General features: G+C 41.5%; 1 protein-coding gene across 2 annotated transcripts; it reads right to left on the bottom strand.

The window, feature by feature from the left end:
• Nucleotides 1–31839: 31839 nt before the first annotated feature.
• Nucleotides 31840–58792, bottom strand: TMEM19 (transmembrane protein 19). 2 transcript variants are annotated; one of them, XM_032803810.2, is made up of 7 exons: nucleotides 58614–58792; nucleotides 57834–57981; nucleotides 41199–41312; nucleotides 39229–39366; nucleotides 38611–38865; nucleotides 36798–37007; nucleotides 31840–34692 (listed from the first exon to the last, which is right to left on the bottom strand). In XM_032803810.2, exons 2-7 carry the CDS (start codon nucleotides 57958–57960, stop codon nucleotides 34529–34531), a joined length of 1008 nt encoding a protein of 335 aa, XP_032659701.1. In that variant the 5' UTR covers nucleotides 57961–57981; nucleotides 58614–58792; the 3' UTR covers nucleotides 31840–34528. The 2 variants fall into 2 exon arrangements, with proteins under 2 accessions (XP_032659701.1, XP_032659702.1); XM_032803811.2 differs by lacking the exon at nucleotides 58614–58792 and adding an exon at nucleotides 58181–58335.
• Nucleotides 58793–67221: the final 8429 nt, after the last annotated feature.

The following is a 67221-nucleotide window of genomic DNA, read 5'->3' as shown; positions in this document are numbered from 1 at the left end:
GGTATGCAGCTATTTTAGCTCCAAATATACATCCACAGATTTATTACCAAGACTATTTCAAAAGCTGCAATGGTTCTAGATTAGGGTGCCTAGGTATCCAATTTTCGACTGGAACACCTGGTCGAAAAGGGACTCTGGTGGCTCCGGTCAGCACTGCTGACCAGGCCAATAAAAGTTTGGTCAGTGGTGCTGCGGGGCTAAGGCAGGCTAGTCCCTACCTGTCCTGGCACCGCGCTGCGTCCCAGAAGCAGCCAGCAGGTTTGTCTCCTAGGCAGGGAGGCCATAGGGCTCTGAATGCTGCCCCCACCCCAGGAACAGTACACCGAGCCTCCTGGCCCCCCTGCCTAAGACCTGGACCTGCTGGCCACTTCTGGGATGCAGCGCAGTGCCAGGAAAGGCAGGGAGCCTGCCTTAGCTCTGTGCACTGCTGACTTGGAGCCACTGAGGTAAGCCCACGCCCCAGCCCCAAAACTCAACTCCCTGCCCCAGCCCTGAGCCCCCCCACAACCCATTGTCCCCTCCTGCAACCCCAGCCGGAGCCCTCATCCCCTCTGCCCCACCCCAGAGACCCCTTCCACACGCTGAACCCCTCACCCCCAGCCCAGAGCCCATACCCCCTCCTGCACCCCAAACCCCTGCCTCAACCCACAGCCCCCTCCCACCTTCCAAATCCCCCAGCCCCCTCCTGCACCCCAAACCCATCAGCCCCAGCCTCACCTCAGAGCCTGCCCCCACAGTTAGAGCCCTCACCTCCTTCCACACCCCAATCCCCTCCCCCAGTCCAGTGAAAGTGAGTGAGGGTGGGGGAGATCAGGCCACAGAAGAAGGGGGAATGTAGTGAGAGGGGGCAGGGCCTCAAGGAAGGGGTGAGGCCAGGGTATTCAGTTTTGTGCAATTAGAAAGTTGGCAACCCTAGTCTAGATATTGATAAACACTCTTAGAATTAGATTTTATATTTTCTGTTCAATACCCTGAAAATGCCATATTACAAAACATCACTCAAAGAAAAAACAACTCAATTAGTACAATCAAAACTGAAATGTGTCAGCATAGCTTGGATCTGGCCCCCCATGAGGTCTTGTCACAGAAGTCTTTAAGCTTCTCTTTTCTGGAGCACTGCTCAGTTTGAAACTTGTCATTCATTATGAGGACTGTCTTGTGGGAATTTCATTGAAAAGTTCCAAAAGCACGGCTGATTCAACTAGCCTCTTCCCTCTCACCTGATGCTTCAACCATTTTATAGTCGTGTCTCTGCCTGGCTATGGGATGTAATACCATCCTGTCAGCAAATTCAGTTTGGTAAATGTGCAGCTTGTAGGCAAGTATGAGGAGTCATTTTTCTCTGATTTTACACTTGAAAACACCAGTTTGGGTTATAAAATGTTCTTGGGTTTCTTAAAATAATTACCCTGAAAGTCAGTAGTAAGTAACAAGATGATAAAGAAAACAGGTAACAAGAAGAGGGTGAACTCTTGTCACCAAGGGTAAACAAAGTGTTTCCTCAGATAAGCTCCTTGGGGCAGGAACCATGTTTGCCCAATGTCTAGACAACTGGACTTGGACTTCCAGGTTCAAATCTTGCCTTGACCACTGACCTACTGGGTGATCTTGGGAAAGTCAAGCCACATTCTCGTGCTTCAGTTTCCCTGTCTCTAAAATCAAGATAGTAATGCTTCCCACCTTCAAAAAGTGCTTTGAGTTTTACTGCTGAAAAGAGGTAAGTATTACTATGTGTTTGTACAGGACTTATACTACAGTGGGGTTCCATTTCTTATTGAGGGTCTTTGAATGGGTACTGCTGTAACAGAGATATTGGATTACATATCAAAAAATACATATTAAAAGAGCCATCTTTAAGTTACAACATCACACAAGTGAAAGTTCAGCTTCCTTGCACATATGTATTACAATGCAGTCTTTAATCATGTACTTCTACCCCCCCTGCCCCCATATTTTTTCATTAATCCTACACCTGGGTAGAATTACAATTCTTCAGCCTCATAACTGGCATATGTTTAAGAAATGACAAGATAAACAAGACATGCCAGGCTGTGGGCAGAACTTATAGAGTACATGGGAAAAGTATAGCAATAGTGGTGATGCAAACCTTGGAGTTAAATGAGAGGTATTTGTTATTACATGCTGAGTTCCTACTTGCTAGGAGATGTGCTCATTAAAGTACATTTCCTGGGCAGTCTCCACTACTGTGACTTCCATGGAGTCTTGGCCAAAACTTAGGGTTGCCTCCCACAGTGGATCCCCTGGGGAAGGATGGCAGTGGGAGAAGCACCTGTTTAGCCCTAGGGGTGAATCTTGGGCTGGTACAACTGCAGAGAGTCTTACGAGACCTCCTTTAATAACAATGCCAAGCTCTTATGTCTCTTGACTGGTCTCAGATTATGAGGAATATGTGATGCAAGTATAATTATACTCTTTGATAGTTGGTGAATGTCTCAGTACTTCCTGGATTTAGTCCAGCCGCTTGCTTAGCTACATGATTTACACTGCTTTCACCAGCTGAAGAGGTGACAGGGTGGAGCTAACTTTTCATGATATAGGAAGTACCCTCAAACAATATATTGTACTTGCCATTTGAAATTGCTCCTTAATAGTTATGGAAAAACAAATATATGTAAGACAATTGCACATTAGACTTTTTCTTTGTGCTCTAAAGATAACTATCAATAGTTATTAACAGCAGTTCTCCCTTTAACTGTAATTTTTAAACCATTGTGCATGGCAGAAGTGATTATGGATTCTTAGTGGTTGTTTCTATGGAGACCCTAATGGAAAGACAATACTGTGCTTATTAGAAAACAGTCACATTTGTAAACACATTTTTATCAAACAACCATGTTTGCTAACTGGAACTGGGAAGCTGCAAGTCTAGCTGAGAAGATCTGTAGGAATTTGATTTTTTTCAAGTTCAGCCTTACAAGCTATAAAGTAGCACAGAATACTTCATAAATATATTTGCTCCTTCTGATTCCATTAGATGCCCTGAAAACAGGCACATGTTTTGTAATTTCCAATAAACATTGCACAAGTAGAGATGTGGGAAAATGTTGCCCCACTGAAACTGACAGTAAGTGTTTTTGTTTTGCTGAGGTCAAAGGTGGTTTTAACTTTTCACTTAATGGAGGAGTCATGCAAGATGCAGATCAAAACTGAGGCTGCAGGTAATTCTGGTAGCCACTGAGCATAGGGGAGTCATCTTCATCCTAGGCATGGTACTAGCCAGAGAGATACCGTGGGATACCCTGCTAGCTAACTAGAGCAAACAAATGCCAAGGTTGGCCAACATTCCCCTGCCCAAGCCGGAAGGTTTTTTTAAAAAAATTGTCTCTAGTTTGAGGTCTAAACAAGAGCTTAGCAAAGCAACATTAGGCAATATCCTCACACACACCCCCATCCTCCCAAGGTGCAACCTGGAACTGGGATACCACTGAACCCTCCATCTTATCAGCCTAGTTCCCTCTCACTCTGTGTTGCTGTCAGAAGCTGAAGACCACTCCCAGTTCTGCACTCCCACTAGGATTCACACAGGCAGGGGCACAGCCAGCCGCAGTTACATGAATGCTTCTCCTAAATCAGTCAAGAATTGACAAGAAAATGAAGCTCCAGCAAAAATACTCCAGCTCTCCAACCTAGGACCCAGAGCTGTATTATCCCACCCTGGTCAAAAGCCTGACCAATATATGAGTTATTACCCAGTCCACCACTTCTATAAAGGAAAGTGGATGTGCACCACCTCTTGTTCCTGAGCTCAGATTTTTCCCCCAAGCACTTCACTCAAACCACACTGTTTTAGGTAAAATAAAAAACAGATTTATTAACTACAGAAAGATAGATTTTAAGTGATTATAAGTGATAGCAGACAGATCAAAGTAGATTACCTAGCAAATAAACAAAAAGCAATCTAAGCCTAATACACTAGATAGGATTTGAATTAAGCAGTGTCTCACCTTCCTTCTTTCCTGCCTGGAACCAGCACTTCTCCCAGTTTAGTTTTTGTTCCTCAGGTGTTCTCTTGTGTGCAGAGCAATGCCAACTGTAATGTCATGTCATGTCCCCCTTTTATAACTTCTTCCATATGGCAGGAACCCCTTTGTTCCAAGCAAAGTTTCCAGCCCAGTTTGTAGAAAAATACAGGTACCAAAATGGAGTTCAGTATCATGTGATCTACTCACATGCCCTTGCATGCTTTGATGAGTCATGGCAGCCATTATCCATAGGACAGTTCATCAGGTTAAGATAAGCTTTCCCCGTTGTCTTTGTTGATGGGCCATTCAACTTCAATAGGCTATTCACAATGTGCTGGCAGGCTGTATGGAAACCTTTGTGGGTGTTACCCAAGTGCAAGCACATTTGAAATACAGATACATAGGGCTTGTCTACAATGGCAGTTTACAGCACTACAACTTTCTCACTCAGGGATGTGAAAAAACACCCCCCTGAAAGCAGCAAGTTTCAGCACTGTAAAGCGTCAGTGTAGACAGTGCACAAGTACTGGTAGCTATGCCCCTCATGGAGGTATTTTTTTCAGAGCACTAGGAGAGCTCTCTCCCAGCGCTGTGCTGTGACCACACAAGCCATGTTAAAGCCCTGCCTCAGCAGAGCTTTAGTGTTGCCAGTATAGACTAGCCCATAGTCAATATTCAAAACTCCAGATAAAAAAATGAGACATTCATACAAATAGGATAATCATATTCAGTAAACCATAACTTTTCCATTGACACCTCATATGACACATTTTTCAGAAAATGCATCATCCTCATGTCATAATCATACCATTCAGATGAATGTGGGGTACAGAGTGTCACAGGATGTTCACCCCCACACTAGCCTGGAAAGGGTTAATGTGGCTCAGGAGGGGCTAGGTAACCTGATAACCACACCTGAAGGAGGATTAGTCTTGATAAACAATCCCTGATAGAGGATGGAGACCAGATGAACAGGAGTAGAGAGGGCTGATATAAGGCCAAGTAGTGAGAACAGGAGGCTGTTGTAGGTAGGAGCTTTGCAGTTGCTCCCTGGAGAGAAAGGGAATTGGGCAGGGTATTAGGGAGGTAGTTTGCAGCTACTCTATGGGGGCAGAGACAGGTGGATAAGAAAAAACCTGAGGGGAGTGTGAGCCCTGGGAGCTGTTCTGGCAGAAAGTGTTTACCCAGAGGAGGTGTAGGGAAGTGAACCTGTAAAAGGCACAGTAGGAAGAAGGCCAGGGAGGGAAAGAGAAGTGACAGTTGAGACTGTGTAGACCTTGGCTACTGATAGGGTCCCTGGGCTTGGAGCTGGAGTAGTAAGTAGGCCTAGGTTCCCCTTCTGGCCCCTAAAGAAGTGGCACAGAATAGGAATTGCTATGGAGGACTGTCTGGGATGGTGGATGGATAGTTGGTCTTGAGAGACTAAATACCCTGGCAAGAGGAAACCATAATGACCTAGCTGGAGGCCTAAGCCATGAAGAGGGCACCCAAGTCATAAAAGGGAAGCACTGCAACTCCTGGAGCGTGAGAGGTGCTACAGCACAAACTAGAAACTGGAAGGGGAGTCAGACTAGGCAAAGCTGTTTGCCAGATGCTGCCACCAAGAGTCACCCCAGCTGTGAGTAAATCTCCCTGTTACAATATCCTGAAGCTCTAAATCCTTTTATGTGTGTCTACACTACAAGTACATTCTTCCTTTAAGGGGATGGGCAGAAGGGGTGTGTGTGAGATTTATAATCCACATAAAATTTGCAATAGTGAAGGGCTTAGACTTCTACCCTGGTGAAATGAAAGGGAACCCTCATTCCTCTCAAAGGTAATGCATCAGCTGCTAGGAATGGAGGTCCCAGTTTGCAACAGGAATGCTCCCCTAGGAGAGGAAATACTGTCTTGCTGTTAGGCAGATTGACTTAATCCAGAAATCAGGCTTGGTGGGGATCCAAGTTGCTGAATTAATAACAAGTGTTGTGAGCCTGAAATGAAGGTAATTTTTATGTATTTCATCTTGCTCTACCTATTGTTTTATTTTCAGTCCATAAAAACCACCAGAAATACACTCAAAGCCTTGAACTTTTTTCGCACAGTAATTTTTTCTAACAGACAGAAAGCCAACCAGTTAATGGCTGTACCTGGTATTACAGACAAACCACTTTCTGGTGTGGTTAAAGATGAGCCTATTAATAAAAGCTTTACTCCTAATGGTGCAGTCAAACTAGTTTTAAACTTGCTCAGCCAGTTATTTAAAATATGCATGCTAATCATGGGATAGAGTGTGTGACTTTCTAAATTAATACTTCCATATGTGAAGTACACCTTTGTTTTAAAGATACATTAGGTGGCCCTATTTCTTAGCTAAGACACATGGAGCCAAAATAGACATGAGAAGTAATTCATCAATAAAAGTAAAATTACCAGTGAGTTCAGCTCTGCTACACCTACTCACCTTGAGTAATATCTTGCACCATCAGCATTGGACTGACAGCAATGACATTTTTCTCCAGCCAGATTCTTCTTCCAGATTTCATGTCTTTGGCTGACATGAGTTGAACTACTTGTGGAGTAAGGTACTACACTCCAGGGTGAGGAAGGGTGGTAAAACTGGCCCAGGGTGACTATAGATTTCCAAAGCTGCTCATGTGAGAGACACCATTTTAATCATCATCAGAGATTGCCTAGCGGGGATCTCCAGAGCGAAAAGCATTAGTCTCTGCAGTTTGAGTGAGAGACTCAAGCTGAGATATAACAGACGCATCTCCTCTTGTGATCAGGCACAGGGGAGGATGGGTAACACACGTTGACCAGTGGCAGCTCATCCTGAGTATCTGAGATTCACAGCAGTTTGAATCCCTGACATATTTCCAAGAGGGCTAGCCATAATTTTCTGTCAAAAAACAGTTTGGGGGTTTGACTAAAAGTCTTTGTGAAAAGTATCTGTTTTCCATGGAAAACTTTGACTAATGTATTGAAATAATGAACACCCCAAAACCAAACTATTTCAATCAAAAAATATTTCACTGTGGATATTTTGCTGTAATGCTGTGACATACCAGGGATACAGTTCAGACTAGTGGCGGGGGGGCTGTGTCACCCCTGCCCTGTAACCTTGGGTGCCTTATGATGTCTGGGCTGCTCACAATCTTCTAGCATACAAGCCACACCCGGAGTGTCTGTGTGTAACTGCAGCCTGCCAGCTACACCCTGGCTCTCACCAGTTTTGGTTATACTGAAGCATGACCCCAACACGTCCCCAGTCCCAGATCTCCCCGTAGAAATGCATGTCCTGTACTGCCTAGCCCTTTCCTGGATGGGACCAATATATTAAGTCTATTATTCCTTTAAAGGAAAAACATGCCAAGTTATTACCTTAAATAATTACCCAGACATTTCTTTAAACACTGGATTAGATCAAAAGGTAGAATCAGTTTATTAACTACAGAGATTTTAAATGAGTATAAATAATGATACAGAAGTCAGAAATGGTTACAAGAACAGTAATGATGAAACACTTACTAGTATCTACTTAACTAACTTAGTTGCAAAGCAAACTTTCTCACTACATATTTCTAGCAAGGTTACTGACCAAATTTTTCAGGTCAGGACCCAGCCCCCCAAGTCCAGGGCAAGTTCCTTTTCTCCTTGGGTACAGAGACTGTAATGGGCAGGGAGAGAGTGGGGCACCTCGGGGGTGTTTGTTCTTCCTTTTTTTTAGTCTTTTCTTCCTGAAAAATAATTGCAGCTGAGACCCAGGGGATAAAGTCTATGTGGAAGGCTGTTCCTTGTGGATTTCTTCAACCTGTTTGAACTTCCTTTGTTTTCCATTCCTCCTTGATGACTCTCTATACCACTTAAATGCAATATAAGGCAAGCACACGTTCCTTCCTGTAGGACAGACCTGACTTCTGCCTGGGCAGGGCTGTGGGATTTGGAACATGTGTTAACAACATCATCCAGGGGCATCTTATAACTTCACATACAACATTGTCACACATTTTACCAGGACAATACTGATCAGCAAATTGTTTTCAAATGATATATTACAAGGCATACCTCATACAAAGATTTATAATAAGTGTGTAGGGTGGGAATATGGGGTGCATTCCATCACAAATGCCTCATGGGAAATTAGTTTGCAGAAATGGTGCTAGGAGGGACTTCTGGGGGCTATAGCCTTATTCCCCTTTATAGCATTGCCACCCTTATGTCTGCAGTTCTGCGCTGCTGGCACTGGCACTGCCTTCAGAGTTGGTCTCCTGGCAAGTAGCTGACACTCTCCAGCTGCCTAGCTCTGGATGGCACCCAGCACTGCAGGCAATACTGGCTAGGGTTACCACCTTTTCAAAAGGCAAAAGTGGGATATGTGCAGGAGACCCATCCCTCTTTGAGGGCTTGTTCCTCCTCTTCCCCTGAAGCCCCACCTCCTGGCCAGGCCAGAAGCTGGAGCAGAGCATTAGTAAGAGCTGCCCAGGGATCCCAGGCTCTCCACCTGCCAGGATGCCTGAAAGTAGCCCCTGGCCCATTTCCACCCCCAAGATGCTGGGGATAAGGCAGGTGCAGAGTTTGGGGCTTCCCCACCATCCTATGATCCTTGGGTAGCTCTTACTACTGCCCAACTCTGGCTTCGCACCTGGCCAGAGTCAGAGCCTTGGGGGGGAAAAGAGGAGCGGGGGGGGGAGGGCTGCATGGCAAGGGGGAGGTCTAAAGCCAACCACAGCCCTCCGCCACACCAGGAAAGGACTGGCATTCCCTGAGCCTTGGAGGCATGAGCTGCACCACAAGGAATCCAGGATGAATGCTGTCCTGGGAGTCATTCAGCCCAGGCTAAGGCTTAAACTCTGCGTTTTGGGACTATCCTGCCAGTTCAGGAGGGATGGTCACCTAGTGCCACCACTAGCAGCAGCAGAGGGGGAGATAGTAGAGCAGAGGGCGGCTCCAGGCCCTAGCAAGCCAAGCGCATGCTTGGGGCAGCAAGCTCGTGGGGGTGCTCTGCCGGTCGCCAGAGGGCAGCAGGCAGCTGTCTCGGCGTCTTGCCTGCGGATGGCCGCTGGTCCCGTGGCTCCAATGGACCTCCCGCAGACGTGCCTGCAGAGGGTCTGCTGGCCCGTGGCTCCACCGAAGCCACTGGGACCCAGCAGACCCTCCGCAGGCACACCTGTGGGAGGTCCACCAGAGCCGCGGGACCGGCAACTGGCAGAGCGCCCCCCACGGCGTGCCCACCGTGCTTGGGTGGTGATATGTCTAGAGCCGCCCCTGGCTGACTCACACAGAAGGCACTGGACTCAGGGATTTGCAGAGCACAGCAACTGATGGGGAGCTATTTGAATCCTCATGGTAAAACACACGGCCCGGCCCAGCTCTGCTCCGCTCCATCCCCTTCGCAGTTCAGCCTGACGGCTGGGTTTGTGCCCCTCGCCCCCCCCCATCATCAAAGAACAGAGCTGGCACAAGCATCGCTGAACAAGTGTTCGGAGAGTTGAGCTCTCCGTGGGATGGCAATAGCCTTCCTCTGCATCCCTCTGCCCCCAATTTTCTAGGTAGCCCACCAAAGGCCCCCACCCCTGGGAACAGACTAGCACTGCCTCTGTTTATTCATTACCTTCTGTCCCCATTCTTCTAAGTGGATGCCCATGATGCACCATCTCCCCTCTCCTGAAGAGAGACCAGAAGGGGGGGAGGGGAAATAGCTCAGTGGCTTCAGCATTGGCCTGCTAAACCCAGAGTTGTGAGTTCAATCCTTGAGGGGGCCATTTAGGGATCTGGGGGGAAAAAATGTCTGGGCATTGGTCCTGCTTTGAGTAGGACCTCCTGAGGTCCCTTCCAAACCTGATATTCTATGAATGTGTTACAGAAGGTATAGCCTAACCAGGAAGCCTAGTTTACAGAGACAATGAGGAGGGGCACAAGATATGTAAACTATAAGGCCTATGACACTACAGCTACCTCTCTGAGCTGAAACTTTTCCATTTTTTCTGAGCTTTTGCTCAAAAATTATCAAGGTTTTCTGTGAGTAATTAAAACAATTTTCCATTTCCTTCTAAATTTTCAATAGGGAAAAACCATTTTTTCAACCAGTTCTAGATACCACTTGTGTGGCAGCCTCTATCCTGATCAACAGCCAGTGGCTGAATTGGGAGCCTCCAGAGCTAAAAGTATGAGTCCCTACAGGCTGAGCTAAAGAGTTGCGCTCTCAAGGAGCCCATCATAGATCCATGTTCTCTGAGCACAGAAGTAGATGCCCAATACACTGACCACTGGGTTACACTTGCAGAAAAGCCAAGACTTTCTTTGCAGCCTGTGGGCAGAAATACATTTACTGGTTTGCTCAGATACACAAGGCCCCTACCCTGTTTGTTTAAATGCTTGTCTACACAGGGCAATTTCCTTGGCGTAGTTATACTGGTATCATTCCCAGTATGGGCACTCTTATTCTGGAATACAAGTGCCTTTTCTGATTTAGCTTGTCTCTTAGGAAGCAGTATATGTAAGCTGGAAAAGGCACCTTTCTTCTGGAATAAGTGTCCACATAGGGAAGTATACCCATGTAACTACTACAGTTTAATTATGCTGGAAAATTTTCCCCATGTGGACAAACATTTAGTCTCTCTCTTTCTCTCAAAACAAACAAAAAACCCTTCTGATGCACGGCTTACAGTGAATAGAGCTGATTTGTATATAAATTACCCATTGTCATTCCCCTTCCCTTAACCTCTGTGTTCTTGTCTGCCTGTTCTTTGACTGTGATTTCCCACCACTCATTTAACAATTGGAAAGTATCTAGCACACTGCAGGAAGTACTGCTAATCGCAATAATACCAGTCACAGAACAGCAGTCACTTACCACTCACGTACACGCTGAAGTCCATCACTGTTTCTTGCTACGTTTACAGATGCAGCCACTACCAAAATATCCTTTACAAGATAGCAAGGGCACATGACAATGGAAAGACAATCATGTAAAGACAAGGTTTGGTACAGGGATCGGCAACCGTTGGCACGCGGCTCGCCAGAGTAAGCACCCTGGTGGGTCGGGCCAGTTTGTTTACCTGGTGCGTCCACAGGTTTGGTTGATCATGACTCCCACTGGCCGCGGTTCGCCACTCCAGGCCAATGGGAGCTGCAGGAAGCGGCGCAGGCTGAGATGTGCTTGCTGCTGCTTCCTACGGCCCCCATTGGCCTGAAGGGGCAAACTGCAGCCAGTGGGACCCGCAGTTGGCCGAACCTGCGGACGCAGCAGATAAACAAACCGGCCCAGCCCACCAGGGTGCTTACTCTGGTAAGCCGGTGCCAAAGGTTGCTGATCTCTGGTTTGCTATATGAAACCTGGAATTGATAACTGAGGCAGAGTTTGGTTGGAGAAAAGCTATAGTATCTCCTTTTTGTCTTACCTGTCTGACTTTAAGATCAGGGCTACAGTGGTAAGAAGTTGGTATCTGATGACTACTCAGTGACGTGTGTACTGAGTTGGTAGACTAGGTTCCAGTCCCATTAAGCGCTGCTAACACTAGTTTTGCTTTTGTCCTTGGAGTCACCATGACAGAGGACTGAAGTGAAGCGATGCTGCTGCTTTTAAAAGTGAGGACAAAGATGTACCAGGAGGGTAGGATGACAATGGAGAACCAGTGCCACACAGCTTTTTTCAAATGGGATTAGTGATTCAAGTACTGCCAATTGGCATAGTGGGTGAGGTAATGGCTCAGAGTACACAAGCTGTTTTTATTGCTAAAACTGGGGCATGCTTGTCATGCAGTAGACAGGATGCTTATTGCAGGGATGATTCAGTTAAGAGATGGTTGCCAGGTTTCTGCTGAATTTTTATCACATCTGATTCTACTCGTGTTTGCATGCAGCTTGTCTTGTAAAATGATGCCAAACCACATGCTGAGTTTCAGCTCTCAAATGCACACACATACAAACCACATGATTAGCTCTCTTTGTACCTGGTACTGTTGCTTTCATGCTTTATTGTCCCATACTACCTGTAAGTGCTACTGCTGGCTGTGGTATGGCTTTCTCACCAACCCTGTGCTTGTCAAAGGGATGGATTGCTTAGTTATTCCGAGGGAGATAGCTTAAGGTCCAGCTGCTGTTCACCCTTACCAGGGGAATTCTGTGCAGTCCTCAAATGGTGAAGGGACTATGGAGGTTTCAAAAGGGAACAGGGTGGGACTGTCACTGTTTCTCAGGGCTTTAATGGAGCTGGGGGTGGAGGTAGAAATATTTTGAAGAATAAGAGATAACAGGACTTGAAGATGCACATATTCCCAGGATTAAGAACGAAGCTCATGTAAATGTTTATATTTTACTTTAAAATCTCCAGCTCAGAAGCAAATTTAGCGCCAAATAAATCCCTGCTGTATATTTCTTTGAAAATAGCAGAGTGACATTTGATTGATAAATCCACTTGTTGGTGTTAATAGTTGAAATTAATATTCATATGGGAAAGACCAAACACTAATTGAATCATAAATTCCTTTATTAAATCCAAAGGCTGAAAGGCATGTTTACAACAATTGCTTATTAGTTTGGTGTATTTATACAATTTACTATGGCCAAAAAGTAACAAAATAGTTATAAGCATTTGATCAAGATACTCACAAATGGGCTAAACCCAGGGGGTACTTAAACCCATATTGATTGGCTCCAATGTGGCCAGGCTGGTATTAGCAATGGACCCTTTAAGAGTTTTCCTTTTTAACAAGGAAATGATGTCATTGCCAATTAATCACCTTAGCTAAAACTCAATTGGAGACAATTCACCCTCTACTTCCAGTCTTAATCCACATCAGATTTACAGCCTCCTTTCTCCTCCAGGCCTTCCCACCCCTCCTTGCTGCCCAACAGTCTTTTTTTCAATTGCATTTGGCTTCACATAGTCTTTAACACTGGCATGTGGGTTGGGGAGGGCCACGTTGGCTCATTTTAAGACAGATCCTCTTTGTTTTACTTAAAACCATTTGCTCTCATCCGTATTAGTCAGAGGCCTTCTCTTTCGAAACTTCCCCTTCTCATTAGCTACTCTTTGAATCAGACATCCCCTCTAAATTCATTACTGGCCTTATAACTTGTCAGTTTCAAGGCCTTCCTTCTAGTTGCTAGTTAGGGGCTTTCTTTACAACCCATATACTTTCTTAAGATAACTCTAATTCAAACTTCATATTTATCCTACACCACTCAGACATAAGCTGTAAATTAACTGTAACTGCTAGGACAGACCTGGGTATCATTGTGGACAGCTCAGTGAAAATATCTACTTAAAGTGCAGCAGCCTTCAAAAAAAAAGGGGGCGAGGGGGGAACACAATGTTAGGAGACACATAGAATGCAATGAAAAATATTACAAGGACATAAGTCAAATGGTATTTGCTCTTAGAATACTTGGTTCAGTTCTTTCAGCCCCTCTCAAACAAAGTTATAGCGCACAGAGGTAGGTTCACTACTGAGTAACCATTTAGAAGTTTTTCCATCCTTCTAGTTTAAGAGTATGATGTTGCACTCTATATGATTTTATGAAAATATGCCAATGTAATTGGAATATGCTTCATGTAAAAGGTCTCTTGTAAAGTACCATTACAAACCTTATAATCTGCTGAGTGTTATCATCCCATTTGTATAAATGTATCACTCTTGAAATTAGAAGTATGAAATATAACTCTGAGGGCCTATTGTAATTTTGCAAAGTCTGGGTGTCATAGCTCCCTACTCAGATCTGAACCTTAGAGTTGAGAAAATGAGATGCTAGCATGAGTCCTCTAAGCTTAATTACCAGCTTAGATCTGATAGCGCTGCCACCAGCCAGGAATTTCAGTGCCTGGCTCACTCGGTTCCCCCATAACCTTCCCTGGGAACCCCAAGACTCAGATGCCCTGAGTCTCACAACAAAGGGAAACAACCCCTTCCCCTTGTCTCCTCGTTACTTCTCCAGGCTTCCCCTCCCTGGATGGCCCTGGACAATCACCCTGTTTCAATTCCTTGAAACGCAAACCAGAGAGATCAGGTTTCTCTCACCCTACTCAGAGTCCTGCAAAATGCAAGCTTTGTAACTCTAACACAAAAGAGATTTTCTCTTCCTCCCACACATTCCTGGTGAGCTGCAGACTCAATCCCCTTGAGCCCAACTAGGAAAAAAATCCAACAGTCTTAAAAAGAAGCTTATATAAAAAAGAAGAAAGACATAAAAATGGTCTCTGTATCAGGTGACAATATACGGTATTGGCTTAAAAGAAAAAAATGAATAAACAGCCTTATCCAAAAAGAGATACAATTTAAAACATTCCAGCAAACTACACACATGTAAATACAAAAAAACAATATAGCCTATTGTTTTTCTACCTTTGTACTCATAATTGAAACAGAAGATTAAAAAGCCTGGAGATAGAGAGATTACTCTCGACCGAGAGATATACAGAGACGAGACAAAGAACACACACCAAAACTTCCCCCCCTTGAGATTTGAAAAATCTTGTTTCCTGATTGGTCTCTCTGGTCAGGTGTTTTTCCCTTTGTTAACCCTTTACAGGTAAAAGCAACATTAACCCTTAGCTATCTGTTTATGACAGTGGGCCATTAATGGGTGGTTTGAATATTGATGGCTCCATTAACCAGGACAATTGACAGCAGATGGCTCCGTTTACTTGTAAGTCTTCCTGTATATGGCGTGTGTGCTGGAAAGTGGGTAATGAAATACAGTGACATGTGATCATGTCACCTGAACTGGAATCCATCTTTACCCTGGTGCTTTTCCACTGAGAAGGGTGGGAGATCAGAGGATAAAGGATTCCTGCCTTTTCCAAAGATATATAAGTGGGTGGAACAGAGAAAGGGAGAGCGATCATGATAAGCTACCACCTGAGCTGGAACAAGGGCTGTCGCAGGGGAAAGATTGTGCCCAGACTAGGAAGATGTCCAGTCTGTGAAAGAGACTTATTGAAACACTTTCATGGTGAGTTTTATCTGTACCCAGTTGACTACTGTATTGGGCTTAGATCTGCGGTTTTATTTTATTTTATTTTACTTGGTAATTCATTTTGTTCTGTCTGTTACTACTGGGAACCACTTCAATCCTACTTTCCGTATTTAATAAAATCACTTATTAATTACCCCGGAATATGTATTAATACTGGATTTATTTGGGTTTAGACCCCTTTGGGAGTTGGACATCTGAGTGTTAAAGACAGGAACACTTCTGTAAGTTGCTTTCAGTCAAACCTACAGCTGTTAGAGGACGTGGTTCAGACCTGGGTCTGGGTTTGCAGCAGGCTAGCATCTGGCTCAAACCAGGCAGGGCATTGAAATCTTAATCTGCCAGGGCAGGAAAGCAGGGGCAGAAGTAGTCTTGGTACATCAGTTGGCAGCCCCAAGGGGGTTTCTGTGATTCAACCTGTCACAGAAAGATTGAAAAATTTGGGGTAGTTTCACTTAATAGCGGGAACATAGTGAAGAAATGCACAATGAAGAGTGATAGAGAAGGTAAGTCATATGATCCTCTTTATACTTTCTCATAATAAAACAAGAGGGCATTCAATGAAATTGAATTAAACTGGATTTAACAAAAATCCTTTTAACACAATGCACAATCAACCTGTGGAATTCCATGCACAGGGTGTGAGGGAATAGCATTTAGTAGGATTCCCAATGTATTGGACATGTATATGGATCTAGGAACATCCAAAGTTACATTATAAAGGATTAAATATACCATATAAATCCCCATGTTTCAGGGAATAGTTCAGCCACTAACCCATGGGTGTTGTTAGTAAACTTCCTGTATGAACAGATTACTACGTAAAGCCCATATTTTTAAAGGTATTTAGGCATTACAACGCCTAAGTCTCACTTTTCAAGAGATTTAGGCACTTTTATTGTCAATGGGATTTTGGCTTCTAAGTGTCTAAATCCCTTTTGAAAATGAGACTTAGTATCCTAAGTCTGCTGGATGTTGCGATGTCTAAATACCTTTTAAAAATATGGGCTTTATTTCCCAGTGTAGAGTTTCTTGCACTTTTCTCTGAAGCATCTGATACTGCCTGTCTCCAGGACAGGATACTGTACGAGATGGATTGCTAGTCTGATTTTATATTATGCAGTTACTATGTTCCTAGAAAAGTTGGTACGATACCTATAGCATGTTTAATACACAAGCTCTAAAAGATCCAAGAAAGTACCGAATGGTAGCTGAGTAACTTCATATGTGAGAGCCAAGGGAGTTATGGGCACTGAGTCAGTATCTTCCAGCATCAGGACCATTATGATGCTTTGCCCAGTTCTGGGGTGATAGACCCCTCTATGGTCTGCTCAGGAAATGCCCTGTTACATCTCCAAATGTCACTTCTGCACAGGGACCTGCATCCCTCACTCTCAAAGGGAGGTTAGGTTTGCAGCCCTCCGGCCATTCAGTGTGATTTCCTAGCAGGTCTGACCTAGCTCAGCCCCTGTAACTGTAACTGCAAGCCCCTGTAACTGCAAGGAGGGTTACAGGGGTTTTCCTGTCACCAAACTGCCTTCACAAACCAGAATACCTTTATTTTAAGACAATGGCATTACAGAGACCATATAAAACAATAAAAGGTCTGAACACGTACTTAAGCTTACAAGAGGTCCCTCATCTTTCCTATGGAGACCCAAGCAGGTTCCAGTCCTTCAAACCCTTCTAGTAGGATTTGCCCCCTTGGTCAGTTTGTTGGATCAAAGTGAGGACCTCAAGTCCACTTAAACTCAGTCTCTATACTCCAAAGCCTCCCTTCTTCCTCATCTCCTGAAACAGGTAAAGCCAGTCACTGCCTCTTTCCCCAGGGGTGAAGCTTCAGCGAATGGGAAGCTGTATAACTGGCGCTGGGATTTTGCATTAATTACCCCTAGGGGAATGCAGATTCCACAGGAACACACAAACACGTATGCAACCCCTGCTTGTTTGTGGCATTTGGTTCCCCTCCAGTGATGGCAGCTAAGCCAGCAAGCACTTGATGAGCCTGCCAGAGCTCTGGCTAAGCAAGAGATGTCTTTTAGCTCATTCAGTATATAGCTTGCAGTCCCAGGTTTGAAGCCTGCCAATGACATCAAGGTAGTCAGTGTTACACACATAACCTGTATTGATACAAAGTTCTGTGACTATTCTAAAGCACATATCATCTGGCACATCTCAATGCAATAGCCTTTTAAGTTTTCATGCTTTTAAGGTCTGGCTCACAAACAAGCAGATAAAATCTATAAAGTAGAAACAATAGTCTCAAACCGATGCCTATGTTCATATCTGACAGGCTCCATGTTTGGCTAAAACAGTGTGACTGGTTTTAGGGGAAGAGATGCCAAGAAGCAGAAAATAATCTCATTTCAATTTGCCAGATTTGGAATACTCCAGAAAATCAGAGCCCCAAGGCACTGAGTGATGCCTGGGTTTCTCCACTGAACTGGGGTGGGGAGGCGGAGTGTTGGATTATCTAATACAATCTGAACAATTTCTTGGCTTCCTTTTTTCAGACAGTCTCATAATTTTTTAACAGCAGATGGAGTTGAGCCCCATTAGTGTCAACAGCTAATTTAAAAGGCAATTGCTGAAACTGGCTCAACCCCTAGATGAGTTGCTTTTCCTTTGACAGTATGCATTACTGTGAAGTACAAGTATACTTTACTTTAATTTCATTGACTTTCAACAAGTCTCCTCTGAGTTCCCTGAGATCTTAGAACATTTTTCACCATACACAGGCAGTTTTCAGGCTTCCTGTGTTTCCTGCAAGCAATACTAATCCCATAACTTAATCAGCAACGGTGCAGGGCCCCAGGGAAGTGGCTCACTGGGACAGCTCAAGGTCCAGGAACTCTGATTCAGCACATCTGGAATGGTAATTATGCAAAAAGTTCTGCAAACCCCACTGTTTGTGGTTTTCACGGAATGCTGAAAGAAATCTGATCGTGCAACTTTTCAGGCAACAGTTTGTACTTCGGATAATACTTAGAATAGTAAGTATCATTGTAAAGACTGGGATTGAAAACAGAATAACTGACACTATAACACAGCAGATGCACCTAAATGTGAGCAGCCAAGTTTGGAGGATCAACGGCCTACAGAGGCAAGAAGCCAGAAGATTCTGGAAGAGCTGGAGCAGTGGGGGAACACTATCTTGGCAGGGGTGGGAGCCTCAGTGGAAGGAAAGAGGACTCCAGTTGTTCTGCATGCAGTATGTGTGAGTCCAGGGAAAGAAGTGTGGTGGGCAATGCTAGGCAGGGGCAGGTGGTGAACACTTTGGACTCAGACTTGCATGTGTCCTCAGGGCAGGTGAAGGCCAAGGAGAGACATATCCCACCAGGCAGAGGTCCAGACTGAGCAGCCAGCAAGCAGCTACCTCACCAGCCTAGTGCATCTCAGCTCTGTGTGTACCACTGGTGGGATTAGAGCCCTTGGAGATGAAAGGGGTAAAAGGTTTTGGGCACCACCAGAGTTTGGGGAAAGGATTGTGTTTAGTTTTTTTAAAATAATGTTTCATGGTTGCTGTGAATTCCCTTCAGTTCCCCATCCCCTTTCGACCCATTGGTCTGTACCATCCCCTTGCTTAATATTTGTTTTATATAAATGGTCTCAGAACTTCTCTGTGTGCACTTGGGTCTGTGTGTCAGGAGTTTCTGGCTCCGTGTAAGCAAAGGGTGGAGGGAGAGGGGGAAAGGCTGTACCCACCCTGAAAAGAAAGAGGTGCAGCCTCACTACCTTAGGACATCTACCAGCAGCTGTGTCAGCATGGGTCAGGAGTTTGTACAATATTTATATAGCCAATTTCACTAAGTGTCTAAAGCTGTCTACAGTATTCAATTTACACCTCTTTACAACAATCCTGTATATTAACCAATTTTCCCACCAGTGAAATTCAGACACCATTAAGGTATAGTAGATGCTAATACCAGTTTAATAATTCTACACAGTTAACTAACTACAGAAAAGCTTGTAGCAGTATTGTTCATTTTCTATCCTAGGTTCCAAATATGGGAACAATTTGAGGTAATAATCCGTCTGGAATTTGTTCAGAAACTGGAGCTAATACCCTGTCTTTTCACAAAGTGCTGTGGGATTTTTAATTACGACAATTTGCATATACCATCTCTACAACACATCGCTTTATAGTGTGCAACTCTCCCATGTCCATGGTCCACTCAGCGTAGGAGAATGAAGGTGCTATTGCAAAACTGTTCATGGCATCAGTCCTGTCTGGGTCCTAGTATCAGTTAGAGCAGCCCACACCAGTGGGAATCAGCATAGCAGAGCTGTGCTCTGCCAAGTCTCTGACCTGCTCTCTCCTTCAGCATGCCCTTTATACTGGGAGGATCACCTGGTACAGGGGACACTTCCACCAGGTTTACTGAGGAAGACGGGAGGGGAATTCTCTACTGGTCATTTACAGCCAGAACATGGTGCAGAGTGGCCAGAGAGTAAAAAGGAATCTGGCCCCTACTGTTTAAATTCCCCGACCAAAGAAGTAAAACCGTCAAGCTACTTCAGCTAAAACAAGAAAGCAAAGATCTTCATATGAAGACTTTCAAGATTCAGAAAAGTCTGTATAACTTTCCTCCTTCCCCCATTATGTAATTTTCACTCTGCACTTCCTAATGCCTGCAGGACCAGAAACAGAAGTCTCTCTAAACTGTTCTGAGAAAGGATGCTCCTTCTCACGGCATTTTCCGTTTGACATGAAGCAGGAAGGAAGTTGGAATTAAAACAGACCTATTGTGTCCCTAGACTCAGCCAGATAACGTGGCATGGGATCACACTCAAGTAGGTTTCTTTGCTACCAGAATTAGATGGCAAGCTCCTTGGGACAAACTGTCGTATTTATTCTGTAAACAGCTGGCCTTGTACAAATAATAGAATATTTTTTAAATGCAAGTGTCTATCTAGCAGAAATTGATAGGTTCACCACAGAACTGCAGGCACAGCACAAAACTATCCCAGTTCATAAAACTGCTGTGATATATACAAACTCTCCAGCTTAGGAGAGAGAAACCCTCAGTTTTTGAAGATAGATAGAAAAACTTTAGCACCTGTTGGTAGGGCAGGGACCGCAAAGTGCTACCAGCAACAAACTGCAGTTGTTCCATATTTGTCTCACACTACAACAACCTGCAGTGGATTTGTGTTTTTTTGAAGGTCAAATATAAACTCTGATGTCACTTTGCTGCAGAATGGGTTGGGAGTGAGTGTTAAGAGAGGCCACTGCTTTGAAAAAATGGTGGCTGGATGGATATGTGTCTCTACTAGTTATTCATTTGGAATGGGATCATCCTTTTTCAAGCTGAAAAGATAATCCTGCTGTGTTAGGCAACATCTTCATCAATAAAACAACTTCTGCTATTGTTGAGCACTGAGCGGCTGCTTCGTTTGCCTCCAGTTGCTCTGAGCTCCTTGGAAGATGTGAGTTATCTACGACAATGATACTGTACGATATTTTCCTGTACCATTGCTGCATGTCAATTAATTCCATGTTTAAAATAAAAAAGATATTTTAAACAGGAAAGCAGCAATATCAAACCAAATGCTGTTCTTTTTACTGCCCCACCCTAGAGGCAAAACAGAACCAAAGCACTTAGCATTCCAGAAGCTTGGACACTTTAGTCCTTATTGAAGACTTAGAGATTTTTAAGTTTAAATTTATGGAGTCAAAGCTTGTTGAGGATATGTCTCACTAAATGCAGTACAGCACCAGGAATGGTATTGTTATAAAGGATATGGTTTTAGTAATGAAATTCTGTAACAGGTCACTCAATAAAACATGGTCTGGGTAAATTGTCTGAAAGATGGATAATTTAAATAAAATTGACACAGAGGTAAAGCCAGTAGGCCTTGTTTGCAATGAGGAATTGTTACAGAAATGATTCCCATCATTAATATCAAAGGTTCAGCTCTATACATGGGAGAAACTTTAGGCACCATAAATGTACACCTGTGGCTGACTATGTTTCTACCATCACGTCTCACAGACTTGCCAGCCATTGCAATAAACATCTGCAAATCTTCCTGGGCCTGAAAGCCTTAAGCTAGTTAAAATTGTCACATCAATGCAATTTTGGAATAAAAAATTGAGAGCAAATGAACGAGCTATGTCTAGCAACTGGCATATTCAGAGTAAACAAATGCCCCTTTGGATGTTTAGCTGTATTACTGTCAAAAGACATCAGGTCAGGTATCAGCAACCTTTGGCACGCAGCCCACCAGGGTAAGCACCCTGGCGAGCTGGGACGGTTTGTTTACCTGCTGCGGCTGCAGGTTCGGCCAATCGCGGCTCCCACTCCAGGCCAATGGGGGCTGTGGGAAGTGGCGCAGGCCGAGGGATGTGCTGGCTGCTGCTTCCCGCAGCCCCCCTTGGCCTGGAGCGGCAAACCGTGGCCAATAGGAGCCACGATCGGCCGAACCTGCAGCCGTGGCAGGTAAACAAACCGGCCGGTATGCCAGGGTGCTTACCCTGCTGGGCCGCATGCCAAAGGTTGCCAATCTCTGCATCAGATGATTATTCTCTGTAAAGGGAAAAATAATCTTGACTCTTTAACATAGGAATGAGGAGAGGGCTAACCTGGAGTAGATCTGTATGTCTGTGTGGAAATGACAAGTTTCCAGGAGCTAAGAGAAGTGGAACCAAAGGAGATTTGTTGAGTATTAAAGATGTTTAGATTTTGCTGCTTATAATAAAATTTATCCTGTTGTAACACAAAGCCATTAAGCAATGTCACCATGAATGTGAGCTTATAAGGGAAATCAGGTAGGCCTTGCTAACCATTGCCAGGAAACCCCCACAGGCCAAATCCAAGTGCTTCAGAAAGTTAGTTGTGTAGAATATTAAACTGGAGACGGTGGAAGGTTGTTTGAAGACCACAGAATATGCTCTCAGGAGAAAGTCGAGAATATATACCTTAACACACTTAAAACCACTTTCACCAAATAAGGACGCTCCACCAGAGAATAGATCATATTGTGAAATAGGCCACCCAAATGTCCCAAGAGTACCTGCTCAATACAGAAATAAAACCTCCTCTGACCATGTACCCCCTAGTTGTCACCTACCACCACACCTTGGAGCTCAGACAGGGTATTATCAAACAACTACCATCCATACTCAATGGGGACCCTGTCCTAATGGAAATCTTTCCTGAAGCCCTACTTCTGCCCTTCAAAAACTCCATAGCCTTTCCTTATCATCAGAAGCAAGCTCTCACAGACTAGTACACGCCAACTCAAAGCAGCACCAGAGTCTGCCAGAACAACAGATGCAAAACCTTCAGGCATATCTCCTCTTCTATAATGATGTACATCCCCACAGTGCACCTTTCAAGATCCATGGATCCTACACATGATTATCACACAAAGTACACCTCATCCAGTGCACTAAATGCCCCAGTAACAACTATGTGGGTGAAAGCAGACAATGACTATGCTCTTGAATTAGCTCACACAGTAAAATGATAAAAGACAAAAACACCCTATCACCTGTAGGTGAGCACTTTTCATAAAGCAATCACTATATCTGACCTATCAATCCTCATCCTCAAAGGAAACCTGCACAACACTTTCAAAAGATGAGCCTGGGAGCATAACTGCATTACTCTGCTAGATATAAAAATCATGGACTGAACAGAGACACTGGTTTGAGCACTGCTAAATCCAGGATTGTGAGTTCAGTGCTTGAGGGGGCCCTTTAGGGATATGTCTGGGGATTGGTCCTGCTTTAAGCAGGGGATTGGACTAGATGACCTCCTGAGGTCCCTTCTAATCCTGATATTTTATGTGTGAACCAATTGCAGCTGTTTTTCCCCATGAACAGTGTGGAGAAAAATATTCTCCCTCTCCCCACTCCCACTTTTCAAACAAGCAAGATATTTAGCACATAAATATCGCAAAACCAGCACAACTTTAAAGTTCATAAATGGCTAGGCTTCAAAGACAGCAGTTTGGGAAGTTTGAAATTTCTTTAAAAATTAATAATGGCAGAAATTATTAAAAATTCACTTTCATGGCTGCACAGTAAACATTTCTAGCAGGATGCTACCATTATGTCATTGTTGTATATACAGAATAGTGCAGTAAAATATGTAGAAGCTGCACAAAACAAATGCATAGCTTCATAGTAGAGCAGCTAGGGTGATCTTTCCAAGATTGAAAACAACATAGACATTAAATGCAAAACCATATACATCATATGTGTAACGAAAATTTATTTTTTGCATGTAACAGTACAGTAACAGCATTGCACATATGTGGCTTTTTCAATTAGTGAGTCTGTCTGTAAACATAGCTAAATGTGCAATGTGGCTTAGTTAACATTACAGTTAGAACCTTAATTTTGCATTTCCTACCTACACACTGCTGTGTATGTATGGAAACTCTTTCTGAACTGGTCTGCAAGACTATTACTCCCTCTTCATTCAATCCTCTCCTGAGATCTCTTCCTGTTGCCACAGGCACAAAACATGAGTCAACGAGACATTTTTGTGTTATCAGGCATTTTATACATTTATTACATCCAAAAACTTATGTTAAAGGAATGTCAAGTTTACAAAGTCAAGCATTCAAAAGTCAGGAAATGCCAGAATTTGCCTTTAATTTGCCCCCCTCTTGGATATGTGCATTACAATACTGTCTTTAATACCACTATTTTCCCCCCATGGGATCCCTGCCTCTTGGGTGTTTCTGTGGTGTTCCCACCATAGTACCTGAGTGTCATGTTTTGAGGTGCAATGCAGACCAGGACAGGGTTTTGTCATCATCTGCCTTCAACTGCTCTGCTGCTATAGCTCCATTCTCTGGATGCTCCCAGTCAGCACACAAGCATGCACTGAGGTCTGAGCAATAAACAGCCCTGGACCAGCAACTCTGACTCCAGCAGCCTGTTACACCAGAGCCACACACCACCTTCCACCAGCTTTGGATACACCTGGCAAGATGACCCCAACATATCCTAGTCTCAAATTTTCCCAAAACGGTATGCTTGTAGAGACTCAGACTTGACAAAACTAGAGTCTTGGTTCAAGGTAAGATCTTTACCACACTATCTTGCAGCAAGATGCCTGACCATCCCTCTGGTCAGGATCTCCTAGGCAGTCTAAAGTGCTTAGTTCCTTTGTTGTCTTAGGTCAAAGACAACTTGAGGTTCTTGCCCCTCTCTTTTACAGTCCACTGAACTTTTGAAATTATTTTTCTGAAACTTATTCCCCTCCCCCCCCTCTCCCAATAAAGTTAATTCAAGCTGTAAGGAAGGCATAAGATGAGAAGGAAAGTCCATGCTGGTTTCTTCTCCTGCTGGTGTTTGCTAAAATGCAAATTGATCAGTTCCTGCCCTCCCCAATGCAAATGATTGGCCATTTGTCATGTGGTTGTCAATCAACTCTGATGACACCTGGCTGGAGGTGTCAACGTGTCCTTCAGGAAAAAAATGTTGACCCATTCCCAAGACTTGTCTGGTAAACACATTTTAGGTCAAAATTTCCTTCATACTTGTGTGATCCCTTGGGCATTTACTGTGCATACATGACAGAAGAATATTAACAATCAGTGTGTTATTCATTTTCCATTGATACCTTATTTGACACATATAAGATACAGTTTAGGACACTAATGAACTGAACAGGCCAGCGGAAGCTCATCACCAGATACCAGGGAGCACCTTGCCCTTTTGCACTGGGATGCTGTCAGAGTCACACTGTGTGCTTCACAAACATTAGCAAAGTTATTTTCACTGCACCCATGTGAGAGCGGGTGGGAATAATATCCCTATTTTACACATGGGGATCAGAGGCATAGAGAGATTAAGGCCAAAATTGTCAGACATGACCACTAATTTTGGGTACCCAATTTGAGACACTTAGGGACTAATTCTGCAGTGTACTTAGCATTATTGTAACATTATGTGTTCAAAGCACAAGTCCAGTTGACTTCAGTTGCAGTTGTAAGCATTCATCACTTCTGCAAATCTGGCTCCACACTCTCATGGCAGGCACCCAGAAAATGAGGGATACACAAGTGGTGGCCAGCTGTGGACATCTAGGTTTAAATGACTTGTCCAGCATCACGTAGGAACTCTGTGGCAAGAGGCAGAGATAGAATCCAATTTTTTGGGGCAGATTTTAACCTTCTTAACCATGAGATTATCCTTTCTCTTTCTGCAAATGCCTGCTTCATTCACTATTCAACTCGGAAACACTGTCCATCTTGTGCACTCAATTAGGCAGGAGTCCTACAGAAAAAAATAATTTTGATCATGTAATTACAGGCTATCATAATGAACACACACAAGGGACCCAAATTAAGGTTACAAGGGCAACATGCACTCTGGCATTTCCTAACTGTTGAGTGCTTGACCTTGCAGCTCTAATGTTCTTTTTAATGTATTTTTGATGTAATTTCTGAATTTTAAAAAAAAGTGCCAAAAAAAATTCCACTACGTGTAACCATATTTGGTCACAAGAAGGGTTCAGACCTGAAGATCCATACCATAGACTTCTATCACTTGACCTAATGGAGTAACTAGAACAGTAGTAGGCTGTTATTTTCAATGCGGCCCAGGCACCAGAGGAGGCTAAGACACACACTTTGACTGTGGGCTTCTAGCTACTTTCTGACAGGAGAGGAATGTAGGGATTCAGGTATCCTGGGTTCAACTCCACATTCTGGAAGGAGTGTACTGTAGTGGCTACAGAGAGTTCTTCCCTTGTTCTCCCAGCTTCTGTCTCTCTCCTTCCACCCCTATCCACCTCCATACCTGCCCCAACTCCTGACCCCCTTTGCATTCAAGTTATGCAACTTCAGTCTTGTCCTCCACATGCCAGTAGAGTGAATGTTGATAGCACAGGAGAGAGAGTCACACTGCTGTCAGTTTCTGGGCCAAGTGCCAGACCAGCCCCTTGGAGAGCTTAGAACTATTACAGAGAAAGTCTAGTTAAGTTCTGCAGCCTGGGATGAAGCATGCTGTGTGGGGATGGCACATCAACAGTCCAATCAGCTCACAACTCTGTGAGGAGTTGGAGCATGCTCAGTGCAGACAGAATCTTCACTCAGTAGCCAAACTAACAAGCCTCTAATGACCTTGGGCAAACTACAATTTTTCAGAGGCAAAGAACTTTGCCAAATTTGGGTTAATTTTCATAGGGACAGTTCAGAGCACATCCCTGTCAGCAGGGCAATCTCCCTGCTAAGTTACAAACCCCGGCTCTACAGAATGATGACTGTGCTAGATCTTCTCAACATAACAGTTGTAAGAAAATATTTTTTAACCTGGGCAAAAATAACATTTTCCCCCAATCTCATTCTTGGAAACGGAAATATTTCAGCTGATACTTTCAAAAATATTCAGCTTCAGGCAGACACTCAGCATAGAAAATTTCAGCCTGAGTGGTTAAAGTTTGGCAAAGTTGTATGTAGCTAAAATTAGGGTCTTATGGAAAGTATCAGGCAACCATAACTATAGGTAGCACTAGTAGCTCCACCTATACTTTATCAAAAACTGCACATTAACAATTAGTTCAACTATGCTGTCTATACACATACCTTTGCTGAATAATCTCAGTCTCGTTACTGTGATCACGGTCTCTATAGGATCATAGAATATCAGGCTTGGAAGGGACCTCGGGAGGTCATCTAGTCCAACCCCTGCTCAAAGTAGGATCAATCCCAACTAAATCATCCCAGACAGGGCTTTGTCAAGCCTAATCTTAAAAACGTCTAAGGAAGGAGATTCCACCACCTCTCTAGGTAACCCATTCCAGTGCTTCACCACCCTCCTAGTGAAAAAGTTTTATCCAACCTAAACGTCCCCCACTGCAACTTGAGACCATTACTCCTTGTTCTGTCATCAGGTACCATTGAGAAAGTCTAGATCCATCCTCTTTGGAACCCCCTTTCAGGTAGCTGAAAGCAGCTATCAAATCCCGGCTCCTTCTTCTCTTCTGCAGACTAAATAATCCCAGTTCCCTCAGCCTCTCCTCATAAGTCATGTGCCCTAATTCCCTAACCATTTCAATCTATCCCTATCCTTTGTTGTCCCTTGGCTGCATTGTGTGTAAAATTATGATCTACTTCTGCAATTGACTCCCTTTGAAGTCAGTGTGGCTCTTTGTGACCACCAGAGTCTACCCACACAAAGTCAGCTGGAGGTGCTTTAGATTGTAACAATCTCTGCATGGCAATACCAACATGCTATCTACAAAACTGCAAGGTGCCAAGTCTGGGGCACCATGAAGTAATGATGTTTTCATTTGCAACCATCACACTGCATTAACAGGTTTCTGCATTAATTGTTTTTTTTTTTCAAGTTGGTCATTTAAAAGGCCTTCAGCATTTGTTTGTATATATGCACTGTTCATTTTTTCCTTTCTGTGAAATATCTGATGGCTTTGTAGCCTGCAGGTGTTAGAGAGAGCTATGTTAATTTTTAGTATCTTGTATTCTAGCTTTAATTCCATCAGGATTTTTTTCAAAATCGTTTTATCATGTTTCTAAACATGTTAGATTATCTATTGGCAGGGTTCCCACTCTTGCTTGTGTAGGGGAATACTTCCTAATTTTGAAACAATTATTAGCGAGTGCTAACATACCACTTTCTTGTGATGAAAGATTTCTGCAACATTTCAGTAAGATCTATTTAAAATCTCATTCAAATAACAATCTGACAGTCCTGTCTTAGTTGTTGGCATATAGCACTGAGGGACTACCTTCTCTCTTTACTAAAAAAAAAAAAAAAAAAGAAAAAGATTCCAGCTAACACAAGCATTAAGTAAAAAGGAAAGGAAAATAACAATGCTGCTCTCTAATAGTGAAACAACCATGATTTAGAAAAGTAATCTCTCAGATACATCATATTCCTCATTTCAAATGTGTCTCGTACCAAAGAAATCTCCTTGTAACCTTGGTCAGGTCAATCAAACTCTTTGGCCTTGATCACGGCCTAACTACCTCAGAATCCAGTCTGTTAAATGAGGAGACTACTACTACTTTTACCTTACTGGGGATTTAAGAGGATAAATTAATATATTCAAGGCACTCCAGTACTGTGGTGATGGGCACTATCAGACATACTGGGTCAAAAGCCACTCCTGAAGAAAGTCTGTCTCCTGCATAGATGAGCTTTACTCTTAGTGTTGAGAATTCCATTGTGCGAGAGGAGCAGAGCTGTCAAGCGCTGTCTTTGCCCCAGAACTTTAGCTGATCTTTTAGATGTCCAGGGCCCAGGCCATCGAGCACTTTGAAGAAAAGCTTGAAACCTTGAACTTGATTCAGAATTGTATGGGAAGCTAGCACAGATAGTAGAGGACAGGTCTGATATGTTTGCAGTAGCTTGTGTTGGAAGTAGGTCATGGTCTGTTATTTGCCCCCTCCTCCCCCCAGATCCATTGTGTTGCTTTCCAGGTTTTCTAATAGTCCCTTGTTATGCTATACCAATACCTTTATACAAGAAAATCTAATAAATCAACATAACCATACAGTAACTTTACTTCACTGACCAGACAGATGATGTAGCCAGATAGATTCAGCTTGGTGACGTCAAAAGGCTTTGGATTCCATAGCAATATGGATACCAATGGAGTAGAGGGAGGATGAAATTAACAAGTTACTTCTGCAGGACTTATCTGGTACAGCTTTACTTGGTGGAGATTCTTGGTGGGCTTAGTCAACTAGCACTGACTGGTGAGACAGGATAGTTATGCAAAACTTGGATGATCAGTAGTGGCTGCAGAACTTCAGGTTGTGAAAGGCTGCTTTCCTAGCGATCTGTGTAGAGGCCACCCTGGAGCTGCAGCAGCACAACACCAATATGACTGTTTCCTTTACTCTGGAGAAGTGTGTAGCCAGTGCCATTTTGAAGCTTGCCAGCCCGATTCCTACAGGTCAGTAGCTAACCAGTTTGGTGCTGCTAGATCAACTGCCAGGGTTCTTTACATGGAGGTTTGTGATGCTATTAAGGGGGTGCTGTCGTAAAGTTTGGCAATGCATAGGAAGTTATTGACAGCTATGCATAGGTGGGATTCCCACAGGAGCTATTGATAGGACCCCCATGCCTATTCTTACTCCCCACACCAGGCCTCGGAGATTATCAGCATAAAAGGGTACTTCTCCATGGAGTGGTAAAATCCAGGCTGATCACGGTGGAAGGTTCATCAATATGATTACCGCCTGGCCAGTTTTTGGATTGCCTTGCTGATTGCCCTTTCCCTGTTTCCCCATCCTGAGGGCAAAGGGAATGTTCAGCAGAGACCTCTCATGGGCCAATCCCTCGTAGGAGCCAGGCCTCTCTGGAAGACATCTGCCTTCCCCTCCTTCCTAAAATGCTCCGGGGCTGGCCAGATTCACTAGTTACCATCGGGGGGGGGGGGAAGGGAGGAGTGAGTTTGTTGTGGTGGGACTGCGTTTCACACTGGCTATTTGGAGGCCTGGAGCGCAGCAAGGAGTGGGAAAAGTAAAAGGCAAAGAAGCCTGGAACCAGCTCCAGCAGCCTACCTGCACCGTCACCTGTGTCAGGCAGGTACCAGGTGGGCAAGCTGGTGTGAGTGGTGCCTGAAAGGGGAAGTGGAGGGGGACAAGATGGCTGGGGGACAAGGTTGGGCCATGGCTAGTTTTTCTGCATCTCCGAGGTGGCAAAGAGAAGAGCAACAAGAATGATTAAAGGTCTTGAGAACATAACCTATGAAGGAAGGCTGAAAGAAATGGATTTGTTTAGTTTGGAAAAGAGAAGACTGAGAGGGGCCATGATAGCAGTTTTCAGGTATCTAAAAGGGTGTTCACCTTAGCCTCTAATGATAGAACAAGAAGCAATAGGCTTAAACTGCAGCAAGGGAGGTTTAGGTTGGACATTAGGAAAAAATTCCTGTCAGGGTGGTTAAACACTGGAATAAATTGCCTAGGGAGGTTGTAGAATCTCCATCTCTGGAGATATTTAAGAATAGGTTAGATAAATGTTTATCGGCGATGGTCTAGACAGTATTTGGTCCTGCCATGAGGGCAGGGGACTGGACTCGATGACCTCTCGAAGTTCCTTCCAGTCCTAGAACCTATGAATCTATTCACCAGTATGCATGCGGGGTGATGCCAGGGGGCTGACTGTTGTGTGGAAAGGGTCTGCCATTAGGAAGATTGAAATAGGTCCCAGTATGGTGTGTTCTCCATTGTTTGCAACACAGTGCAAGGTTGGGGTTCAGCCTTTAACTTTGTAACAAAAGGTGTTCCAGCATGTACTCCCTTTCCAGGCTTTGTGATTGCATCTGCACATCTGCAGGCTGTCCTTATGGTGGAAGATGTCACTCTGCGGCAAGTCCCCATGAAACAGAGAAAGGTCTTGTTCAAAAAGGCAATAGGCAAATACAGCACTGCTATTTACCAGCATAGTGTCCCCCTAGCTGGTGCAGGGGTGGTAGGGAGAGACTAGCTCTACAGGCAATTCTGAGAAAACTCATTGCCTTAGAACATCCATGCCAAAAGAAAGCTCTAATTTGCCTTAAGGTCTCTTTTATGACACCCTCAGATGAACAAAGTGCAGTGAAAGAGAGCACGAAACAGCTCAGGAAGGGGATTGTGGAGGCAGCAAGTGGGACCAGTAGCAGGATTTGATACTGCAGGGAAATAAAACTTCAGAACTTCTAGTGCAGTGAAGTTAAAAGCTAAGCAGGCAGGGAAAGGCTCCCCAAACACAACAGCAGATGGTTAGTACAAGGAAAAACATTATTTAACTCTCCCTGTACACTTGTATTGTAATACAGCATATAGTACTAATGGGTACAGCTCCCCTCTGTAGCATTTTCAGGCTCATTTTTGTAGCGCCTCATCCACAGCAATTTCAGGCTGGCTATCCATACAATGTTCTTGTGTAATCTCTCAATCTGCTGTGTAATACCGTTCTTGGCTACCCAGAAAAATCTCCTGTCAGACTTCCTGGTATACATGGGGTCAAAGGGCACCTATTACGCTATCTAGGGTGCTTTGCTGAAAACGGTCCACCACATCATTCTTAAATGCAGTGGTGGCTTTGATTGCAGAAACAGTTCAGGTCCTCAAGGTACTTTTTTAAAAGGTTATATATAGATGCAAGGCACTTTAAGGCAAACTAAAAGTAACTGGATATAACATATCTATGTAGACAAGCCCTATTACCAATCCTGAGCCATCCAGTCCTAAACTTGTTTCATCTAAGAAAGGGCATCAGTCCACTTCATGTGTTAATCTGGCATACAGATTCAATAGGATGCAAACTTTCATTTTTAAAAAAAGTTTCAACCCTTTGACGCAAAGACAACCATCTGAACATGAATTAGTGTGGTCCTATCCTAAACAGCAGATAGATGGGAACTCTCCCATTCAACTCTATGAGTCTATCTCCCAGTGTTCACTATGAAGCCAATAATGGATACTTAGGAATTAGATTTGAAAATAATATAGGTGTGCAATTTGCATACACACCAGTTAACTGCATGCAGAAACTGCCAAACAAAAGGCAGAAGTAGTAGTGATCCAGAAAGAGCCATGCAACATTGAAACCATATTTTATCTTTTATCGCTGTTCAAAGGATTATCTGGACTCAGAGTAATAATTTAAAAATCAAAGTCCTGAGCCACATTTTAATATGTAATTGGGCCATCTCCCCAGATGGTCTGACATCCCTTTAGTGGTTTTAGCCAAATATGTCTCAGTGAACTGTGGTTTACTACTGAAGTGCTTGCACACTTAACTACGGTGGATCTCTCAGTCACAAACAATGCTCATTTATGACACTTAGTAAATTAGTACAATTATAAAGCTGTATTCTGTAAATAAATGATTGCACTGTTGTATCCTTAAAAATGCTTCAGATTGAAATACCAGACCAAGTGAAAGTTTTTTCAGCCAGAGACAAGATTCAACAGACAAAAACCAATTGCATTGTGTGTTCATTAAGAAAAACTGCTTCATATTTATATTGAAAAATTATCATTGTCTTGAACATACACAATCTATAAAACTATACAGATAAGGCTCAACTGACCTCCAACTGGAATTTTTCAGTTTAAGGAAATCTGATCAAAGTATTGGAGAAGTGATTTGTGAATTTTCATGCTGTTTCAGTAAGAAAAAAATAAAATTAGTGCCAGGTAAATGTCAAATTTAAAATTTACAGGCACAGATTAATCTGTAATATGAATCCACATAGAGACACTGAGGCAAAACAAATATTCAAATATTTAAAACAAAGTGTAATATAATTGTTTACTATGGAAAAATACTATGTGCCCTCAATTCATTTCTATTAATATCTTATTCTGCTTATTTTGCCTCCTTCCCTTTCATCACCCGCCCTTTTACTTTTGTCTATTTTCTCTGTGCCTATCCAGACACCTTCTAGTGATCTCAAGTATTAACATTCCATTGGCTTCTTTCTGGTCCCAGTAACTACACTTAGTAACATGCAGCTGTTTACAGGCACTAAGTCACATACAGTTTCCCTATCTATATTTCTCCTCCTCCTCTCATAAGGGCTATATTTTCTGCACAGCTATTGTGTAAAATACAAAAATCAAAGGCAACATAATCTGCGCTACTATGTTCTCTTCAATTTAATAGTATCTTGTCCAGTGTAATTATATCCTGTCCAGAGCTGATATTATTTAATAAAACTAATGCTATAGAAAAGGTGAGAATCATTCTTTAAATATGATTCTGTACACTAGAAATTTAATGGTGGGAAATTCAAAAGCACTCAGTGTTGGCCTAACTCTGCTCTCACTGTCAGAGGAAAGTCAATATGCTACACTTTTGAAAATCCCACCCTTATCTGCTAGGTGCAAAATTGCTTGTTTAAAATTTAATTTAACAGCAATGGAGGCATTTCATACTGCTATGGAAAGTTTTTTTTTTAAAATGTGTTATGGATATATGTTAAGTGTTGTGCTGTGTTGTGTTGTAGTCCTGGGATCCATATTAGATTACAATGGAAACTTGGCTAAAAGCCTCCTTAATCTCTGAAAAGATACCTTTGATTCCTGCAACATAATATACCAGACAATACAAATGTTTAAATTAAAAGCTAAACCCTCTCAAAAGTATGTTTTCACTCTTTCTTACCGAACTCACCATAATCTACTTTTCCAAGAGCCTTCCTCTAATGTCTAGTGGCATTAACAAAATAAAAAATGTGTTAGCACAAAATCCTAACTATATCATAAAGAAAAACTGATTTATTTACAGCTAAATTAAATATAATTAATCAGTAAGGGCATCTGTGCCTTTCACATTACAGTGCTTTTCAACAAGAATATTAGGATGCGGTGGTCACACTTAGTTTATTCTCTTTTGAAAGATTCTGCCAAGTCTCCTATACTTAAAACCGGGAATATCACTGGAACTGGTAATCGCTCTCAGATTGGAACAAACTTTTTTTGACGCACACATTATGAGTCATATCCTTCAAATGGATCCAAGTGGATGATCTCTATATGGGCAAAAGGATCCACACATGCAACCCAGTTGCAGGATCTGATTCTATATAATAAATACTAAATTGTTAACTGAAAAAACTTTTTAACCTGTCGTTTAATGACAAAAGTGAAAACCTCGTACTAATTTATCAACAATAGAGGCCTCAACACCTTAACATTCCAGTGAGCAGTAATTTATAAAGCAAAAAAGTAGTGTTACTGAGAAAGAACATGAAGACCACAACTCGGTGAACATGCTATTAAACTCAGATTATTAAAGAGTAATTCCACAGTTACAGAACAAGTTACATCTTTTCTAACCAGTTGATTTTGAATTTAAAAAAAATGTAATCTTTACTTTAATATCAATAACTTAATCTAAAAAGTACCTTATAATGCTGCTCATATGAGCTTTATATTCCTGTTTTGCTTATTGGAAAAAGGTTAGTTTTGATTTTAAATTTAGTCATATGCCTGAGACATTATGTTATAACATTACTTTTTCCTACCCATCGTCAAAAGCATGACAAAAACGTAATACAACATGGAATAGGCAACAATGCTTATTAAAGTACATTTTTTTTTAAAGACTTCCATACATCTCTATAAAACCTATAATGTTGAGCAGACAATGGGAAATGTATACTAAACTAGAATTCAGTGATTTTATCAATACTACTATGCTCTATATTACAGAAAATATATAGTACTTTGTTTGTGGCTTGGTGAACAGTGTTAATAGTAGTTGTATGGCAGACCTAGATTAGATTTCTAGTTGTAGTCTCTCACTCTCTCTTCTGCCAGGTGTTGGAAATCATTTGGAGGCCAAGCATTCAGCTCCAGAAAGAAAAATCAACATTCAGATCCAGAGGGGAAAATTAAGTGCTTCATGTTACAAAGTAGCAATCTGTGTCCAATTAAGGAGCAGCACTGACAGGTTATTAACAGAGCCTCATCTGGTCCTCTTTCTCAGAAAGATGGTGGCTGCCCATAAAACTTACAGCCTAAGGAAATTAAGATAGTGAATCCTTCTGGCTCTGAAAAGGATGCAGAGGACTCCCTCAAACAAGCTAAAAACAGTGCTTTGGGAGAAACCTTTGATTCCTATTAAGTGTATTTGAACTATGTATTAAAAGACTTAAGAAATTTCACCCTCTTGGCCAGAAACCCCATGCCACACTAGGAAGTAACAAAGCAATGACTACAGAAGAAAAGAGGTTTACTGCATTGTTGTCCAGTATTGGTTTTCCAGATATGTGCTTTGAGTCTTTTGTTTCATAGTTGACAACCATGCCAATACGTGTGTCAAAACCTGGGGAAAGTAGTAAATAAAAGATAAATTTACAATACTATCACAGTTGAGAGGAAACCCACTACTACCAAGACCTCAAATGTACATGACTGCCTACAAGTGCTTAGTATATGGCTGTTGAGTCAAACATATACAAAAAGGACAATTAACTAGCCAATAATGTTAAACTATTATTCTAAACTAACATTAATAGTCTCCAAGAAGGGAATCTAGATTCTATACTTTTAATTACTATTAGTGAGAAGATTTTTTTTTTAAATGTAGTTATTATTTCTATGAAATCTACATAAGTAGTCCTATAATAAGAAGCTAATAATAGTGCTAATCAACAAAAAACTGAAGAGTTTTGATATGAATGATGCTGTTGAACAAACAAATGGTTAGAAACAAAGTATGTCTGTAAAAAAGAATTAATTTTCAATGATAAATGGTGTAAAGAAAATGGTTACTCTGTCTGATGGCAAGTCTACTCCTCTTAGATCAGTGGAGGAACATTTGGGGAGGCACGCGGTGAGACCCCAGCCAACTCCCACAAGGGGAAGGGGTGGAGAGAGAGCACTGCCCAGCTCCAGCCCCGCTCTGGCCACAGCCCCAGCGCAACTCCGCCCTCATTCCCCCCGTTGCCCCAGGTCAGCTCCCCTTATAGCCCTAGCTCTTCTTCCCCCATTCCCAGTTGTGCCTTCAGCCCAAGCTCCTCTGTTGAGCCAACTCTGCAGTAATGAAAGGGGAGGCATAGACAGATTCCATTAATGGTAAGGGGCGGCCACTACAGGAAAAGTTTGGGCACCACTGTCTTAAATACTGAAATAGCACTCACTAACATCTCCACTTCCAAGCTAGCTGCATGGCTTTCCCCCCCACCAACCTAGCTGTTCTCTACTCTGTTGTTGTTGTTCTTACCCTAAATTTGTATTAGCAGCATTTTAACACTGGTTTTCCATTAGCTATCCCAGTGTGCTCCCTGTCACTCCACTATTTTTTGTTCTGTGAGAAATGTACATTTCTAGAAAACTGACATATGAGGTGTTTGTGTGGGGAACAAAGGGAGGAAGCACCTCAAAGCAGACCAGACCAATATATGCCAGTATTTCTCTCATAGCTTTTGAATATCTCCTAATGCCCAGCATGTTAAAAGATAAGAACATTCACCCTTCTGTTTTATTGTAAAGAGATGCCTGCAAACACACTAAAGACAACTTTTTTTTTTAAAGCCTGTTTGGGAAGCAAATAGTTGGCAGTGTTGTTGCCTTCCAATCTCTTACTAAACTTAGGCCAAAACCAGAGTTCAGTGGTGAACAGGATGAGGCTACAGAGGCACTAACTTCATGCTGAGGTAGCCTAACTTTTACTTAATATGTGCTACAAAAAGCCAAGTCTCATGTTTATTTTCTAGATAACTTGCCAAACCCAAGAAAAAACAAAGAAAAAGACCTTCTGCTCCCCATATAAACATCTTTAGTGAAAGCCACAATTAAACCCAAATGCACTGCACAAGGGCCAGATTCTGCCTCCCGTAATCACAAGCAGTACCTGACTCTACAGCTACTATCATTCAAATCAAGGTGACTATTTGCAAAGTAATGCATTACTCCATGTGGCAAGGTGAGACAATTTGGTTTTAACTTTACAATCTTTGTGATAGGATAATAGAAAGTAAAAAGGAAAGTATTGTCATACAGTATTACACACATTTTGCTTTGATAGCAATTCAGTGGAACAAGAAAAAAAGTACACAAAGCCGGTGTGCACTACTAGGATCTGACATATTCAAGCAAGGCCTGATAAAAAGGAAATACTACCATTTTTTCCCCATCATACCATTTCACAACCATTTTAATGACTCAAAGATGATAGCAGCCTCAGAAAATTATGAAGTGCCAAAATCAAAAAGTGGGGAAAAGAACGAAGATGGCAGAGCATACGGGTTAAGATAAATTGCCTTTTCTCCTATCTTCTCTCTTATCTCAACCATTCTATTTAACTTTCTTTGACCACTGTGGTAATCCCTCCATTCTTTCCCTATTTTCAAAATCATTTCCCCAGCCTCTCTGGAGTTAAAAGGGAGCTTTTAAGTTAAACAGAAAAATAAGCAGAACATTTCTTACCGGTGTATTGCATTGTAGCTCCTAAATATGAATCAATAATTGATCCCAGTAAACCAGCCATTGCACCAAACACAACAAGTGGCCACTGTGGAGCAGATATATCCAGATCACTCACAAAAACAAGCTGCGTAATGAAGTAAGCCACACCTACTAGCAGGCCACCAATGAGACTTGAAATTAGGCCAACTAACGTAACACCTCCATTAGTACCTAAATCAAAGAAAAATGGAGCTGAGTTATAAACCATTTCAGAAGATGTATTAATTGGCTTTAATGGTTTACTTGACAGTGAAGACAGAACTACCCTCTCACTCCCAGAGGCACTGTTACACTAGCCTTTGTTTCTCTGAAATTTCCAGTAGCGACCAACAGATTGTCTAGACAGATGGTCTCACTGTTGTTACTGCTAATGGAGCTGCAACCGGTGTTAGTGGTGAGAAATTTTAGAGAAAAAAGACTAGTGTAGACAAGGCAAGACCTGATCCTTTCTGACTGGCACTGTGCCGGGAAGCTTACCCTGCAAAGTTGCTGCCTATGAACTACCACTTCAGTAATCAGATAACTTCAGTCTCCATGGCTATAAATCCAGAAACTTTCACACAGTTTCAGTATTACTTAGACAATTCAATTTTTGGGGTAGGCTGGGTGGAAGATAAAGATACCCTCCCAATCTGTATATGTAACTCTATTCAGAGAGAGTGTCTACTGTTCAAACTTTCAGAAATAGTTCATCAAGATATGTTTTGCCCAAAAGATATTTAAAAGAATTATCTAAAAAAAGCAACACCTTTAACTACTTACTCAAAAGGAACCCAGTAAGCATTTATGGTGGGGAAAAAAAATGAGGCAAACTACTGTCCTCACACAATTTAGAAATCAACTTACAATATTACAATCACCAACTCAATGTAGGGACCTAGATTTCTTTGCTCCAAGAAAACTCAATACTCTGAATTGTTTAAGAGTTAGCAATGTCATCAATTAAAGGAGACAAGGAGTGGTAAGACAGCAAAGCAGGAAATGAATTGACTATTTGGTTTAAAAGTGTATTTTTGTAATCTTTACATTTAAAACACACATTCTGCTACTAATTAGAAATCTTATCTAGCTTGATTTTCACTTCCCCTTTTTTAAAGCAAGTCAGATGACAGTTACCATTCTTTAAACTACATCTACTGCAATCTGAACACACTAATGGTAGTAAAAATGAAACAGTCTTAGAATTCTGTAAGGGTTTTATCTCACAGAATGATATCTAACTGTAGCTACATAAAGTTTTTTCATAGTAGTAAATCTGTCAAAAATGCATTTTTCAGGTCACAAACTATTTGCAAAATCAGTTCAAATTTAGTGAATAGTTTTTTGGATGAAGAAGTCAGAATTTTTTTTTAAAACACCTAAACAGTTTATTTCACACCATTTCAAAAACCAAAACATTTTATTTTGACTCTTTGTTTTCACAATAATAGATTTTTTTTTTAAATAAAAAGGGTTAAAAACACCTGAAAATGTCCTCCCCCCCTGGCATTTTGGAAACAAAAAGACTGTTTCAGTTTAAACCAAACCAAAAGGTATTTTTGAATTTTTTTTTCTCTCTCTCTCTCTCTCCCCCCCAAAACTATTTTTTTAATTTACAGCCCATGACAAATAGAATGTGGTAAATACTATGTCAAAGTACTAATTTTTACCGCACAAAATTTCACAATGCTAGCAGAATTTGTTTTATTCTTTTTATGGATATGATTAAGTTAAGGGTCCCAGACAGAAATGACACAGTATTAAGACAAGAATGTGTAAATCAGTAAGCCCTTACCTACTGGAACCTTTTCCCATGTGGTTATTAACCTTGGCTCATTTTTACTCCAGACACTGCCAATCTCTGAAGCCCAAGTATCTCCAGCAGAGCAGGCCAGAGCTCCCAAAAGGGATAAACACATCCATGATGCAGTATACTGCTTGGAAAAGTCTATTGGAATTTCACCTGGTCCATTTTCTATCATATATAGCAGAGCCAGCTCTGTAGGGACACCACCGTTACAGAATACTTGCACCCAATTCCTCTGCCCACCTTGAGTAAAACAAACAACAATATTTGAAATATTTTCACTGTAGCAGAGAAACTTGATGTTCAGCCACATCATACAGTAGCAAAAGCAAATTAAAAAGTGCAAAAAAACCCCAAACCCGCACACACACAAAAAACAACATGAAAATCAAGTCACAATCACTACCTTTAGTTTATTACTATTAAATGAACCACTAGCAAGCACATTGCGTCCAGTCCAGAATGGGGATAAAGAGAATAAAAATGCTTTACAGTGTTCTGTATTCTGTGTACTACTACATAATATCTCCAACTTTCAAAAGTATCAGGTAAGATACAGTATCTCTTCTTTACAGATTGTCTGACAGTATAATTCTTAGTGTTTACCTTGTTTGAATTCTGAATCTATACGCTTCTTCACATCTTCTTTCCACTTAGTAAGTTTTGAAGAAGTAACAAAAAACATGAGCAAGGCAGTGAAGAAGCTGTAATTTGCAATTGTTAGGACAAATCCAACCACTAATCCTGAAGCAAAAAAAAAAAAGGGGGGGGGGGAATTGAGCAAGTTTAGTTCACGCAATCATCTTTTCAAAACAATTAACAGGAGTCTGCAAAATAATCAATGATTGTAGGTTTATCATGAAAGAGTGACAGTGCAATTAGCAAGATCATTACTGCAGTACCTGAAAACTGTCTACATAATTTAAAAAAAGCCAACCATTTTGACTGAATTTTTTTTTTGGCATTTTTTGCTTTGATGTTTTCCTTTAAATTCCTGAATCGTCCACTAAGTATCTGGACAGTATATGGTTTCTGAAACAGCCATCTGATATTGCCAGGAAACAGTACCACTCATCTACACAAGATGCAAAGAAAATTTAACAATAAGATGAGGCCAAATGACATCTAAGTGAAAATCCCTGGATATACCCTGCCTGGAGTATTTTATTGTTTCTAGGCAAAAAGCAGACAGAGAACTATTGTTATGTTTCCAGCCGCTACTATCTGAATGCTGACCTTAAACACACCTTTCATGACTTGTTTTTTTTTGTTTTTTTTTGTTTGTTTTTTAAATAGAGCCACCTCTTTGGATTATTTGACAAGTTGGGCATTCCCACCCCCACATCCATTCATATCATGTCCTGACAGTTGCTAATCTCTCTCCTTTTTTCTGTTAATTTTCTCTCTTGCTTTTTATTTTCTGTATGTTATTTCTTTTTTGCCATCCTTCTTTGCTGCTTTTTCACATGTTCGTTTTTGACTTTTCTCCTACTCACTATGTACGTTGGATTCCCCCTACTTACTCAACTGCTCATCAGAAGCCACATTCTGCTAGTAAAAAGAAGACAACTGGTGCCACCTGAGGTTCAGCTAGCTCAGTGTCACTGCAGTAGAGAAACTTGGCCTGATTCTCTATATAAGTGAGTTACTCCTCTAGCTGGTTACAGTAGGGGTTACAAAGGGAGAAGAAAAGTGAAGTTAGTGGCTTTCAAGGTGTTGCCTGACATTTTACCTGCAGATGAAGTACCATATTTGCAGTGTGATATAAAAGAGGGGAAGATTTGGGGTTGTGCTCTTTTACCCTTCTCCCTGACACTGATCCTCCTTTCTGTGCTTCATGAAATGGACTAGCACCACAGTTTACAAGGCTTGTATCAGAGTTTGGTAATGCTGCTCTACTGTACCTTGGTGTTTCTCCAGCTAGTCAAGAAAAGCAGACTTGAACAGATCATTAATTTCCTTTTTATTTTTGGGAGGCAAGAAAGGAGCACTGCCTATCCTTCAGCAAAGGGAACCACAGAGACCAGTCTGGGTCTGTACCACATAAACTGAAGAATCAAGCAGACAGGCTCCCCTATGTGTCTCAGATTGATGGAATTGCTTTCAAGCAGCTTCCCTTCCCCATACTCCTTCCACTCTTCTGACTATACATGGATGGAAATAGACTGCAACCATCAGTCTCTCCATGAGACTCCAGATACGGCAGAGTAAGATGGTGTATGTTATCTCATGTCTCATTGCCGTTATTGTAGTGGATTTTATATTTAAAAACAGATTAATATATATATTGTACTGAAACTTAAAATAATTTTATGTATTTAAATAAGTCGTACTGGCAATATTAACAGTGAGTTGTAGTTACAGTAGGATAAACTGCTTGCTTAAACAAATATAAATGACACCCAACATTAAACCAACATGAAGCCATGACAGATACTTTATGCTTACACTTCTATGCTATTATTATTGAATTGAGAGTAGGAAGTCCTTAAAAATGCACAGAAATGCAAAAATTAAGAAAGGCACTTTAGTTTATATATTAAATGGTTCACTTAGTATTCCCAGAAAATACATACCCCCTAAAGCTCCACTGTGATCCAGGCTCTTTTTCTTAAAGCCTCGTGAAGCAATCATTAGTGGAATCACAACTGAAAAAAGCCAACGCCATGGAGAAATAGGCCGTAAAGTACCTGAGGAGTTAAAATAAGTATTAAATAAAATGTTATATACTGGCCTTCTGAAGGATAGTAAATCGTCAGAATAGCAATCTTTACTAATATGCACTTACATTCTGAATGAACAAATTAGACTTGCTTTATTTTCCTCACACTTTTTACAATTCAGAAGGGAAATACTTTAGCTCTCTTTTAGAACACCACATTGAAATGGACCATCATAGAGTTCTTTTTTCCTTTTGTTTAGCATTCACGTAAATTAATCCACATAAAGACAAAGTATTTGGATTAGTAATAAAAACTTTACCAATCAGAAAAAGAACCAAACTGCAGGAAAATGACATTATTTTTAAATCTCTAAAAGGGAATTACAGACAGTGAAAATTAAAATTCAAAACTAACTGAAGCCTGATTTTAATTTTGGTAGAATGGATAATGTAATTATGATTTTACAGCAAATACATAAAGACACTAATGGACAAATGACATTATGGGATCTTTTTCTTCTTAACGTCAAGTAAAGACATAGAATAATATAAAGCCTAGAAAACTTAAATTTTCAAAATATTATTATTACTTTTATGCAGAGATGGCAGGACTACATTTGAATAAATAAACTAATACAAGGAAATCTTTCGAGTACCTTATATTCTGATTGGCTCTCTAGAACTATATGAAGTAGTTTTAACAATATATTTACAATACATTATGCAATGAATACAAATAATTTTGAAAAACATTTCACCTAACTAAAAATTGCTTTGACAAATAATCTTGGCAATTTAGTGAAGTATCCTGAAGACTAGTTAAAACAATTAAAATTGGAATTATAACTATCTAGATGAACATGATGTGGCAGAGGTAAACCAACACGGTTTATGTAACGGAAATTTATGTCTCTGGAAACTCCTAAAATTCTTTGTATATGTCACCACAAGAGTAGATAAAAGAGAACATACAGATAAATTTAGTTGGACCTTCCAGGAGCCTCTGACATAGTCACGTACAAAAAGATTATTAAGGGAAGGAAATATTCATGGAATGGGAAGTAAAGACCTGTAATGGTCATGGATAAGAAATCATCTAGATATAAAACATGTAGTAGAAATAAATGGCCAATTTTAACTTTTCCTCTCAACATATATGAACTTTCTATATAAGTAATCATAGTCTATACTTATCTACAAAACATTCATTTGTATTTGATCAACCTCTTATTATCTTAGGGATTTATTTTCTTCAAATCCTGTGGTAACCCATACATTATAAAATCTACTTGATCCTAATATAAAGCTATCATTTCTTCCACTACAATGATTAATCATACTTTTATATGTCTATGCCACTAATGTTGGGGATCTGCCCTTTTCCAAAAATGAGCTATCATACATCTCGCTGGAAACACTAATTGTGTTAGCAATGAATTTTTCCCCAAATCAATAACCTCCTTTGGACTATTACATATATAGAATCATTGTTGGTTTTGGGGTAGGCCTAATCTTAAAAATTCTAGCATTTTCCTCCAACATATCATTATAGGGGGGTCCTCGGTATAAGTCTCCCCCTTATCCGTTGTTTGGCCTATCCATCACTCATCAATAGGGGAACGTGTTCCAATTCATGTCGGTCCCAATCCACGTATCCATCATTTGCAATACTGTACTGTGTAATTTGCAAATGAGAGATACATCAGTCAGGACCAACATAAATCAGAACACGTTCTCCTACTGATGAGGGACAGATATGCAACAGATATGTGTAGCCATGGTTGGGTTGTGGCTCACCCACTTAACATCCAGACCCATTCCTCCCACCCCCAGCCCTGCTCCCACTCCAGCGCTTGCCCCACACCACCCACCTGGCACTTCAGCCAAGGAGCGGGGTTTGGGTCCGTGGCTTGCCCAGCTCCGGTGCTTCAGCTGCGGAGCAGTATCAGGGGCTTGCCCAGCCCTCCTGCCAGGGAACAGGTCAGGCCGTGGGGGCTTCCAAACCCCTGACCCATCTCCCTGGCTAGAACTCCAGGTGGAGTAGAACAAGGCCCCCACACACCAACCCTGCTCCCTGGCTGCTCCCCAATCCCACTTCTGGGCAGGAGCACTGGGCAGAGCAGGGCAAGCCTCTGCACCCCACTCCTGCTCCTTGGCAGGAGCGCCAGGCGGAGCGGGGCAAGCCGTGAGCAGAGCAGGTGCGCACATTTTTACAAGCTCTCCCCCTTTTTTTTCGGGTAGCCCCTAGCCAGAGCATCTATCACCCTCCCTCCCTTGCAAGGCCAGTTGATGTGGGGGGGGAGGGGGAAGACATGGCCAAATTGCTCCTACTCCTCTGCCCCCCCTTCATAGCCCACCCAAGTGTCCCCCTCCTACCTATGCCACTGCTGTACCAGTGGGTCCCCAGTATACATTGTTTCGGCATCCCTGGCCAGGGTGGATAAAAATCAATGATTTAAAAAAAAAAAATCAGATTTTTTTTGATAAAATGCTTTTTGAGGAAAAAACCTATCAAGATAGTTTAAACTAAGATACATTATAGCTCAAAGACATCTCATCATGGAATAGGGATTATAAATTCTAATTCTATAGTATGAGACAATATATTCATGTAATGTTTAAGAAAAGTTTCGTAAATCAATTCCAACAGTTCACAGATTAAGGACCCAATTTTTACGGGGTTCCAGGAGCTTCTCTATAGATTATTAGGTTAATCTTTCTATCAGTGCTCAGCCTAGAAGATATCATCAGAGATGCTTAGCTTTGCAGTTCTCAAACTATGGATTTGTGTCTCCAGAGATAACTGCTTTTAACAGCAAAATGTTTTTAAATAAAGAAATAATTATATATAGAGGGTGGGAAATAACAGACCTCAACCTTATTGTCCCTCTGCAAAATTGTGTACACAGGGTCAATCCCTTACCTCTCTCTAAAAGTGCAAAGTTTCAAAAAGTTCAATGATTAGAAGATTGTTTTGGGGATGGAATAGATCTGGACAAAGAGAAGTCTGGAGTTAAAGGTGAGAAGCGAGGACAGGCAGTAGAAACAAAATTGAAACTATTTGAGCAGCATATTCCAGAAGTCTTGAGTCTTTCTGATTGTAGACTTCATTGATTTGATATCTACCACACCATTCTCTCACTAGAAGGAAAAATGGCAGCAGGCCATAAAGAGATCCAGCATGGGAATATTTTAATGAAGTTCCTCTACCTGTGGGTAAGACAGGCATGCATGTAAAATGCAAAGAGTGCAGCAAAGTTGCCCGAATGAAACAACATCATGAGAAGTGTTCCTTCCAGGCAGAAGCTGCATGAAGATGATGAAAGGAATATATGTCTGAACATGCAGGATCTTCAGGTTGGTAAACTTTAATTTCTTACTTTTTTCCTCAAGGACTGCCTGTCTTCCTTCTGGACTGTTCTTGAATTCTCATGTCTGAGCAAAAATATAGTTGTTACTCTATGGTACTATCATTTAAGCAGTTGTGATAAAAAATAAATAGCTGAAATAGGCAGATCTTCCTTTTACAATTTCACCTTTAAAGTAGTACTGAGTGTTAGTGAATGCAATGAGTAATACTAAATGAGCAGTATGGTAATAATAATTAAGTAATGGCATTAACTTATTTTGTTTAGGAGAAAGCACCCTCAACATACAGGATTCTGTAGATGTCCACCTTCAAGATCACCATTGTTTTCTATAGTTTCAGAGTGATCTGCCAATGATAGTGTTTCAGTCAACCATGTATGTCACATAGCCACAGTATATTATTACCTGTAGCAAAAAAAAAAAAAATTTCCATCATGCAGAAACAACGATAGATAAGTTTGCGATAAGAACCAGCAGATTACAAAAAGAGGTAATTGATGAAAAAATGTCTGTTTTTTTATGCAACGAACTCTCCTTTCTGTATGATTGAAAACCCACACTTCATTAACATGTTCAGTCATTAACACCAGGATACAGTCCACTCAACAGAGCAGATGTCACAGGCAAACTGCTGGATAAAGTATATGAAAGAGAAATTGAGCAGTGTGCAAAAGTCTAGAGGGTAAAATTGTTAACCTGAGTCTTGATGGGTGAGGCAATGTCCACAATGATCCTGTTGTACATGCTTGTGTGACAACAGAAGAAGGGAATGCCTTCCTTACAGAAACAACTGATACATTAGGAAATGCACACACAAGCAGATACTTACAAGAAGTAGCAGTAAAAGCTATAACAAACTGTGAAAAAAAATCTTAATGTCTACTACGCAGCTTGGTCAAAGCAATGCTGCAATTACTACCAAGATTAGAAGAAATTATTTAGAAGAGAGCAAAAGTCCTAAGCTAATAACATATGGTTGCAGTGCTCATTTGATGCACCTCCTAGCCAAAGACTTCAGCATTCCAGAAATAAAGGTCAATGTTGTTAAATTGCAAAATACTTCTGTAACAACAACTTGTAGCGGCTGCTCTGAAAAAAGTGGGAGGAACCAAGATAACTCTCCCACAAGACATGTGATAGAACTCAGTAGTGGATTGTTTTGAGCACTATATCAAGAACTGGCCTAATCTGATGACAGCTTGTGAACAAAATTGTGAAAAAAATAGATAGCACTGTCACAGCCAAAGTTCTCAACTTGGGCTTAAGAGAAATGTGAACACATGCTAAGTACTCTGAACATATTTTTGTATCCTTGAACAAAATGCAGGGAAATAGTTATTTTATTGCTGACGCTGTTGAAATTTGGAAGGAATTGAGTGAGATCTTAAAAGAGAAATATGCAATGACAGAGTTAAATTACAAGCATTAAAAAAATGAATGGACAAGCACCATTTCCAGCTCATTTTTTGCAATATATCTCATACCTGGGTACCAGGCGTCAACTTAACTGCTGAAGAGAGGGTTGGCTATGACTGGACATCCACAGCAATCATCCCTCTAAGAGAGTGGTGAAACACTGGAATGGGGTTACCTACGGAGGTGGTGGAATCTCCTTTTCTAGAGGTTTTTAAGGTCAGGCTGACAAAAGCCCTGGCCTGGATGATTTAGTTGGGGATGGTGCTGCTTTGGGCAGGGGGTTGGACTAGATCACTCCAACCCTGATATTTTATGAATTCTATTCTACGATAATAACAAACTATAATGCATTTCAGAATAACGGTGAAGCCATTCAACTAAATGTCGTGTTTGCTGATGATGTTTTAAAGAAATCACACCAGTGAACTGGTTGGAAGTTATTAAGCCACTTGGATTCAGAGACTGTGTGAATGATATCTCACTTTTAACAAGTAGTAGCTTCTTCTGCTGTGTTAGAAAGATATTTTCTTTTCTTGACTAATTCATCAAATTGAGAAATTCACTGGACTGAAAAGCAAGAAAGCTTGTGTTTTCTTTTCCAGATTATGAACTAAAAAAAACAAGAAATGAAGGTGAAGACACTGAGTTTTAGGCTGCAGAAGCCAATATTGTAAATTCTCATGTTGACCTGGCTGACAGTCAATTAATTTTTTTTAAATTTATTTCATTTAACTAGTTTAGTTAACAACAATTTTACACAAAAACAAGCCTATTTTAAAAAAAACAGTTAACTAATTTCAAAATATTCATATGCTTGTTTTTGTAAATTGTTTTGCTGTGAAGAAAAAAAATCCAGAATACATAACAATTGGTTGTTTTTAGTTAAATAAAACAATGTAAAGTCTGGTCTGGTGATTTCTCCTCCTAAATACCAGCCTGGTAAGTAGAATCTCCAAATATTTAATGATTAACCTGCTTTCACCACCCAATGACTTTCATAAATATCTGCTTCAATTGACCTTGTGCAAATTGAAATTAATCAAACAATCATTTATTTTCTGGTTATAGCTGTAAACATTTGAAAGTTTTCAAAATAAATAATTTTTAAAAGTATAGTGTGTACTTTCTAAAAATGAAACCTACATCTATCTCTGAGTTGTAAAGAATATGTATTAAGATTATAACAACCAACAAGAATGCACTTTTATGTAGAAATCCATGATTAAATCAAGTCTTCCTGACTAGTGATTTAAATCAATTTGATTTAAATCAAATTTACTCTGTCCATGGTCCTTTTCAAGAACACAACCCTGATTTATACCAGGGACCTGCTGTATATTAGGACTTCCCCACCAGACATACACCCGTCATACCCTTTCCAGCACTTAAGGAAAATATATACAAAAGGGAGTCTTATTTTCAAGATATTGCAGTAACAATTCATTATATAAAGCAAAGACCAGGCCCTTCAAGTTGGCCTTTCCCATAACTGATGTTTTTATTATCATTACTGGTCTGAAATTCATGCTTTCTACATTGGATTAGTGCTTTAGTTGCAAATAAGACAAAACTGATATATTAATATTCCCCATGAGCTGATACAATTATGGAATTTAATACTATCATTATAGAGTAGCTGTCTGATGGTTACCCTTTCTCATCCCACATATTATATACTGGATTAGATAATCCCAGTGGAAATTCTGGATTGTATCTGATGCGTGTAAATGGGCAGGGAAAGGGACTAATTCTTATCTGTATACAATTCCAGATCCAAAGTGTCATGACACGGATTGTTCTCCGTGTGTTGATCTAAATCTTTTAGGTTATTAAAAAAAACCAACATACTACATTTATCTTTAAAATTCTGTTGTTCAATTTCCACCCGTATTTACTGGCACAATGATACCAGGCTAACAGTGATCTTAATTGAGCCACTAAAATAACATTTTAATGAATTTGGTACTGCCAATCATCCTCCTAGATTAGGTCTATATGAATTTTCTCCTGTATTCTTGGGAATTTATGGTCACATACAATTTAATAATTATTGTTTACATTTCTTTGAGTTCTTTTTGATACCCATACTGTTAGGGCCTGAGATAGGATATTAATTTTTGACAACCTAAAGCCAAGCCAAGATAAATATAGTTTTTCCCAATCCAACTCATTTTTCAGTTTTAAAATAATGGGAGGAAAATTAATTTCATATAGCTGGTTAGGAAAAGTATTGACTACTAAGAACCATATTTGTTTAGATCACACAACCTCAAATGTAACTTGCAGCTGCTTAATTATAGATTACTACAGCTCTGTATTTAATATTTCAGATTTAGTATAATTATATATATTGATAGACAACTGAACTCAGTAATTTATTTTAGAATGTAAATCGTAAATTATACAGATTAGTAACCATCATCATCATATTGCTGGCATACAGCACTATTTTATGTTCCCACTAATTGGAATAGGTTATGCTATAATTCTAACATATTTTTGTGCCAGGGTTCCATAAATAGGGCAAACAATGGAGACAGAAGATTTGTCTGGCTCCTCTTCGTAGTTGAAATACTCTGAAGTGTACTACATCAACTTTTATCCTTGCAGCTGGAGAGTCATAATACATTTATTCAAGTCTTCATACTGCTTCCAAAACCCACCTTTGATAATGTTTTTAAAATAAATCACACTGCTTTATCAAAGGCCTTCTTAGTGGCTAAGGATAGCAGTAGACTTTCTTTTTTTATTTTGCAGGCAATGAAAGAAATGGACAAATATTAGCTTAATATCCTTGGAATAAGCAATGGCCAGGGAATGACAAAAAGTGATTTAAAAATTTAAAACAAACAATATATTCTTGGTAGGATTTTTTTTAAAGGATGTAAATAAAATAAAAGAAGAAAGTCTACTGCTATCCTTACTGACATTTATTATTCCTATTTATACAAATAATGAGAACATCCACAGTTGCAAAAGGATAAAAAATAAAGAATGTAAACCCTCATGTTTCAGAACATAAACAACCACTAACTGACAAGTGATAGAAAGAAATTTCCTGGTGAGGGAGATTATCTTATAATTTGCAATTTCCTCTGGAACATCTGTACTGGCTACTATCAACAACAAGATACTGGACTAGATCCGGTCTGGGAATTACTGTTCCTATCTCAAATGGTACATTAAGATATATTTTCATATATATTTTTGAGAACTTACATTATGCGTTCTGTATGCCTGTTCGAGAAGAAGTACCTACAATGGAACAAGCAGTATCTCTAAAGTTTGTTTTTATGCCATCTGAACTGTCTTATATTTATGAACTCTTTTTAATATAGTGGAGAATACAGAAGTACTCAGTTCACACAAAATCATGTTACAGGTTGTAACAAAATCACATTTGAAAGTTCCAGTGACCAGCTCTTCTTTTCCCCTACTGTTAGGAAATGCATTCTCATTATTATTATTATTGCAAATGTTTCAGCTGACAGGAGTCTTTTCATAAGGCATTGTGGCTTGTGTGGAAACTCAGATTTATTTATACTTCAGGTTGAATAGTACATGAGGTGTTTTTTTTTTGTTTGTTTTTAATCAACAATGAGGAACTTCCTTTCACTTTACCTTTTCAGGTCAAAACCTCCTATCAAATTACACACACATTATTACTACTCAAACTTTTGGCCATAGGTTTACTTGCACCAAAACATAGAATATTTCATTGATTAATTTTGCTGTTTCTTTGTCCGTTCATCAAAATTTTAATTCCAGAAGAATTAGCTCTGGCCACGAGGGCTGAAGCCGAAGAAGTCACAGAGGTCTGTTAAAGTAACAGAATCCATGACCCCTGTGACAAGGATGTTAAGAAAGCTCAAAAGTCCACTCTTGGATACAAGAGAAGGAAAGAAATTACTCCTAGTCCTATCAGATCAATTACTGTGCAACACTGTCTGATAGATTACCTTGATGATCACAAAGGAAAAATACTACGTGGGGTAACAGTATTATCACTTACCAACATCTCTCAATATGAAAAGCATAAATACAATGCATTTACGCTAATTTTTCAAAATATTTAAATCAGTGCCCATGGCAGACTAATGTTGACCAGTTAACTTATAAAAAGGATCAACTTGTACCCATTCAGCTAAACATGGTTTTCTACAGTGACTTCAAACATTTCACTGAAACTGAACCCATTAACAGTATTTAGCTACAGCACCCAGGATATTCAGTCAGGATACAACCTCTGATAAAGCTACTAGATTAGCAGCAATGTATCAGCAACCTTCATATTCTCTTATTACTGTCTTGTTTTGATATTAAATTGGAAGTCCAAATTCCACCTTAAACACAGTCAAAAAATTGAAGTATGATAGGGAATCATGTTGTAGAATAGCATGATATATGAAGCAATTTCATAGTTAAGAATCAAGAGATTTGGCTTGAAATTATTTTTGAAATACAACATTTAAAATTTTACTCATCGAAACTTGGCATTTAACGTTTTGGGTCTCAGTGCTGCAAGAACTACTGCATGGACACAGGTATTTCTAGCAAAAGTCACTGGCAGGTCACAGGCAATAAACAAAAATTCACAAAAGTCTGCAACTTGTCCCTTTGTTCGTCCCAGCCCAAGCCACTGCTTCAGGGATGCTGCTCTGGCCACGGTGGCTGAAACCAAAGAAGTCACAGAGGTCTGTTAAAGTCACGGAATTTGTGACAAAATTGTATCCTTAATCATGACCTTTGATATCAGCTCTTAACACGAGAAAAAGCAGTGCCTGGCAAGCAGAGCTCAAAGTTCTGCAGATCCAGGGGTTCCTGATCCCCAAGGGCTCGAGGTTATTACAGAGCAGGCACATTCTGCAGTGACTTATCTGAAACCTGGCATGACATAAGTAGTTAACACATGGAGGGAGGCCTCATTTCTTGCAGGATAAAATTAGGGAAGTAAACAGATCATTAGGCTGAAGTAAACAGGTCACTAGGCTAAAAAGACAATGTCTGGGTCAGCTACAATAAGAGGGAGAACAGCCATTGAACCATTTACTAACAATGGACAAGATAAGTTAGGACTGTAAAAAGAGGATGAGAGTTCACAATGCATGGTCAGAGAGGCTGCGGAGGGACTGGTTCTTGCAAAATAACCAATCCAATCAAAATAACACATGATGCAATGTATAGTCAATGTAACATGTAAATGTATATAAATGAAGAGGTTTTTGTGTAACTTTGGATGTGTGGTAAGCCCTATTACCCCTCCCCCATCCCCCCTTGAGTCTGATCAACTCTGCATATGTTTGCTATACGCTAAGTAAAGGAACTTGAATGATGAAATATGGAGTCAAAGGAGGTTTTTGGATTCCAGAAAACTGAATGAGGTGTTCTCCCACAACTGGACAAATTGTTCTGGATAAGTAGGACCTTTCATTTTTGGTTTTTATTGTATTTAGTTTTGCCTGGGAATCCACGAAATGAGTCTGCCATGGGCAATGATTTGAATATTTTGAAAAATTAGCTTAAATGCCCTGTATTACAACAACAACAAAAACAGGTGAAAATTGATGGAAAAAGCTATTAATTTTTCTGGGTAAATACTGGGGTTTATTTTGATGGACGGAAGGACAGGGGGGAAGTATTCAGTAGATTAATGCTTTGATTAATGGAATTCAATGTGGTTTGCTGCAGAACTGAAACAGAACTCAAAACATAGTGAATTTAACAAAACAATACATCTAAACCCAAAATAAAATTTTATTTGAACAAACAGTTTACTGTTGTAGACTTAGAACTCTTAGCCTATAAATATTTACATTTAATAACCGGGCCACGCCATTTGCAGTGCATACACTTAACTTCATCCTTTTCTCCTGTTTGTTTTTTTTCCAACTTTTGAATACTTCCTTGTGTTCTGAAATATATTCTGATACAGATTTTCATTTTCTTTCCATTTTAGAGGGAGATCTTTAAACCATTATCTGCTAACAGCTTTAAATATGTACATGGTGGGTGTGAGATTCATCAGTACTTTCAGATGCACACGCACTTCAGAGCTTATGTGCGTGCCTACTGCTTGTATCTTCTAGACCAGAGGTTCTCAAACTGTGGTCTGCCAGCTCCATTCAGGTGGTCCGTGGATAGTTCCCTCTAAGGTGCGAGCCTGGGTGGCCACACACAAGAGAATGAAGGGCTACCCACTTAATTAGTGGAGCCACATATGCATGGCTCCACTAATTAGGTGCTTGGACCCTGGAGAAAACACACATGTAAGGTGAGGTGGTGGCCTTGGGGGAAATAAGGGGTAGGTGGGAGGGGGCAATAGGGTGAGAAGAGGTGGGGGGAATTTGGGACATGCATGGCTGTGGCAGCCACAGAAAGTAGCAAATGCCTCCTTCTCAGCCCCAGAGCTGAGGCTGCCACAGTAGGGGAGAGACCCTCCTTCTTTCCAGCACTAGTTCAGGAGCTGCCACAGCCGGGGAGAGAGGGCACATCCATCGTATTAGAAAAGACAGACTACTGATATTAAAATATGAATGTGCACTTTTATTTGTAGAACAAAAAAAACCAATTACTACTAAGGTTTTTTTTTATATAGTGCTTTTACCCAAAGTGCTTTACAATAGTTAGCTAATGGCACAAACAACATTTGGAAAGATCACTAAGTGGTCCGCCAAGACACTCAGCATGTGGTCCCTAAAAAAAAAGGTTTGAGAACCATTGTTCTAGAGCAGGGGCTCCCAAACTTGGTTCACGGCTTGTTCAGGGTAAGGCCCTGGCAGGCCGTGAGATGCTTTGTTTACTTGAGCTGCGCAGGCCAGGCCCCCGCTTCCCGCAGCTCCCATTGTCGGGGAACGGTGAATCACGGCCACTGGGAGCTGTGAACGGCCGTACCTGCAGATGCTCAGATAAACAAAGTGTCTCATGGCCCGCCAGGGGCTTACCCTGAACAAGCCACAAATCAAGTTTGGGAACCCCTGTTCTACACTAATACATAGCCTTACATCAACAGGCAGCTTTGCACATACACACAGACTAACGTGTTATCATAATACATATATCTCATGCAATGTATTCTATTTTCCTAAAAAAACTAGTTCTTTTTATTTGAGTGATACAAAAGTAGAGTGAAAATCATAAATAACTGAATAATACTTTCTGTAAAACTTGAGATTTTTTCAGTAAAATTTGGTTTAAACTGAAATCGAAGGAGCTTATGGATAAGCCAATTGGAAAAGGTCTCAGAGGGAATCCCAACAAATGATGCATGTCTTATGATATGCAAAAAGATTCATAATACAGAAGTACCCCTTATCCTCTGTACCAGAGTGCAAAGCAAGTGCTTTGGGAGATGACAGGAAGGGAGCCTTGTTGCTGTGGACCTCCCATAGTATACACAGGAGAGGAGCTCCACCTGGGCATACCTAAGATGTGTAAGAAAAAGTTTAGTACTTTCCAGCATCACCCAACACAAAATTTTCTATACAGACGTGTACAGATACTGTGCATGCCAACTGGTTTTAAGTTTACAAGGCTTCTTAGATTTCTTTTGAGAAAATAAGAAAATGTCCACGTAAAAACTGTTAAGTTAAATTTACTAAATACACTATTACTCACAGAGTTCATACATGTCGTTAAAGACAATCTAAACACGTGGCAGTTCACTTTACACATTGCGGCCACCTTAACTCAAAACCAAAAGAAATACTTATGAATTTTTTCAACAGTGTTTGAAAGTTTTTGTAATTAAGTATATAGTTCGCGATGCAGATGTTGAAAGAATCTGCATGTTGTGATTCTGAGTTAAGGTAGCAGTTGGAAGGTGTAAGTCACAGAAATAATCTACTAAGATGATTTCACACCTCTACTGCTAGAACAGGGCCTCACCTCCCTGACTGAGACTAACCTCGTTAATCTCTAGCTTGCTTGCTAGCATATATATACGTGCCCCGGAATATTTCCACTACCTGCGTCTGACGAAGTGGGTATTCACCCACGAAAGCTCACGGCTCCAAAACCTCTGTTAGTCTATAATGGTGCCACAGGATTCTCTGCTGCTTTCACAGATCCAGACTAACACGGCTACCCCTCTGATTACTTGACACATGCAAGGCACTGCATTTAGCCGTATGGAGTGGAAATCCATTCAACCTCATGAAGAAACTTGCACAAATACAGACAGATATCATCTTCCTTTCCAAATGCAAACGGATGGACATCATACCAAATGGACTAAAGGTAAAAATCCACTGCTATCTACAAACTACACAGACCACAGTGAGAAGATTATGCCATACACTGTCAAAGAAACTGAGGAACCACCTGATCAGCATCCTATACAGCAAACAGGAAAAACATCAAAAAAGAGCTCTCCAACCTGGAGACCTTCATTAATAACCAAACTTCCATTAAAAACGGACTTCACTAAAATAAGACAGGAGATCTACAGCACTCACCTTCACATCTCTACAAAGGAAAAAGGACTGTAAGCTGTCTAAACTCCTACCTGACACATGGCCACAACCGTGGTACCCCTAACCCACCAGCAATATTGTCACTCTCTCCAACTACACATCAGCCCAGAAGAAAAGTCTGTCCTATCTCGGGGACTCTCTTTCTGCCCTGCCACCCCCAACATGATACAGTTCTGTGGCGATCTGGAGCCTACTTTCGCCGTCTGCGACTCAAAGAATACTTCCAGGACAACACTGAACAGTGCACTGATACACAGGTACCCACACACCAACAGACAAGAAGAAAGACTCCACATGGACTCCTCCTGAGGTCGAAATGACAGTCTGGACCTATACATTGAATGCTTCCGCCGACGTGCACAGGCAGAAATCGTGGAAAAACAACACCGCTTGCTCATAACCTAAGTCCGTGCAGAACGCAATGCCATCCACAGCCTCAGAAACCACCCTGACATTATCACAAAGAGGCTGATAAAGGAGGTGCTGTTGTCATCATGAACAGTCTGACTACCAGAAGGAGGCCGCAGACAACTCTCCAATACCAAATTCTACAGGCCACTTCCCTCAGATCCCACTGAGGAATACACTAGAAAACTGGACCATCTACTCAGGACACTCCCTACACTAACACCAGAAAAAATCAGCATACCCTTAGAGCCTCGACCAGGGTTATTCTATCTACTACCCAAGATCCACAACCCCGGAAATCTGGACGCCCCATCATCTCGGCATTGGCACTTCACTGAAGACTGTCTGGATATTGGACTCTCTACTCAGACCCTATGCCACCAGCACTCCCAGCTATCTCCGTGACACCACTGATTTCCTGAGGAACTACAACGCATTGGTCACCTCCCAGAAAACACCATTCCTAGCAACCATGGATGTAGAGGCTTTCTACACAAAATCCACAACAGATGGAATACAAGCTGTTAGACACAGTATCCCTGATGATGCCACAGCACAAACTGCTGTGAGCTCTGTGCCTTTATACTCACACACAACTATTTCAAGTTTGATGACAATATATACCTCCAGATCAGTGGCACTGCTATGGGCACCCGCATGGCCCCACAATACGCCAATATTTTTATGGCTGACCTGGAACAACGCTGTCCTCAGCTCTCGTCCACTCACACCCTTCTCTACCTACGCTACATTGATGACATCTTCATCATCTGGACCCATGGGAAGGAGACTCTAGAAAAATTCCACCACGATTTCAACACTTCCACCCCACCATCAAACCTCAGCCTGGACCAATCTAACACGGGAGGTCCACTTTCTAGACACCACGGTGCAAATAAGCGATGGTCACATTAACACCACTCTATATCGAAAACCTACCGACCGCTACGCCTACCTTCATGCCTCCAGCTTCCATCCCGGGCACATCACACGATCCATTGTCTACAGCCAAGCACTGAGGTACAACCGCATCTGCTCTAACCCCTCAGACAGAGACCAACACCTACAAAATCTCACCAAGCATTTCTCTAAACTACAATACCCGCACGAGGAAATTAGGAAACAGATCAACAGAGCCAGACGTGTACCCAGAAGCCTCCTTACTGGCAGACAAACCCAAGAAAGAACACAACAGGACTCCACTGGCCATCACATACAGCCCCAGGCTAAAACCCCTCCAACGCATCATCAGGGATCTACAACCCATCTCTGGACAATGATCCCACACTTTCACAGGTCTTGAGGTGGCAGGCCAGTCCTCGCCCAACAGACAACCTGCCAACCTGAAACGTATTCTCACCAGCAACTGCACACCGCACCATAGTAACTCCAGCTCAGGAACCAATCCATGCACAACAAACCTCGATGCCAACTCTGCCCACATATCTACACCAGTGACACCATCATAGGACCTAACCAGATCAGCCACACCATCACTGGTTCATTCACCTGCACGTCCACCAATGTAATATACGCCATCATATGCCAGCAATGCCCCTCTGCTATGTACATCGGCCAAACTGGACAGTCACTACGGAAAAGGATAAATGGACACAAATCAGATATCAGGAATGGCAATATACAAAACCTGTAGGAGAGCACTTCAACCTCCCTGCCACACTATAGCAGACCTTAAGGTGGCTATCCTGCCAGCAAAAAAACTTCAGGACCAGACTGCAAAGAGAAACTGCTGAGCTTCAGTTCATTTGCAAATTTGACACCATCAGCTCTGACTAAACAAAGACTGTGAAGGCTTGCCAATTACAGAACCAGTTTCTCCTCCCTTGGTTTCACACCTCTACTGCTAGAACAGGGCCTCACCCTCCCTGACTGAACTAACCTCGTTATCTCTAGCTTGCTTGCTAGCATATATATACCTGCCCCTGGATATTTCCACTACCTGCGTCTGACGAAGTGGGTATTCACCACGAAAGCTCACGCTCCAAACCTCTGTTAGTCTATAAGGTGCCACAGGATTCTCTGCTGCTTTCACAGATCCAGACTAACACGGCTACCCCTCTGATATAAGATGATAACAGAACATTTATGTAAAGTATTCTTTAATACTCTCCTACTACAAGGATCCTGACATGTATTTCGTCTAAAAGTAAGATTTCTTCAATCAATATTATAAAACTGCAAATTAACAAAATATGATCTATTAGAGGATTGGCACATCTTGCTTCTGGAGGCAGAGCTCATTGCCCACACTGCTTGAATTCCTCAATTCCCCCCCACAAGCTCCCAGGGCCACCCTCCCACTTCCCTCCATTTTAGGAACTCCATACAGAAACCCCTCCTTCACGCCAGGGGCCCCCTGTGTGCTCTCTTTCCTCCCTTACTAGGGTCCCCCATTTTCTTCCTGTACCACTCATCTCAGTGCCATCTGCCACCTGTCTCTGTGCCCCTACCCTTATGTTCCCCCTACACAATTTTTTTTTTTTTCTGTCTGGGAGATAAGTCATTCAGGGCAACCACACTTTAAACTCTACTGAATCAATGGGCAGAGCTCAGATGGGAGGCACTGTAAGCAGGAAGGTATTAATGGCTATCATCAACTGGTTCTTTGATTTATAGACCATTACAGCTCTCTCTGAAACTGATGGGTCTCTAACCACATGCCAAGGGCCTCCATAAGTCCTCCAATGGTTTTTCAATTTTCATCAAAATCCATAGGGTCCCACTGATGACTAGAACATCCTCTAAAAGTCTGGAGTGACTCAAGGCAGTGTTCAAAAGTTATCATTTACTATCAGAAAAAAAGCCGTCAAGTTGAGCATAAGACTTAGCTTTGCTCAGCCATGTAGGCTGGTCACAGGACTTACCATAGTATGTACTTGCTGTCATGGACACAATCCAGAAAGATAATGAAATACAAATAAGCAAGCTCAAAATTACAATATTTGTCATCATTTTGATAGATTCTTTGTAGTCCTCCTGCCGGTATGTCATGGGAATTCAGAGGACAATTACCTATGGGAGGGAAAGAACAAAAGGTATCAGACAATTTCAATTAAATAAACATTTTTCTTAAAAACAAAGTTTAATGCAGGGGCTGTGGCTTGGGCCCTAGCACTGGGGACCATACCTCAGATCATTGCTAAGTTAAAGACAACTACACTCCCACATGACAACGCCCCGCCCCGCAACAGGGGAGCATTTGGAAACTAACCCAGCAAGAGGGAGCCTCTCTCAGCGCGTATACGCAAGAGGCACCAAGTCCATGTCACTACCCGAAAGACAAGAGGGAGCGCCAGAAAAGGCAGAGCAAGTTTGTGATACCCCGCCCCTGGGAGCGTGTCGGTTCTGCGGGCCTTTATCCCCCACGTGAGGGGTGGGGGGGGTCGGGTCTGCGGGCCTGTCCTCCCGCGTGAGGGGTGAGAGGGGTCGGGTCTGCGGGCCTTTCCCCCCACGTGAGGGGCTGGAGGGGGGGTCGGGTCTGCGGGCCTTTCCCCCCACGTGAGGGGCTGGAGGGGGGGTCGGGTCTGCGGGCCTTTCCCCCCACGTGAGGGGCTGGACGGGGGGTCGGGTCTGCGGGCCTTTGCCCCACAAGGTGGCGGCCCGGCTGCGGCGGCGGCGCCGGAGAGGAGGGTTCCGCATCTCACCCTCTGCCACGCACGGGGGACTCGCTGTCCTGCCCCGGCCGCTGGGCGAGCCTCATGCTCGGCCCCTCGCGCGGTCGGGCACCGGCAGCGCCAGAGCGACCCCGGCTCCGCGCAGCCTCAGGGCTCCGGCCGCCACCCAGCCGCGCATGCTCCGTCGATTGCAACCTCCTGCGCTTCATGCCCATCTGCCTCCGTTCATGGAAAAAGCTTCCGCCACAGGCGCAGCACCGTGGCAGCGGGGACTGAGCACCGCCAACCAACTCGAGCCCGTGACAGCGGGCACTGGCCTTTCCCCACTTACTCCGCTCCCCCCCCCGCGCCTGTGACAGCGGGTTCTGACCCCTCCCAGAGTCTCACCAAGTACGTCTCCCCCGTCCCCACACCTGTGACAGCAGAGACTAATCCCCCTTCAGAGCCTGCGCCCCATGCTTGACAGTGGAGACTGACCTGCCCACTGAGCCCAGGCCCCCACCCGTGACAGTGAGGAGTAACCCACCCCGTCCCCCACGCATTGAGCCCAAGTTCTCCTTGACTGTGAAAGTGACCCCCCCACCAACCAACATCATTCCTGCCCATCTTTGTGGCAGAGGGGACTGACACCCCCACTGAGCTCATGCTCTCCACACCCACCAGTGACAGAGGCGATTGCCCCCCATGAGCTTAGGCCCCCTTAATCTCTGAGACAGCAGGATCAACCTCTGCCACAGAGCCCATGCCCTCCTAACAGCAGGGACACCCCCCCCCACACACACACACAGCCTGGGCTCCCCACCCTGTGAGAGCAGGATCTGATTCCCCCCTAGCACTGAGGCCATCCCCCAAACCTTTAAGTAACAGTGGGGACTACCAACCCCATGGAAACTGTTCCCCACCAAACTTACTTACAAATACACACACCGCCAGTGGGCCCCTCCCTTCAGTTACAGCTTGGGCTCCAGCCCCATCCCCTCCTTGAAACTAGAACTGAGACCTGGGACAGTTTCACCCCACTCCAGCATGGAACCCATGACCTCCCCCCTCTCTTCAACTAAGCATTGATCCTGTGCCTCCATCAGTCCCTTCAGTGAGAGCTAAGGTTGTGCTCCCCTCTCGCACTCTTGTCTATATGCTCTCCCATCCCCTCAGTGACAGCTGGGGCTGGGTCCCCACATCCCCTCTATGAGAGTGATACCTGGGCTGTCTCCCACCGTGCATTGAGTATTTACCTTTCCCAATACTTCAGTGAGAACCAGGACTATGCACCCCACTCCTTGTGATGAGTCTGTACTCTATACTGTCTCCTCAATGAGATCTCCATCCACCCTCAGACCTGAGCTGTGTGCCCCATCCTTTGCAGTGAATATTGATTCTATGCCCAACCCCTGCTCCACTCACGAAGCACCAAGTCCGTGACCCCGCCTGCTTTGTGCACTCCTGTTCAGTCAGTTCTGGGGCTAGTCAGTACTGGCTGTACAACTTGAAGCCAAAGATCTCTAAAATTCCATACATGATTTATATTATGGAACAATCAAAAATTAATAGTTAACAATCTCACTTACCGATTCACAGAATAACAATGACAGGATGATGGCATCAATGTAAGGATTAGAGCATGAAATCATGGGGGTAGTAGTGATATCTCCAAATGTCCTGAAGGAGATTTTAAACTTGTTGAAACGCAGCAAAATCCTATAGTGTCAGAGCGAAAGACTTTAACACCGCCTTACAATTAGCTTCAGATGAGTGCAGACCAACCCAGTCTGGCAACTTTTCTGAGTACATGCCAGAATTGTTTAGAGGGTGCCAGATGATCAGCAAAGAAGCCAATAGGAATTATTAAGAGAGGTGCTCTGTGACCACACATATCGCATGGGCGGGGACCTGGCTATGAGTGCATCTGACTCCAAGTATCAGAAACTTTGTACATCCACAAAGCAAAGAAAGGTATGAAATTCTAGAACCTTCTGTATATTCTCCATCCCCTTTGGGGCAGATAGCCATCAAATGTACAAGATTTTGGGGATTATTCTACAATCTACACAATTTTGAAGTATCATTCACAGATTCTACATTGTTATATACACACCCCATATACTAAAAGGCCTACATCCCACAAATACTTATACAGCTGAGTAACTATAAGCAAACAAAAACAAGGAGGGGTCCTTGTGTCACCTTAGAGACTGACAAATTTATTTGGGCATAAACTTTTGTGGGCTAAAACCCACTTCATCAGATGCATGGAGTGAAAAACACGGTAAACAGAATATATATTATAGCACATGAAAAGATGGGAGTTGCCTTACCAAGCAGGGGGGCATCAGTGCTAACAAGCCAATACAATTAAGATGGAAGTAGCCTGTTCTCAACAGCTGACAAGAAGGTGGGAGTATCAGCAGAGAGAAAATTATTTTTTGTAGTGACCCAGCCACTCCCAGTCATTATTTATTTATGTGATGGTGTTCAGTTTGCAAATCACTGTTTTTGAAGTTTCCTTGTTGAAGAATGGTCATTTTTAGGTCTGTTATTGAGTGTCTAGGGAGATTGAAGTGTTCTACTGGATTTTGAATGTTACAATTCTTGAGGTCTGATTTGTGTCCATTTATTCTTTTCCGTGGAGACTGTCCAGTTTGGCCAGTGTACATGGCAGAGAGGTATTGCTGGCACATGATGGCATATGTCACATTGGTAGATGTGCAGGTGAATGAATCCCTGATGGTGTGGTTAGGTTGTATGACCTTGAATAGATATGCAGACAGAGTTGGCAACAGCCATGTTTACATTTTTGTTAAATTCTGGTGACTTAGAAGGGATAGCAATTGTTTAAAAATCTTAGTTTTGGAATTAAAATTTGGAAGTTTTATGTAATAGTTGATCATTTCCCTGAAGAACTACACCATTTAAAACATTTTTAGCTTGAACAAGCTGGCAGGTGTCATCTATTTAGTCTTTGGTGCATGTTACATCAAGTTTCACTCAGCATCTGCTGCAGTTTTTAAACAGTTCTTACAAACACAGCCAAGACTGGGGATCCTCTGGTAATAGTTGCAAGAGCTCAGAGGTTCTTTTGTTGTTGTGGAGATGGAGGAATGATAAAATGGCTGCTTGCAGGCCTTTCTGTTTTATCTACTCTAGGGGTCTGATCTAGCAAATATTTACATGCATGCTTAATTTAATTAAAGTCTATAGGACTACTCTTGTGCTTAATGTTAAGCACCTGTGTAAGTGTTTACAGCATACAGGCTCTGGTAATTTTAGTGAAAAAATTACCACTGATGCCACCATTAAGTCAAGTGTTTCAGATAAGACTCAGGTGACTTTCAGCCTATTTGCAACCCTATTTTGTGGTTATAAAAGCCAGCAACCATTGGAATCTTCTCAGCACTCCAACAAATGCTAACATTGATGTAGCTGAACTAGTTGTAGTGTTGCTATCTTTCTCCCCCCTCCACCAAAAAAAAAAGAAAAGAAAAATCCATCTATAAACATGGCTTTATTTGCAAACAGCTAACATGATTGTTTTGTTTTTATCAGTTTAACCCTACAAAAAAGGCAATTGTTTAAGGGCCACACTGAAGTAACAGTGTTAGAGTGCACATATATAAATACTTAACAGAATCTAAATGACCTAAGTTTTCAAACAAGGCAAGATCATGCTTATTCAGATTGTTGGTCTAATAAACCATTGCCTAGTTAGTGGCAATCGACTCCCTAACTTATTCATTCCAATATGAACTTATCTATCTGCAATATTATTTTTGTTTGTAAAATATTAAAGTTAGTGGTAAACTCTTAGAGTAACACACTGAAAAGTTAAGAGTTACTACTGGAGCAAAAGGGTGTTTGTTGAGCTGTGCTCATCCTGAACAAAAGACTGTAAAGACTTTAAAGGCTCAGCTTTCCAGAAAGGTTTCAAATTGTAATTTTATCTGATTATAAAGAAAGTTGGAATCACTAATTCTGTAATGATGATTGCATATATATATTCACCTTCTCTTTCTTTCAGTTTGTGGAGCTTTGGTCCACAATCTGTCAAAGCCTGGTTTGGTTTGCCCCAACCGTCTTCAACTATGATAATCCAAAATACATTCCCGTTGGGTCCAGGATTAAGAGGTAGTTTGTATAATACACATGAAGCAATATGATAAAGATTTTTAAAAAATAGAAATCTAAAGCTAGGGTCATTTAGACATCTAAATAAGTAGCCAGATTTTCAAAAGTGCTAAGCACTTAGCAGCTTCTAATGAAGTCAATCCAAATGCTAACTTTAGTGTCCTATTTTATTTTTTTTAATCTTGGTTTGTGTTTTTATTAGCACCTGCAAAAGTTATACATGAGTTCTGGATCCTGAATTTGGTACTGTGCTTGGGGAAACAGGATTATATATTATAATTAAGGATTATAGAACAGTACAACATCAGACATACCAAACAAACAGCACTAAACAGTTGAGAACAAATGGAATTTATCCCTGTAGTTCCTGACCAAAGAAGAGAGAGTACAAAACAGTATAGAAGAAGTAAAGGTCTGTGTTGTTTTTAGACTCTCAATCCATAATTATTGTTCTTATGCAATACAAATTTACACTACCTTTGTTATGGACAAAGATTTAAATAAAATGTTCACACTATCTGGTTTTAAGAATATTGTTCTTCAATATGTGCTTAAATCAGTAAAAAAAAGTAAAGTGCCTTCCATGCTTAGTACACAGTGTTCAACATCTAATAACTAAATTTCTATAAATGTAAGCAGCCCACTTTACTCATTCATGCTTGTAAAATTTATAATCTATATATTTTTAAATAAACCATGAGCCATTCAGTGCCAAAAAAGCAACTAAACAATTTTCTTAATGGTTTGGAAAAACCTTTTCTTTCAGCTTTCCTAAATAAATGCCCCTCCGGTCTAAACATCATGAAAAGTTTCAGCTAAAAGTTATCTTTTAAAAGAAGGTGTATGCAACTGAAAGCAAAAGTTTAGAACTGAAGGCCGCCTTATCTGCAGCTGCAGCACTCCAATCATAGCACTATAAACCAAAACTGGTTTTGAGTCTATAAGTTCCTGCATTGCAGTACCATAGTAAGAAAAAGGAATGGGTAAAGGAAATATGATGTTTGAAGATACTAGCGTTCTACTATATACAGTATATTAATCACAATGCACTCATCTACATTCTAAAATTGAAAAAATTCCAAAAATATTTCAGGATTTGGCATTTTCTAATGTAGGTTTATAACATCAGAACATAAAATATTTCCTATCCCAGAGACCTCTTGAAAATAGATTTTGTTTACTGCTTTCCCCCGCCTTCCCCTCCTTTCTTGTACCCTCTAATCTAGTATTTTGCATCTCCTTTTCTTCACCACTTCTCAAAGTAAATTCATATCCATGATCTCTCTATTTCTGAAAAGACAGTGTTTGTATCACTGTTCAGATTCGTTCCTTAGGGCTGTAACATCAAGAGGGAACACTCTCATTATAAATTAGTCAATTTTTACCTGTTTGTGGATGTTTTTAAATAACAGGAACTATATTTTTTTAATCAAGGAATAACAGGAAGAGTAGGGGGAACTGAAAACCTTAACAGGTGAGCTTATGCCAGTTAGGGGTGAAGCTGAGTCTATATAAATACAGCTCTAGGCCTGCTGATATAGTTATGTTGGAATTAGTTTGATAGTAAAGATTAGAAAATTTGGAGTGTTCTTAATTACTTAAGGGTGTTTGGTAGTTCTGTGTACATTTTATTCATTTTTACTTAAAATATATCTCTGTTAGCTTGACTTAGAACAAAACTTTATAATCAGGAGCGGCCTTTTACATTGCTTTTATATTTCTTCCATAAAGGCAATATTGATGGTTGGTTTTATTATTTAATAGTTATCAACTGAATTTGTTTTTTAAAAATGATCTTTAAAAATCCATGTGTCTGATAGAGCAACCTTTAAATAGTATATCCTGGAACTTTTATAAAAATAAAAAAATCTTTTAAGTTCCTATTAGGGTTTTCCTGATGATGTCCTTTTCATTAATGGAAAAACTGATTCTGAACAAAGTAGTGTTAAATGCATAAAATTAACAAAGTGAAGAAAAATAGCTTTATAAAAATCTATCACATAGTCATTTTAAGCATTGCATCTTTCTTAACAAAATAGACAGTAACATGATATTTTCAAGATAATGGTGTTTTTAAGTGAGGATACTAAAGCAAATAGAAGGAAACGTGTCCAATTATAGGGGTATGGAACTTATGAATAATCATATTGGAGGGAATGATAAATGAAAGACTTCTAATGGATTTGGCATTAAATACATATAAACTGGTATGATGTGAGACAGACGACTCTGATTCAGAATATGTTGGTACAGAGGCTATTATTTTACACATACTCACACTGTACTAGATTCTTTCCAAACAGGAAAAAAAAGCATGATCTGTATCCCCAGAAGCTCATAGTCACACACATGAAAAAAAACAATAGCTGAGGTAAGTGAAACAACAAATACAGTGTTCCTACCAAATACCTGTGTGAATACATATATATGTGATATGAATTATGCCCAAGTTATTTCTCAACTGGAACAATGATAGCTAGCAAACTTCTATAAGCATTGTAACAGACGGGTCTTGAGGAAGGGGGTGGGATAGCTCAGTGGTTAGAGCATTGGCCTGCTAAATCCAGGGTTATGAGTTCAATCCTTGAGGGGGTCACTTAGGGATCTGGGGCAAAAATCAGTACTTGGTCCTGTTAGTGAAGGTAGGGGCTGGACTCAATGACTGACCTTTCAAGGTCCCTTTCAGTTCTAGGAGATAGGTATATCTCCTATTATTATACATTATCTAGGCTCATTTGGCTAAGTTCAGTGAAGTCCTTCCATGCATAAGGGCAGTGTGAAAGAAAGCAGGGAGATATCTTTGGGAAGCTAGCTGAAAAATGGGTAGTTAAGGCTGGCATCATTGGGGACAGAGGGGCTGAGTCATACAGGGTTCTGAAGGCACTAAAAAATCTACATTTAATGCACTAAAGGAAAAGGGGCCAGTGAAGTATTCCAAAGTTCCAGTCAAGGAAGATGGCGTTAGAGAAAGGACTGGACCACAGAAACCAGAGAAGAGAGTATATCAAGAAAGAGGGCATGATCGACAATGAAAAAAGCAGCAGTCAAGTAGAATGAAGATGGAGTAGAGTGCTTGATAGTTAGCAAGGAAGAGGTTGTTGTAGACTTTGGGCCAGATCTACAAAGAGAGTTAAGTGTTGCAGTGCCTACTTTTAGGCAGCTAGAAATCTCTGAAACAACACTAAAATCCACAAAGTCTGCATTAGGTGCCAGCACTCCCTGTACAGTGAATGGGGAGAGAAAAGCACTTTAGAATGCGAGCCACAAAAGCCAGCCCACTAGATAGGTTCTGCCTAAGCTAGCCAATGGGAGATAACGTCCTAAGTCTTGCCCCTCCCACAGAGCTAGGTAGCTAAATACAGACTGTAGAGAAGCACCAATCTCTGCTTGCAAGTCATAACCAGGAAAACTCTCATGGAGTCAGGTGGCTTAGGTGCTGTGACAAGCAGGGTCCAGACATCCCAAGGAGAAAACAGAAGGTTTCAAACCCCCAGTTAAACCAATTGTTTGCATTATTATGATATTTTATTGTACAAGTATATCGAGTAAGAGCTTTTATGAACTTAGTAATTGTTATGAGATACGGGCTTCAAGTACTAAGGGTATGTCTACACTGTGGGATTATACCGATTTTAGAGAAACTGGTTTTTTAAAACAGATTGTATAAAGTCGAGTGCACGCAGTCACACTAAGCACATTAATTCGGCGGTGTGCGTCCATGTACCGAGGCTGATGTCGATTTCCAGAGCGTTGCACTGTGGGTAGCTATCCCGTAGCTATCCCATAGTTTTCACAGTCTCCCCCACGCTTGGAATTCTGGTTTGAGATCCCAGTGCCTGATGGGGTAAAAAACATTGTCGTAGGTGGTTCTGGGTACAGCCTCACCCCTCCCTCCGTGAAAGCAGCAGACAACCATTTTGCGCCTTTTTTCCCGGATGAACTGTGCAAACGCCATAGCACAGAAAGCATGGACCCTGCTGAGCTCAAGACAGCAATCATGGATGTTGTAAACACCTCACGCATTATTGTGCAGTCTATGCTGAACTAGGACCTGCAAAACCAGGTGAGGAGGAGGTGGCTACGGCAGCGCAATGACGAGAGTGATGAGGACATGGACACAGAATTCTCTCAAACTGCGGGCCCCTGTGCTTTGGGGATCCTGCTGGTAATGAGGCAGGTTTTAGCCATTGAACGCCGATTTTGGGCCCAGGAAACAAGCACAGACTGGTGGGACCACATAGTTTTGCAGGTTTGGGATGATTCCCAATGGCTGTGAAACTTTCACATGCATAAGGGCACTTTCATGGAACTTTGTGACTTGCTTTCCCTTGCCCTGAAACACCAGAATACCAAGATGAGAGCAACCCTCACAGTTGAGAAGTGAGTGGCAATAGCCCTCTGGAAGCTTGCAACGCCAGACAGGTACCGGTCAGTCAGGAATCAATTTGGAGTGGGAAAATCTACTGTGGGGGCTGCTGTGATGCAAGTAGCCAAAGCAATCATTAAGCTGCTGTTA

The sequence above is a fragment of the Chelonoidis abingdonii genome, chromosome 1 (assembly GCF_003597395.2).
Source record: "Chelonoidis abingdonii isolate Lonesome George chromosome 1, CheloAbing_2.0, whole genome shotgun sequence".
Taxonomy (NCBI): domain Eukaryota; kingdom Metazoa; phylum Chordata; order Testudines; family Testudinidae; genus Chelonoidis; species Chelonoidis abingdonii.
The sequence above is the reverse complement of the archived record's forward strand: the minus strand, read 5'-3'. Positions and strand labels throughout refer to the sequence as shown.

What these genes read in the sequence shown, in the direction of transcription:
- TMEM19 (XM_032803810.2), bottom strand. Translation starts at nt 57,960, where the DNA reads ATGACATACCGGCAGGAGGACTACAAAGAATCTATCAAAATGATGACA. An exon ending in GACAGCAAGTACATACTATG is followed by an intron (nt 41,313 to 57,833) that starts GTAAGTCCTGTG and finishes TTAACTCCTCAG; the next exon opens with GTACTTTACGGCCTATTTCT. An exon ending in AGCTACAATGCAATACACCG is followed by an intron (nt 34,693 to 36,797) that starts GTAAGAAATGTT and finishes TACTTTCCCCAG; the next exon opens with GTTTTGACACACGTATTGGC.